Below are 71,572 nucleotides of genomic sequence, written 5' to 3'. Positions count from 1 at the left end.
ACCATTCGAAGGGTTGTGCATAAATTGACAAAGTTTATTAACTGTAAAGGAGATATCGGGTCTTGTGACAGTTAAATATTGCAAGGAGCCAACAAGATGTTTGTATAAATCAGGATTGTGGAATGAAGCTTCAGCATCCAACGTCACAATAGATTTAAGAGCTACTGGTGTAGATAACGATTTACAATTATCCATACCAGCCCGCGATATAATGGTGGCGGCATATGATGTCTGTGATAAAAATAAGCCCTGTTGTGCCGGTTGTACCTGAATACCGAGAAAGTGATGTATGCAGCCAAGGTTTTTAATGCTGAAATGCTGTTGAAGATTGGTTAGAAGCTGCTGAATAAGCTCATCATCATCACCGGTTAACAATATGTCATCCACATATATGAGGATGAATAAACATTTGGCTTCTTTGCAGTACAACAAAAATGAAGGATCAACTGAGCTTGGTTGAAAACCAAAATTGAGCAGATGTGAGGAAAACTTTGCAAACCACTGCCTTGGTGATTATTTTAATCCATAGATTGATTTTTTTAAGAGACACACGTGGTTTGGATATGCCTTATCGACAAACCCAATAGGTTGAGACATGTAAACCGTATTAGTAAGATCACCATGTAGAAAGGCATTAGAAACGTCTAGTTGTAGGATGTTCCATTTACGAGTCACGGCAACAGTAAGAAAAATTCGGATTGTGGGGAATTTGGCATCTGGACTGAAAGTTTCTAAATAATCCAACCCGTATTCTTGTTTAAAACCTTGAGCTACTAAGCGAGCTTTATGTCTTGCAATAGATCCATCGGCATTATATTTTGTTTTATAAATCCACTTCGAGCCGAGCACATTTTGAGTAGGAGAAGGAGGTACAAGAATCCATGTACCTTGTGCTTGTAGAGCATCAAATTCATTGGACATGGCTTGGCGCCAAATCAAGTGTTTGGACGCATGAGTATAGCAAGATGGATCCTGAGGTTGTAGAGAATGAGACATGCTAACAATTTGTTTTGGTTTTAAGCTTCCTGTTTTGAAACGGGTAAGCATCTGATGTGTCGGCTGAGGAAGAATAGGAGAAGTAGTAGAATCCGAAGGTATGAAATCTGCTGAGGAGGCATCCGTGACATTGGAAGGTAAGTTTTGGGTAGAGAATTGCGGATTCAGATTATCAGTAGTAGAATTAGAAGGAGTAGAGGAAGTTGTGATTTGTTGGGAAGTGAGAGGCACTAATGTCAAGGGAGCAGTTAACGGAGAAGCAGAAGAAGGAGAAATTTTTTTATGTAAATTTTGAAAAGGAAAAATATGCTCAAAGAATTTAACATGACGAGAAATGAAAATTTTCTGTGATTCCAAATTGTAGCATTTGTACCCTTTAGCATTTGAGGCATAACCAAGGAAAACACATGGAGAAGATTTGGGATCAAATTTGTTCTTGGGAAGGCTTGACAACCGAATGCTTTTAAAAAGGAATAATCGGGTGGCTTATGATAAAGACGTTGAAAGGGAGAAATCTTAAGAATTGGAGAGATGGGAAGACGATTTAAAAGAAAAATGGTGGTTAGCAAAGTATCAGGCCAGAAGGAATAGGGAATGTGTGCTTCCAGTAGAAGACTTCTTAACATGAACCAAACTTGAACAAGCTGATATTAAATGAACACAAACATGAACACTCACATACTCAGCTCGGCTCGATTCGTTTGCAACCCTAATCGTTCGCTTCTGCTTCTTCAAGTTCAATGTGCCTTCCAAAGCAATTTCCGGCCCCGAGCATCATTTTCTTCTATGCTTCTCTTGTGAGCTCTTGCCATAAATTTATCTTGAGTCTAGCTATTGATATTGAGAAAGAATGGATTAATCAAAGCTCGAACTCATTCTATGGGCTCGATTAGAGCTTGAGCTCGAGTTCGAGATACTTTTTTGGAGGCTAGTTGAGGTCGAGTTTATTGTGACTCGACTCATTTACACCCTTACTCTAAGCAAAAACCCCAAAGCACTCAACACCATATTATCTCTAGAACTTTTCAAGCGGTTGTAAAAGCTAACTTTTAACACCATTAAAATGTGATGCTCTAAGGCCCCAAAGTGGGATTTCAATAAGCTGATTGATTAAGATATTTTATTTTGTTAAACGAGCGGCTCTTTAATAGTTTCAACAAGCCTAAAATGAATTGGGCTCCAACATGAACACAAGCTAAATTCAAATATGTGTTTTCTAAACTGGGTTGAGTAGAGATCAAAATAGCATGAATCTTATTGAGCCGGAGCTCGGTAGGGCCTTGGCTAATGAGCTTGAGCTCAAACATGCCGAAACTCAATTCTACTTGGTTCATTCCTAGCCCTACTTTAAACCTTATCATCATCAATATTGAAACTAAACTTGGTAATATTTTATCATCATGAAATTGCAAAAATATACTTTATTGAAACAATGTGATCAAGAATTATATGCTATATAAAATCATAAAAGAAAGATAAAATCCCATGAATCTCACTACAAGAGATAACTCTCATACTTCTTCTCATATGGCCAATCAAAGCTGTCAATTCTCTTAGAAAACTCTAAAATCAATAGAGTATGTTAATTAGGAGCTAAAATATATCAATTACTTTATGCTTAAAACCTATGAGCAATAAGTATATTTATATATACATTCTCATGGATTGACTTCTAAATAAGTGATTTTCAATGGTTTCATAATTGATGAATAAATATGCAACTATTATGTATGACATTTAATTCTGATCTTTCAAGTAATACATTATTTTTAAACCATTTTTCATAATTTTTTTTTTACGTTAAACTTACAAAGTTTATCTTTCATACGATTTTATTGCGTGAAGCTCACTTAGTGTGTTATTATTATTATTTGAAGTAAAATAAATGCAGTGTAAAGCATGACCAATGATGGCCGACAATAGCATGCAATGGGTGACGGTGGTGGCGGGTGGCAGTTGGTTATGACTGATAGTAGGTGGCGGTCGGCCGTGGCTGACAATGGGGGATGATTGTGGTGGCGGCATGCTGTGGGTGGCGGTTAGAAATGGGCACGACAACCGACGATGGTGGCGGGCAATGAAGTTCTGGTGCATTTGAAAATCACTCAAATATAAAGAATTTCAAATACACAAAAATTTTACATTGCATTTGATTTATTTAAGACCAAATAATAATATCTTAAAAACCTCCTGTATTTGAAATCCTTCACAATCCTCTCAAATCAAACAGCCCCTAGTCTCAATTATTTCATTTTATAAAGCATTTTCTTAAACTCTTGACAAGTTGATAATTGGGCCGAAAGTAGTTGAAAGCTGGGCCAACACTGGTCCACCGTAAAAGGCCAATAATTGGGCCTTTGACCGGCGAGGAACAGTGTCAATCCGACCAAGGAGGTAAGGATATCCTGCCGCTCAGACGAAAATTAGAAAGCCGTAGGTTGGATTTAATACAGGGAGACGACGATCTCGTGGCGTGGCGATAAAAGGCGACAGCTTTCGGCGATCCAGCGCGGGTGACGGCGAAGATGGCATTGGAGCTTGAAATATTGGGGATGAACTTTGGCTGCGTTCTTGGGGCACTCAGCGCTGGGAAGTTCCCGGAGAAGGATTGCCTTCTTCCGCTCCTGTCGAAGGTCATCGGCTACTGCATCATTGCAGCCTCCACCACCGTCAAGGTCCCTCAGGTACTCCCTCTGCACCCGCTCGATCTTCCTTTTATGTTATCAGCTTTTCCTATTCTGGTTTGCTTGATTTGGAAGAAATCTTCTGTTTTATTTATAGCTTTAGCGGGCAGAAGTACTTTTGGGGTTTATAGGTGCTTCTAGGAGAGATAAAGCTTTTCACTATGCATGTTGGTTTGCTTTTGCGGACTGCAGTTTCCCCTAATGTAATTTCGGTGGTTAGAGTGTAATGAGCGTAATGGGATATTCAGAGATGAGCGATTGAGAAGTGATTCCCTAGGTGGATGCTTAGTGGTATTTGTTCATAATGAGAAGGTAGGAGAAAACAATATAAACTTCCGTTTCTAGAATTCTTAGGCTCTATGTTTACATTCTATGAAAATAAAGATGAGGTATAGAAGAGTGACAGGTATTCTGCATGAGTTCTTCGAACCATCATCTGGTCATTTACGCTTTTGAAGGAGGATTATGAACTTTGAAGATTAGACACAATATAGGGAAATTTTGTGACAAGTATTATTAGGGCTGCAAACGAACCAAGCCGAGCCAAGTATGTGAGTGTTCATGTTTGTGTTTGTTTAACATTAGCTTGTTCATGTTTGGTTCGTGTTTGATTCGAGCTTTATTATTTGTGTTCATGTTTGGTTCATTTAATTTAAGGGTGTTCATGTTTGGTTCATGTTCGTTTGTTTAGTGCTTATCGAGCTTTGAACAAGCTATGTTCGTGAACATATTTCGCAAACAATCTGTAGAACAAGCAAACCTTAAATTTGTTCATGAACATCATAAACAAACAATCTAACAAACATGGACAAATATGAAATGTTTCTTGTTATTAATAAAAAATAATTATATTATTATGTTATAATTAAAGTTTTTATATTATGTACATTTATCAATTTTATAATAACATATTATTTAAGTTTTTATCGAGCGATTTTAATCGAACCCGAATCAAGCTTTTTATCGAGCTTGTTCATGAACATCAACTGATGTTGTTCGCAAACATAAAACGAGCTGAACGCATTGGTGTTCAAGCTTGTTTATTTAAGAATCGAGTATTTAAAATATTGTTCAAGTTTGTTTGTTAGTTAATTAAACGATCACAAACGAGCTTTAATCGAACCAAACAACGAGTAGTTCGTCGAACGTTTGGTTCGCTTGCAGCCCTAAGTATTATAGACTTATCCACTTTATTTTTAGTGATCTGATATATTTTCCCTAATATGTGGAAATCTTGTGCGTCAACTTAAAGTGACAGATCCAATTCATTCTAGTTACTTTGATATTTATTATTATTATTATTATTATTATTTTTGATGGGCTCACTTGGGCTTCCTATCCATGTTATCTCGTACTCTCCAAAACATTTCCCAAATCCTTTTCCAGAGGACCGATAATGCTGTAATTAAAGCGTGGAGTTGGCGTATATGTACCGCTTCATTCAAATTAGTGTTGTTTATCGAATTCAAATTATGATTCTTTATTTGAAGGGAGGATGGGATCGAACCTTTCCTATATGTGTTGGTGGGTTTGTAGTTAAGATCTAAAGCGTATATGCAGCTCTTAAAAAAAGTAAGCTATTTATTTATTTATTTTTAATTTTTGCCTCCGATAAATTTTTGAGCCAATTAAGTGGATGAGTGGCTTGATCCTTAGAGATAGGATACGAAATGAGCATATACGTGAAAAGGTTGGAGTAGCTCCAGTAGAAGATAAGATTAGAGAGAGTCGCCTTAGATGGTTTGGTCACATTAAACGAAGGCCTCCCGATGACCCGGTTAGGAAAGTTGAGGTATTAGATTTGACTTATGTTAAGAAAGGTAGAGGTAGACCTAAAAAGACTTGGTTAGAAAATATTAGAAATGATCTTTCTTTATTAGATTTAAATGAGAATTTGATTTTTAACCGGACACAATGGCGAAATATGATTCATGTAGCCAACCCCACATAGTGAGACAAGGCTTGATGTTGTTGTTGTATTATTATTTTTAATATTTCTCTGCTATGATTTGGTTCAGTTTTAGGTTAGGTTATCTCTTAGGTTTATGTTATCCTCATAGTCTCATTCCTCTATAAGTAGAGATGTGATAGGAAATACTCGAGTTCGCAAGTAACCCTAAGGTAATACTTGAGTTCGCAAGCAACCCTAGTCAAAATCAGCCCATAACAATGAGCAAAACTGCTACCCCAGCAGTTTTACAGCAGCTCCGCAGCAGGAAATGCACTCAAACAGAGAAATATAAGGAAAAGAAACAAGGTTTCCACTAGTAGATGCAAGAAAACAAAGAAAGATACAACGTCCTTCGATTCGAGAGGAAGAACAACTCTCCACAAGTCTCTAGCAAACCCTAGAGCCCAAGCACACAATGAGATCTCAAACTTTTCATTCAAATTCAAGATGAGGACCTAATTCCCCCCTTTCCCCTCTTTAACTCTCATCCCCATACAAAATCCCTAAACAGCCCTTCTATTCAAATTTTCCCCCCTTTCCATTCAAATTTTCCCTCCAACCCTTGAATTAACTCCATGTGGGGCCCGCCTAGAGTAAGTAAGGACCGGAGGGGCCCGCCTAACAAGATGCTGCTGTAATAGAACTAAGTAGAGGCCAAGCAATAAGATTAGTTTTGATTTGTTCTTCTCTCTCTCTCTCTCATCAAAGAAGTTCAAGAGGAACTTCATCTTCATAATGTACAAATTACAATATAAGGCTAATGATGATGATTATCTTGATCTCAAAGAGTTGAATAAGGCTAATGAAAAAAATGATGATTCATAATGTTAATCTCAAATAGTTGAAATAAGGCTAATGATGATGATAATCTTAATTTTAAATTAACAAATTACAATATAAGAATACCATTTAGCCCTTCTAAAAGAGCAACAACAACAACAACAACAACAACAAGCCTTTATCCTACTACGTGGGGTCGGCTACTGAATCCTTTTTCTCCATTGTGTCATATTAAGAGTCAAATTCTCATTTAAATCTAATAAAGAAATTTCATTTCTAATATTTTCTAACCAAGTATTTTTAGGTCTATCTCTACCTTTCTTAACATAAGCCAATTATAATATATCAATTCTCTTAACCAGGTCATCAGAAGGATGTCGTTTTATGTGACCAAACCATCTAAGCGACTCTCTCTATTCTTATCTTATGAAGAAGCTACTCCAATCTTTTCACGTATATGCTTATTTCGTATCATGTCTCTAAGAGTAAAGCTACTCATCCACTTGAGCATCCTCAACTCTGCAACACGTAACTTAATATTGTGTTTCTCTTTTAATGACCAGCATTCTGCACCATAAATTGCAGGTCTCACCACCATCTTATAAGATTTTTCCTTAAGTTTGAGGGAAACTTTTCTATCACACAACAAACCTGATGCATTCCTCCACTTCAACCATCCAACATGAATTCTACTAATAATATTCCCATATATTTCACCATCACTCTGAACAATAGACCCAAAATATTTAAAATATGCCCTCTTATTAATGATTTCATCGCCCAAAGTCACAATCCCCTCACTAGATCTATTACTAAAATTACACTATATATTCAGTTTTAGATCCACTCAAACGAAAACCTTTAGACTCTGAGATTTACCTCCATAATTCAAGTTTACCTTCAACACCCTCTGTAGTCTTATCAGCAAAAAGAATATCATCATCAGAAAGCATACACCAGGGTACAACCTCTTGCAAATGCCGAGTGAGAACATCCATGATTAAAGCAAAAAGATATGGGCTTAAGGCTGATCCTTGATGTAATCCAACTGAAATAGGAAAATACTTGATCAACCATCTTATGTTTGAACACAAATAACAACTCCTTCATACATATTTTTAATGACTTGAATATAAGCATTATATACCCTTTTCTTTTCTAGAACTCTCCATAGCACTTCTCTGAAACTTTATCATAAGCTTTCTCTAAATTAATAAATATCGTATGTAGATCCTCCTTATTCTGTCTATACTTCTCTATCAAACATTTTAATACAAGTATAGAATATAAGCCACTCATCCACCTGAGCTTCCATAGTAGCCCTTCTGAAAGAACCCTTTGCTATTTTGCTGTAATTTTTTAGGATTAATTGAATGAATCGTCATTGATTTTTTTTTTCTATTTTTTCCATGTTCACTCAACAGAAAGAAATTAGCTATCATATATTATTTTAAATTTGTTTGAAATATTGGGTTTTAACTAATGTTGGTGTCAAATTGGCAGTCTAGTTTAAAGGGTTGTGAACCTTTCATTTTGTTTTGCAAAATCTTGAATTTAGATTTTGCATTGTCCAATGGGCTGATTGTGATCCAGAGTATTGAAAATTGTCCATTGCCTATTCTAAACTCAATATTTGAAGGTCTTTTCCACATATTGAACCTGCCTGATTTTGTTTACCCTCTTAGTCAAGGCATGCCTCAATCTGAACCTTAATTTAAAATAAAATATTTGAATAGATGCTGCCTGTAAATTTTTTGGTAATTCAGGAAAGATTGGGTATGATATTCAGCCTTTAAGGTTATTGCCTAGCAGCGTCCGAGCAGGAATACTAAATGTTCGAATGTTTCTTCTTCATCATATTTTAGCCTGAATTTGAATGATTTCCTTAAGTTATCTCTTTCTACGCTTTGATTAAAAGGGATCTTGAACTAAAAAATAGACCTAGAAGCTAAAAGAGGGTATCCTGAGCAATTGCAAGAATTGGGTTCATTGATATAACCTTTAAGAGAATTAAATGGAACGACCATACCTTTCATTGTAGAATATCATACTATGGTGTAAGGATTCCTTAAGTCATATAGCAAAAATCATAAAAGATCATTAATAGTTTATTAATGATTCAATAATATAAGGTAAAAGTATCCTAAATAAACATAATGCCATAGAAGTAGAAAATAAGATTGGTCCAGAATGAAAGAAAATCAAATTAAAAAATTTTCACGACAAAGAAAAGAGCTAGATTGATAAATGAAGCTGTCATAGTTGTAGATCAGCTTATTAGAACACAATGCAAAATACTAAAGCTCATAAAAAAAGATTACTATATATATTCTCGAAGGAATACATATATTTAAAACTTATAGTAGTTTGCTTACAAATCCCATATTTAAATTTAAAAATAAATTAGTTATGCTCAAAGTTGTCATCATCATATATCGAAATGATCTTTTTCATAACATCCATTTTTTCATTCAAAATAACCTTATCCTGATCGCATCTTCTGAACTGAGCAAAAAAGTGTGAGCTACTTATCCTTGTACTAGGTGATATAGCCACATTTCATGCTCTATTATAGCCTTGCTTTGTTCTTTGAAACACTAATATGCATGGATTGCACCTCATTGCATAATAAGCTATAGCATTAACTTTTTTACGCCATTGACAAGCATGATTGAGAGATATTGCACATTTTACTTCTGTATTGTTCTAGCTTAATTCTTGATGTTTAAATAATCAATATTTTTGGTTGAACCCTCACGGTTTATTTACATGAGTAGTTTAGTTTTTTGAATTTTTTTCATTTCTTTTTTAATTTATCTCTTGTTGTAAGTTTTCAGCAATTTTCACTGCAATGATTCTTTAATGCTTCCTTACTGTAATTTAGATAATTAAGATACTGAAGAACAATAGCATCAGAGGACTTAGTGTTGCGGCTTTTGAACTTGAGGTTGTGGGCTACACGATAGCTCTTTCATACTGTCTTCATAACGGTCTCCCTTTTTCTGCATATGGGGAGTTAGCATTTCTTTTAGTTCAAGGTATACTTTTCAGTTTATAATATCCTATTTGGGAAGCTACCAATTGTGTATTTATTTTCTAAAATATTTCTTTCCCGAGTATTATTTTTTGTGTATCCTCATTGTCTGTGACACTAGCCTCTATGTTTCTGGTGCAGCTATAATTTTAGTTGCCATCCTCTACTACTATTCATCGCCAATTGGAGTTAAAATATGGATAAGGGCCTTGCTGTATCCTCTATGATATTTCAATATCTTATTAGTTCTTTTTAGTTCTTTGAATTGCTTGGTAATTAATAACTTGGTTGTTGGAAAATCAAGTTTTAATTGCTTTTTCTAGAATTCAGAATGCATACTTAAAGATGGGTTGGATAGATATTGTGCTGTGGCGCCTACAATATTGGCAGGTCAAATAGATCCTGTTCTGTTTGAAGCTCTATATGTAAGTCTTTCATTCTTGTGCATCTAAGGCTTCGTTTGGGACAACTTTTTTGTTGCTTTCTTAAACAGCTTTCTAGTACAAAAATTTCTTGAGTTAGAAAATTTTATACTAGAAAGCCGTTTTAAAAAGCAATACGAAAGCTGTCTCAAACGAAGCCTTAGTTATTATTGAGGAATTGGAATGCTTGAATTATCAACAAGAGAAGTTTTTGCTTGCAAAATATCATCATCATCATTAGCCTTCTTCCAACTTCTTCCAACTATTTGTGATTGGATTTATGAATCCTCGTTCTTCATTTATTTTTGTTCAGTGCCACTTAAGGTGCTAAATGCATGTGTATCCGGAAATATCCAATTTGTTTATGCAGGCCCTTTCTGTTCTTTATGTCACGTCCTATGGAGGGTTGCATTTGAGAGTGGTTTTGCCCTTTTAACTCCTTTCAGAATGCCATTACGTCAACTTATGTGGACAATGATACACATAACTATATTTCCTACCATTTGAAACTTTTTTTGGCTAAAGAGTCCACCTTAATTCCTCTCTATGGTTGAAATATAGGTCTTACATTTTAAATTAGCATTAGCTTTTCTATCTTCTCCTGCCATGTTATCTGATGCTTTGAAGTGGCAAAACTTCTTTTGCAGGCTTCTCAGCATGCTATATTTTTTTGTGCTAGAATTCCTCAAATATGGAAGAATTATAAAGTAAGTTTTTTTTTTAGCTATTGCATTTAAGAAACCTATCTGACACTTCAAATCAGATTATCTAATGCAACTTTAGTAGTACTAATAACCGGGGTAACAAATGCATGATTGTACATGCATGTTTTTGCCTCTGGTCTATCTGCCCCGTCTTTTGGCTTATTTCATTTGTATTGATATTTGTGTGTGTCTATGCCAGCATGTAGCTTTGTTATTTCCTTATGCATGTATACCAGTTTCTTATGTAAACATCACATTTCTATTTGAAAAATAATTTATTTATTTTTTCAGTGGGTTTCAATATTTCCAAATGACATTTTAAAGCAGTTAAAATGATTGTAAAACAACTAAGAGGACATCTAGGATTAACTTCTATTTTTTGTTTTTGAAAACATAGCAATTTTTTTTAATGATAAAAAAATCTTTTAGGTAATTTTTAGATATTCTTATTTTTTGAATGAAAATCATTCCGAACACCACCCACCAGATGGCCGATCACAATTGCCTCCTACCCTCACTGCCTTATGCAATTTGAAATAAAAAGCATTTATTTAGGGTATCTAATATGTTTTTTATTCATATTAAAATTTAAACTAAACATAACAAAAAGCAAAAGCAAAAGTGTATTCAAACGGCCCCTAAGCTTTTACTTTGTTTTTTAAAGAAAAATATTCATTTCTCTTTCAGGTCTCATTTGATTTCTTGTAGATAAAATTAGAAAATTATGATTTTGTTTTAACTCCCTTTATATTTGAAAATGAATCACTACATTTGACATGGAGAGTTAATATCGATTCCTAATTACTCCCAATCAAATGATAGATAAAGAAAAAAAAAAAATATTTGTTTTTTAAAATGTTTCTATCTTTAAACAACCACTCAATAAATTTTAAAATTCTTTTTTGGTTAATAGTTTAGTTTCGTAAATAATTTATACTAGGCAGATATCCCCCGTTACCTTTTTTATAATTCACTTTATTTTCTTAGTTCATCATAGCTTGGCATGACTCACAATGCTGGTTATTTTGTTTTGCAGAACCAAAGCACTGGAGAGCTGAGCTTTGTTACATGTCTTATGAATTTTGGTGGATCTATTGGTGAGTTTACTTATAAAATTTATGTCAATTCTCACAAAGTTTTAGACTCATTCAATGTTTTTAACTTTCAAAGCTTTGTAAAAGTTTTTTTTTTCTTCTTCAAAATGTAACATTGTTTAAATTTGTGATTTTGATTTTTTTTTTTGTATATTGCATAAATTTAATATAATTTTTTAATTGCCGTTGTGCTGATTAATTATCAGTTTTTTATTTTGTCTTTTGTTGTTTTTCTGTAATATTGAAAATCCTTATTCCTCCTGGATTCTTTGCCATTATGCAAGTTATTTAAGGGGCATGTGCATTGCACGTGATCTCCCACATCCATTACAAGGGTTTAAGTTTTAGACATTTTTAAATATTTTTCAGTAACTTCATTAGATCTTAAAATTACAATCTCAATCATTTTAACTTGCTTGTTAAGGGGAAAAAAATGCTCAGTAATGACTCGCTATTTTTTTTATGATGACAAACCCACTATGCATATGATGGTTAGGTTTCCTCTTCTATCCCGCTAGACATAATTTTGGTGTTTTAACAATCAATTCTATTATTTTTTTTACAAAATAAAGGTTGTGTTTTAAAATAGGAGAGGATGTATTTCAATCTTGTAAATTATGGCTATGCAAATTGCCAAAGGATATCCAGAGCCAATTTTTTGGTAAATAGAATAGAGTCTTAGTAATAAATTTATTACAATTAATTAAATAGGAAAAATCCTTTAGTGCTTTATTTTTTATATATATTTCCATATTTTCTTTGATAAGACATCTCTTTTGGTGTAATTTTAGTAGTAATAGATCTAGTGGGGGGATGGTGACTTTGGGGGATCAAGTTCTTAATAAGAGTACTTGTTTTAGATATATTGGGTCTATTGTTCAGAGTAATGGTGAAATGGATGGGGATATTATTAGTAGAATTCAAGTGATGGTTGAAGCGAAGGAATGCAATAGGATTGTTGTGTGATAGAAAATTCCCCATCAAATTTAGGGTTGATAAGAAGGTGGTAAGACCTGCAATGCTTTATAGTGCAGAATGTTGGTCATTAAAAGAGAAGCATAATATTAAGTTAAGTGTTGCAGAGATGAGGATGCTTAGGTGGACGAGTGGCTTTACTCTTAGAGAAGGATACGAAATGAGCATATACGTGAAAAGGTTGGAGTAGCTTCTCTGGAAGATAAGATTAGAGAGTCTCTTTAAATGGTTTGGTCACATAAACGGCGGCCTTCTGATGTCCTGGTTAGGAAAATATATATATGAGATATGTCATATATTAAAAAAAGGTAGAGGTAGACCTAAAAAGACTTAGTTAGAAAATATTAGAAATGACCTTCCTTATTAAATTTAAATGATAATTTAACTTTTAACATATCACATTGGAGAAAAATGATTCATGTAGCCAACCCGTCATAGTGGGATAAAGGCTTGATGTTGTTGTTGTTGTTGTAAGACATCTAGGGGTGTCAATTCAGGTCAACGGGTCGGGTTCGGGTCGAGCCCGGAACTGACTCGGCACTATTCGGGTCAACCCGAACCGACCCGTTTTTAAAAACCGGTCAGGTTTCCGGACCCAAACCTGACCCGATTTGGGTCCGGGTCAACCCTACCCGACACGAATGATCCAAAGTTGACCTAAAATTGCTAGTTTTTGGGTCAAAAATCAGGTCAATCTTCAATTTTTGGGTCAAAATCGGGTAAAAAACGGATCGATCTCGGGTTTTCGGATCAAATAAGAGTTTTCGTGTCAATTTCGGATAATTTTCGAGTCAATTTCGGGTTCCTGGGTCAACCCGAAACCGACCCGATTTTTAAAACGGGTTGATTTGTTGAACCTGAACCCGACCCGTTTCGGGTCCAGATTGACCCTAACCCGAATTTTTTTAGGTCGGATTCAAATCGTGTTTCGGGTCGTGTCAAAAATTGACACCCCTAAAGACATCTCTTTTGGTTTTCATAAATCTTTTTGGGAATTGGTAACCAAAAATTTTTCAAAGACTAATAAAGTTACTGGATATCTTTGGTTCACTTTTATAATGAAGTATAGGTGATTGATTCAGTTTTTTGCATATAGTTATTAGTCTCAGACTATTTCCTTATTACTGATTGCAATTACAAAACTTTTTTGCAGCCAGAGTTTTTACGAGCATACAGGAGAAAGCACCAACAAGCGGTATCCTTGGTCTGATAACTACTCTTTTTCAGCCCATCATGTGCTTAACTTCCGTATTCATGCTATTCTTTTACAATGAGTTTTATTTTTTTCACATTATTTTCTTGTTTGGTCATGTCTGCATTGTTTAACTATTATTCCTTTTTATTGTTTTGCTTTCTGCTTTATTCAGTAGACTCATTTGCTTTCTTCAGCACTAATTGCTTGACATCTTTCCATTTGTATTCTTTGACATACATGTACCTAATTAGTTGCACGCTCGGAAACTTTTCTGAATTTCATCTGTTTGTTAGAAAAATATTATGTGGGGAGAAAACCCGAAGAAGATAACTCTAATAGCTAAACAGCTCTAACACCTAAAAAGAGTGGAAATACTGTTTCAATTCCAAAAATTTCATTCATATATTTGTTCTTACAACCATTCAATTTATACTAATCAAGTAGATAAACCTAGAAGGTTCTAGAAGCAGCTAACAAATTAAAACAGTTATACCTAAGGAGTATTTTAACTATAAGATGCGCTGCATCAAAATCACTTCCTGGTATATGCGGAACAGATATGAGTAATTAGTAGACACAGGAATATTAGATAGTTGTATATTTTGTTGCATATTTTAACTGGGAATACTGCTTACCTGATTATGTTGTCCTTTTTCTCTGTCATTTTCCTTGAATATAAACTAGAGATGCCAATAGGAAACTTCTTGTAGCCATCAATGTAGCCTCACTCATTTCCCCTCAAAATTAAAATTTCCTGGTTTTTCAACACTAGTTATTCTAAGAGAAAAAAGGTTTTTAATCCATTCTATGAATTTAGTTATTTGGGAATTCATTATAGAAATTTTTAACCCCTCTTTCCATCTTCATTGTTTATTTTAAATACTGTGCCTATAATGCTATTACATGGCAAATTTGTTTTGACCTACTCCATAATGATCACCTTTTTGTAGCCTTTCTGTAATTTTCAAAGGTAATTCTCTTTAATCTTGATTATAATTTTCTTTCATGCTATACCCTTTTTATGTGCGGATCTGATAGTTTTGCCATGATCAAGCAATCATTTCATAAATTTTCATCTAAGATGACAAAATTGTATCATTTTGGTTAACCATTTTTTCAAACTTCGAGTGATTGAAATACTTGCTTGTCATTAAAGTGTGCAATCCCTACATGTTCAACTCGTCAAAATGATTTATTGATCTAATTGCTCAGAAAAAAATGCATCAAATGAAGATAGCTTGAGAAAATCATTTAAAATTTACTATATATATATATATCATCAACCCAAACATAATATTAAACTGAGATGCTCTTTAGGCATATTTCCCCTTCCTTGACCATTATATATCAGTTCTTTTGGGTTCTTTCCTTGGAATATTCACAAATGGCACCATCTTGAGCCAGATGTTTGCTTATCAGAAGCCCCCAGCAAAGAAGGAGAAGAAAGTGCAGTAAATCATTTGTAAGCTTTTAGCTTTTTACTTTGAATCATCGATCTTCTACGAGACTAGTAGGAGGCTTAATGGTGTTGTTTTAGCTTCTAATACTCATTAAATGTTTTTTTTTTAATGTTTTCCTTGTTGCTCATCTGTATTGTCTTTATTTTTGTTACTTTACTGGTTCCAACGCTATTATTATTCATAAATCTCCACATCAGTCTACATTTTGCTCATTTGGCTCTGTTTAAACTCAACACTCTTTCGAAATTGAGATTTACTTCTTGCATTCAGTGCTTGTTTTAGATTTGTTTGAGTTTGAAACTGATAATGATGTTGATGGATTTAATTAATTTTACTGTTTTCTGAATAAATTTTTTGATTTTAAGCAAACAAATAAGCCTGTAGTTGAATTATCTTTCAAGGAAAATGATTACATGCTAGTAAGTTTACAAGGATTGTTAGATGCAAGGGTCATTAGTCTCATAGCATTATGCCAAAGCCAATTTCTTAATATTTGGTTCCTATTTCATCTCAACAGTTACAGTTTTAGTAGTTTTCCCATTTTCAGCTATTACAGTTAAGAGCTAAAGCCGAATTGATTTTTTGTTATAAAAATATTTAAAAACACACAAATAGAACAAAAATAAGCTGTTTTAAGAAGCAGTAAGAAAGCTGTCTCAAACAAAATCTAAAACAGCAAATTTTTTGACCTTCTATTCTCGTTAATAAATGAAATAAAAGGAAGATTGAAAATATATATTTTTAAAATAACTTTCGATGCAATAGATGCATTGTGGCTTTAATATCTTGCAACGAATAGTTTTATAATCTTTTATATAATGCAAGCAATGTACACGGAATTTACAGAATTTTAATAACAATGTATTTTCTCTTGCCAATTGTGCAATACTCATACAGTGCAGAGTTTTATTAACTAAAAAATTCCTTTTATGATTGTTTTGACATCAGTGTTACTGTAGAAAAAAATTGGAAAATGGAGTCTGTGCCCTTATCTCATTTAACCTCCTGTTCAGTTCCCTTAGTGATTCTATATGTGGTTCATCATCATCAACTGGAATTATTTTGGCAAAATCTCCAACACCAAAGTAGTTCACTACCTGGTTTGCAGCTTCAAGCCCAGTAACAACAGCTCTCTCCTGTAGTGTGAAAACAAACAAGAAAATTCATGTAAATCTCACATAAAATAAAATTAATGATAAACACTCAGAATAAAGTTTGCAAAACAGCTGCAATTATATGTAAGATTAGTTGTAAAATCATCATTGTGTATAAAATAACAGAAGATTATAGTCACAACAATGATCAATAAACTAAAAGTAATGAAAAGCTGCCCAAACACTCTACTCTGCCTCACTTTTGCGCAAGAGCCATGGCGAGAAATTATCCAATCACCAGCCATAAACAAATTTTGGAAAGAAGTGGACCCCTTCATCATGTATTTGTATGAACCTGCAATCCATATAATATTGATTAGTTAATGTTTCAACATTCAAATCAACATTACTTGCTTGGAGCTTCTTAAAAAACATATAGATATAGGATGAATCCTTAATGGATTAAAGAGATTATTCCATCAATCCTACTGGATTGTAGCAACAATTGCTCTGATATCAATTAATGAAGAGCAGTATAACTGTAGTATTGCAGAAGCTTTGAGCAAACAAAGAAGAAGAAAATAAGAGAAGAAGAGGACATAAAAGAGAGAAATCAAATCGAGGGGAGAAAAAGCATGCCAAACATCATTTCATTCAATATTAAAGTTTGTTTTCACTAAACTCTTTGGACCTATATCTATCTATAAATGATTACATAAGATAAGATCAATAATTAAATTTATTTTAAACAATTGTCAAATGATCACACTATACTTTACAATTAAAATAGATTATAAATAAATTTAAAATAAAATATAATTATAATTCAACAAAAATATTAATATATAATCACTAAATGATATTGTTATGTATTCGAAAATTTATGGTGGTAGAGTGTGCTTAATATTTTAGCTTTGTATAAAGATAAAACAAGTATATATATTAGTTGTAATAGAGTAGAATTTTTACATGGAAAATTCAAGGGGAAATTTTATTGGGCTTGGCTAGATGGGATTATATAATTGAAAATAATTATCTAATTCTCATTATAAGAATTACAAAAGTCGGGTGTTCACAGACGAATAGTTGAAAATAATAAGGCTTTATATTAATAGTCAAGCGACAATTGTTTAATAATGAAAGTCAGTCGATGGTAGCGGCAATTGTTGATAATGATTATCATTGTTGATTGATGGATAATGCAATCGAGTTTTTTAGCTCTCTAAGCTTCTAAAACCCCTTCACACAAAAATGTGGAGCCCTATTTATAACTTTTTGAGATTTGCATTTTGATAAATTTGATCAAAATAAAAACACGTCTTCAAATGATCCATATTGACCTCTTGATCATAAATCGCTTATCCAGTATTTGAGTACCTTAATGTTGTGAGGATTAAAATGATCTTAGGCTTCTTGGGTTATCTTGTCATGCCACATGATTTGAGTATAAACATAGAATATTTGGAGATCATTTGATCATTCATTAATGTTCAAACATTTTAAAATATGCTTCAAGTGCTTATTTATGTTATGGTGTTAATGGGTTCATCTCATCAAGATGCTCATGTTGACTATAAGTTTGTTAAAATCAAAATTTGGACGATCTTGAATATAATTCTGAAAGTTTTTAGTTAAAATGTTGCCTCGAAATTCATGTTGAACAATTGAATTTTCTAGAGACATGATAATTGCCCTCCTATTTTTGAATATTGAAGCTTCTGTCATGTGAAAATATGTTAAGCCTTCAAAACAATTTCGTGAAACAAAGAAATAACTTTGGAGAAATTATCATGGGTGACTTACAAGTAATATGTTTAGCATAAAAAAAAGAGTATATGATATAGTTGAGTGAAATTAATAAATATCAATCAATGTTAATACTTATGTTAGATATAAGTATTAGATCTATTATACAATAGGTGATAATATTTCTATATTTAAGTTTGAATGATTAAAATGAAGAAGCGCTTACAAATAATGTGGCAAAAGAATACCATATAAACTTGGTAAAAAATTTTATGAGTACAATTAGATCATGTCTACTATATGAATGTGAGTTTTACACAATACAAAGTCACTTGTAGCCAAATTGAATGTGACATTAGTGAGAATGTTAAGACAGGCCTTTCGTAAAATTAAAATAATGATGGGTTGAAAAATTATTATATTAGAGAGATAGTAAGAATTGCACCTATTAAAGATAAGAAGGGAAAATAAACTTTTGAGTGGCTTTGGCATCTAAAATTAGGATAGAAATTGAATCAATTAGACAACATCAACATCAAGTCTTTATCCCACTATGTAGGATCAGCTACATAAATCATTTTTCTCCATTGTGTCCAAATTGCATCAATTAGACAGATTAAAAAAAATTAATTGGAAGAACCAGGAACAAAAAGGTGCGCACAAAAGAGAACATAATTAGAAGTTGTGAAAAAAAAAAAAAAAACATTTACAAATAAAACTTATTAGCGATCAATAGGATGACCCCCAACTGTTCACAATCTTTTGGGTATGGCCAAAGGAAAGGGAGGGCAAATTCACAGTAGCATTTTGAAAATTCTTCCTAAATGCATTTACAAAAGTGAAGCTTGTTCTTTTCCTAGCAGCCATTAGCAAAATTTGTTTTAAGTAATTGTGTAAATAGATTATTGCACTCATCTTATCAGTAGCCAGCTTAAGCTGAGGAATATTACCTGGAAAGAAATGAGTTGCAGATTTTGGTAACCTGGAAACTATTTGCTGAATGACAGTGGCTTCTTGAAATTCTTTAATGCATCTAGAAAGGTATGATAGCAGCCTTGCAACAATTTGCTCGTCTTTTAAAGGCAAAAGCTGGTTGGCATGATACTGCATAAGAAAAGATTAGATACCTTAAAAATTGCTAGACTCTTTAAAATCTCACATTAGGGCCCATTTGGTTGCTTGAATTTAGAAGGCATCTGATGCAGCAAAAGAAATTAGATTCAGATTATTTATTAATATTTTAGAATTTATTTCAATTTATGAAGATATTTGAATCTGAATGAAAGAAGGATGAATTATATTTGATTTAAAATCTAGATTTAATTTCATATTTTAACCCAATTTTTATATGAAGGGGATCTATGAGTTGTATTTAATCAATTGATGAATGAATTAAAATTAAATCTTACTCTCTTATCCCCTCTTTCTCTACAAGTTGACTTTGGATTCTTCTACTCACTTTCCCTTCCACCCTAATGCACCATCATTTTAGTATCAGAGCCAAGTTCTTGAAATTTCTTTGTGGGGATCTCTTGGATGCCCCATATATATTAACTTTGCTCTTGTACTTTCCACTCACACTCGCCATTATTTTGGTACAAAAGGCAAGGAAATTCTTCATTGTTATCATTACATCAATACAAGAAGTAAAATTGGCGTGTTTAAGATGCACATGTTCTTCAAATGTTGTTTTAAATTTTTTTGAATAATCACTAGGAAATTAATGTTATTATTTTATTGACAAATTTTTATTAAGCTCATAAGCATCCAAAGTAGGGATGACCTGGAATAGAATGATTGGACAAAATATTACCTAAAGATTCTAGATGATTTTAGGAATCATTCAATTATAACTTTAGATCTTATGATCATAGCATACATAATCATCCCAAATCTCGTCAAAATTAATATTTATGCCACATATTCCAACAACTATCACATTCATGATGAAAGTTATGAGTGTAATGAATAATATTGTCTCAAAGAGGAAAAATACATTTAGGCTTCGTTTGGGACGGTATTTTTATTGCTTCTTAAAACAGTTTTTTAACTTAAAATTAAAATTTTTATACTAGAAAATTGCTTTAAAAAATAATAAGAAAGCCGTTCCAAACGAAGCTTTAGTTTCTCATATTCCCGTAACTCCAACATTCTCCCTATCTTCTTATCATTGTATGCAAGTGTAATGACGTGATTGAACTTGAGCATGATAGTAGATATGATAATTCAATATCTAAAGATTGTAACACAGAGCTTGAACAAGAGGTTTTTCGAGAGATTACTATTACATTTGAGTTTGAGAAGCCTCCTATTACTATTACTATTACTATTCTTCAACACTTATAGATGGAGACATGAGTTGTTCACAACTCCTATATTATTAGTTGTTACATCGCAAGTTGAATTTATCTATAGTTGTCGCCTTCACATTATTATACACCATAAAACAATATTGGGTTCATGCTACCGTTGGATGCCACCATGGAATGATTATGAAATCTTTTATGGGATTGTCCTCAGGAAATTATATGATGCATTGAGATATCTAGATCCAAAGCCTCCAGAGTTTACTTTATACATATGTACATAGCTACGATTCAAAAGTTATAAAATAATTCATCTCCATCTCCATCTTTGCCACCAAACTTCCAAAAAAAGAGTTTAAACTCCTAAGGATAAGAGTTTTATTGGACCCAAGGAAATTGATACTTCACAAGAAATTAGATTTAGATAATTTTCTATTATTGTAAGACTTATTTTAGTTTATAGGATTTTTTTATTTATTTGGAATTATAATGAATTATCCTTTGGATAATTTTAGTTCTAAATTGAAATTATTAGATGGGGTTAGATGTTGGATGTAATTAGATTAGACTTATCTTGTGACCTTATTTCTACAACTAAGATATTCATAATTTTTATTTAACAATTGATGAATGAATTAAAATAAAATCTACCTCTTCTAACCTCACCCTCTTTCTCTATTGAGGGACTCTAAATTATCTTTTGTTACTTCCTCCCACCCTACATTCTTTGAAAAATGATGAATTTATTATATTCCATCATTTGATTGTATGTAGTTACAAATCAAAATTATTTTGAAGCTACAAATATTTTCAAAATCCCTTAAATATGATGATTTATTTACACACACCAAATGCATGTTTTTTATCTTCAAGCAACCAAATGCGCCCCGAGAGAAGCAAATCACTAATGATTGGCAGGATTTCTTCTGCTAACATTAACTTCGACAAAGGAAAGGAGCTCACAAACTCAGCCTCTAAAACCGTCAAAGGTTCATCTTGATATTCATCGAATATTGAGTTTAAGTCAAAGAATGTCCATCCCGTTGAATTGTCATACCCAAAACAAACGTTACTTTCTCGTGGAATTTTAACCTAATTGGATTAAAATGCAGCTTATTCATGAACATAATTGCAAGAAAAATGAATGGTTGTCAATGAAAAAATGTATTCACCTTCCGGTTTAGCCATATTTTAACATTGACTACATCAATGGCAGACAAATTGAGAACGTTCAAAAATTCCTGCTTTGACTGCAGCGCACAACTACATGTAATTCAGGCTTTTCTTCCTACTTCATAAAGCTGCTTTTTAGTACAAAAATTTTAATTTTTGTGCTAGAAAGCCGCTTTATGAAGCAGGAAGAAATCCATCCCAAATAAAGCCTCAATCAATAAACATGATGATTATATAATCTATTGAAAAAATTCCCAAGTGCATGATGATTCAGCATGTAAAAATTGTCAAAAACTTGAATTTTAACATGTATAATTGGTAAATAGATTACTACCTCATTGCTTTACCTGCTGGTGATAGTAGATTTGAGAGTAGAGATACCAACAGCAAGGACAAATGCATCAGCCTCGTAGACATCCTTCCCACAGAGTACTCCTGTAACGCCGCCAGTACTTTTGTTTACAATAAAATCTGTTGTTGTTTTGTTTCCATGAAATCTACAGCCTTTTGATTTCAAAAAATCCATCCATGGGTTAAGGATTTTCTCCTGAACTGTCCCACGACACCAGACAACATCAAAGCTTTTCTATTGGAAGACAGAAGGGTAAATATCAGAAAGATGTGATCCATAAGCTAAAACACAATAGCATAAAAACAGTGATATTTGCAGAGGACCATGTTAGACCGGTCCATACGGGACCGGCTCAATGAAACGGAGGCGGAACTCTTCCGCCTCCTGCAGATGCCGCGCGATCCGAACACGTAGACAGAGCTGTTTAGGATACTTTTTGAAGGGAGATGAGAGGAAAATTTGAATGCAGGGACTGTTTAGATATTTCCTTTTGATTGTATACATTAAATAGTTTGTTTTCCTAGGGTGAGGGCATCTTGAATTTGGCTGAAATTTGATATCTCCTAGATTTAGGTTTTCTTTTGAGCTCTAGCGGCGTCTAGAGATTGAGAGAGATCGATCGTCCTCTTGAATAGAGGATCAATTGTATCTTGGTATTTTCCACTTCCTTTTCATCAAATAATACAAATTACCTATTGTTTTCATGGTTTTGTGTGGATTTTTATGAAGAAATCTCGCTTGTTTCCGAAGATTGATAGGAAAAACTTAGAGATCTACAAGTGTTTCCTACCAGACGATAGCTAAAATGTAAGTCTCCCTGCTAATATGACCATTTGCACAGTTTGCATATGAAGGTTCATGGAAAAAAATTTAACCTGATGTGAAAGAACAAAATAATAAAGCATTGCAAGGACTGCAGCTGCACTACATTGCTCTGCAGGTGCAAGCAAGCCAACTTCGACAAAGGGTTGAAAAGCTTCTCGGTAAAGCCTTTCCGAGCAACCAAATTGTTTGAAGAGTTCTCTTGCAGTCACTGTCATAGAAATTTCCTTCATTAAACGTTAGAATGCTTCACTTTTGAACGTTTCAGCAATTAAAAATGCTCGAGGAGTTTAGCCAGTAACAAAGTGCACATGTGAACTTCTACTATGACTAGGTTGACTTAGTTTTGTTTCCTCACTTGAATCATACTTGCTCCAAGCAGCATCAGTGCCATCAAAGTCAATGGCTGTATAATCAGATAAGTTTTAGGCATTCAAAAAACAAAAAGAAAACCCTAATTATTTGTATATCTAAGCAATGCTTTTATACCTGCTGCAATAAGAGGAATCCAGGTTAGGCGATCCGCTAAAGAGAGATGAGAAAACTGCAATATCAAAAGTGAGGGACAAAAAAAAAAGCTTTCACCTAGTGATAAAGAATTAAACAGTAGAAAGAGCTCAAAATTTTCAAACATGGAAGAAATACTTGGGGGTACAATAGGGCTCCAAGTGGAGCAGGCAAGAGCGGTAAATCTTGAAATATAGGAAATTCAACCTGAAAAATGGATCCAAACATATATAGGAAATCATATAGCAACTCTTAAATATATAAACAAGAAAGTACCTCCACACTCTCTGAGGTGTGAAGTGAGGAACTGGTCCAGTTTGTGAATGGTTGTAGGCCAAACTCCTCTATAATCGAAAATATGTTGCGATAGGGACTCCGGAAACCTGAAGATATAGAATAATGCATATTGAATCATTCCGACCTCCCTTTATTCCTACTAGTTGTTAAATGATCTGTTATGTACAGATCTTTCTACGCAACTTCTATTTATGTTATCTTTGGTGTTTTTTATCACAAATCTTGTAACATGAATTTTCTGAGCTAATCAGATATTTAGATCCTCTATAAAAAATCACATAAATATACAAATAAATTATAACAAGAAATCAATCTTCTCTAAATTTAAGTATGCTTGATCTTATCAGAAAAGATAAACCCCAAATTTTTTGTTGTGTGCTAGAGAATTCACAGTGATTGAAATTGAGAGTTATGATTTTGCTTGCACCAAGATCTAGCAAACATAAAAAATATAGACAAAGTTGGATAGGCGCCGGGTGACATCGCGGTCGTAATCTTCACTCCTACAACGCTACAAGAGCGCGTAGGAGTCTTCAAGGTACCTACTTGAAAATAGGCATAGTTTTTCTTTCCCCGCTAGCACTATGCACCCACGGGTACTTAATTTTATCCTCATCACGCTACACAATTGCTTAGAGGCCTACCTGCCTCGCCACAAGCGTCGCACCGGGCTCCCTCCCACCACGCTATGAGAGGGTCTAGGGTGATCCCCTGGCACGCCACAAGAGTCAAAAGCAGGGTTTTGGAGGCTTTGAGTCTAGGGGGAATTATACCCAATGTTTAAAATTGTGTATTCGGGTATTGAGGCGTTTTTCATTCGTGAGGCGAGGCGTAAGCCTCAAGGCGTTTTGAGGCGTAAGCCTCAAAATCAAAAGATTGCGTAAACATAAAATGATAAATTTTTTATATACTAATGAGTGAATAATATAAAACATAAAAAAGCATAAGATATGAATTGAAATCAAAATATCCCAATAATAAGACAACATGAAATATAGTTCAACTCAAAATTATATCTTTCCCAAATCCCAGTATTCTTTTCATTAACATATAATTCCAATTTTCAAAAACAAATAGCAATGACATATCACATAAGAACTCATAAGTCATCAACATTGTCATCACTAAGGGGTTCTTCATTTGAATCATCATTATGATGAACTTCTCTCTCCCCTTCCTCCTCTACTATAGAGTCCAATGTTGGATATTTACTTCAAGATTTATGTAAGTTTTAATATATATAGCGTGAGGCATAAGCCTCATGCCAGTGAGGCGAGGCGGGCCTCAACCAAGTTGAGGTGCAAGCCTCATAAAAAAAACTCAATGCGTAAGCATCGAGGCGTTTTTTACTGGAATTGCGCAAAGGCGAGCCTCATATTGCGCAATTTTAAACCATGATTATACCTAAGCGAGGGTCGACATAGACGTCGATGTCATTGGCTCGAGGATCGAGAATGCAATGGTTGCAAAAATGCACAAATATTTTTCCTTTTTCTCTTTTTTTTAAAAAACTCTTTTTCTTCTCTTTTTTTAACTAATAATAGTATTATTATTATTATTATTATTATTATTATTATTATTGATAATTACTAATAATTAATAGTAATAACTAATAACAACAATAGTGTAGGGAGAAAGAGATGAAAGCTGAAGAATTAGGCAAAGCAAGAGGAAATCAGGTTAGTTGAAGTTGTGAGGTTCGGATTTCAACAAGGAGAAGGCGGATTAGGGTTGGTAGAGCTCGGGTTATGTGAGGGTGCGTCTATTTGAAGCTGAGCTGGGAGCGAAGGTCGGCTGGATCGAGTGAGGCGACGGATATGGTTGCGGCAAGGTCGAGATGGGCAAAGCTGGGTTGGAGGCAGTGGATATGACGGGTATGGGGTCTTCAAACGGAGATCTAGTCTTGAGTTTGGCGGGATAGGTGCCTGAAAAACTGATAGGTGCCAAACATTTTAAAATGCCCCCGCACATGCACTACAATATCTATGCACACAAATACAAAGAAATGAATGTGTAATCGTACACCCGCATGGGCCCTGACGAGAGTGTTATGAGTACACACGTGACATCTGAGAATGCTATGCGGGTCAAACAATAAACCTCAATTCAAGCTCGATCCTCCTACGCTGGCAGAAAGGAGTTGACATGACTCGAACTGTCGAAAAAATATACGATCGCGGTGTCGACCGTGATATTTATTTTATACGTTCATATTAGGCCTTCAAGGCCTATAATCAAAACAAATTCATTATTTAAACCATAGAGTCAATAACGAATCTGATCTTTTGTTGATAATTAGACATAGTACACAATGTTCAATAGATAATTATAAAAATGCCCCTAAATACCCGCATGGGCCCCAGCGAACGTGTTAGGATACACACGTGACGTCTAAAGATGCTGCATGGAACATAAATGAACTTGAGTTCAAGTCCAATCCTTCTCACGACTTGAACCAATGAGCAAATATACGGTCGTGGTATTAACCAGAATATTTAATTTTATACGTTCATATTAGGCCTTCAAGGCCTACAATCATGAAAATTTACTAAACAAAGACAAAGTTTAAGAAGAACTTGATCCTCTATCAGTGAGTAAACAGAGTTGATAAGGTTCAATAGATAATTATAAAATATCCCATAAATACTCGCATGGATCCCGACAAGCGTGTTGTAGTTACACATGTGGCGCCTGAGGATGTTGTGTGAGTTGAGTAATAAACCTAATTTCAAGCTCGATCCTCCTATGCGAGTGAATAGCAGTCGACACGGCTTAATCCTCCTACACTAAAATGCTTATTAGAGAGAATTAACTAGCAAAGTAGTAACAAAGCTTGATCCTTCTCATCAACCATCACAAGAATATTACAATTAAGCTTATTTAGATGATTTAATGGGTGTACCTGCTTGTATGCGAAGCAAATACAATCTTCACTTTTAACAAACATTGTTGAAGGGCTTTTGGTGATATGAAAAGACATTAAAATGAGCTACAACCCCTCAACGGTGTTTCTTAGAAGACCTACACCAAGACTTATTCATCGAGCATAGTTAGATTGTTAAAATAGCCTTTTTACTCAACTCTAATTTATCTTCTTCACTAAAATTCAAGGAAAATTTCAATGCCCTATAAGCTATGATCACAGACACAACACAACACAAACACAATACACATCAATTATTGAAAATATAGGACACGAACACCGGTTAGATCCGGTATTATTATTTTTTATATCTTAAGATAGTGGATTTAAATTAATAAGCAGAATATTAAGAATAATTGATAAATAATAAATCATTTAACTAGGATTTATGCTTAAAATGATTAATAAGATGTCCAAAGTCGGGCTTGGATGTCATATTAGGCTTCAAGAGGGGCGATGACAATGCTGTTGAGAGTCGAGCATAAATTTCAAGATAATGTCAGCCTCATGTCGAGACGTCAGTCGTCAATGTTGAGATGTCGTTGGGAAAAAATGAGATTTCCACATGGTATGGGGTGTGATTATGTATGTAGAAATTACTACCATCAAATTTTCAATGTCAAGATAGCATCAAACTTCGATATTGAGATGGTATTAGAACATTAAAGTTGTGATAGCGGCGGACATTGATATTGAGATAGCATTGTGCGTTGTTATGAAACCTTAGTCGTAATCCGTTAGAAAGAAATGAAAATAGGAATGTTTGGGAATAGGGTAGTAAGTACAGATGATTGATTTGGTGTTATGAAGAGGAAATAAGAAATTTAGATCATATTTTTTTAATAAATAAAAAGTTGAAGTATAACAAATTATATTTAAAAATTATAATAAAATATTTAAGACACGTGTATTAGAGGCATATCGGATGCGGGTCTTAAATAAGCAGAAGTGTGGGTTCATAGCCTGTAAGGATTATCGTAATTGATATCTTGACTCTCCAATGTGTAAAACTCTTCAAGCATAAAACTTATATATCTTATACCATATGGCTATCATACTCCTAATAAAGCTTTTGTACTAGTTGTTTAGAAAAATACTTAACTATTATGTGAAAGCTCTTACTATAAGTGAATACAGTGAATGGACCAAGTAATAGTAAAAGAGATAAAGCACCACAAAAAATATCAAGATTTGTGTGGTTTGATATTTTTGTGGTTTGTCTATAATAAATTTAAATCCACATAGAGGAGAAAGGATCTTATTTACTATATGGAAGCTGATGTTTTTTATTATGTAGACATGCCTTACCTGGCCCATCTTCGATCCCCCCACTATACTCACCATCCTCAACTTCGACAATGCCAATGGTGAATCAATTGTTATTTTTCATTTCCTGGGGCGGATTCTGATTTTATCTCCCACTTTTGACTAGATCTTTTATCCTATTCATTTGAATTTTAAATCTTAAAACAAATGATCAAACAGTTGATCATGATATACTCGGATTTAAGAATTGCCATTCCAAACAATTTTCAGAATTCAATACCCTCATGATCTACTAAATCGCAATTTATAAGATTTGCTAATTTCTAGTTGTTTATCACCAAACAAACCCTAATAATCCCGTCGGCATTCAATCCCATGCTTCTACTACTCTAATAAAATCATTCAACTTTTCCTACCAACAGAACATACAGTTTCTATTGACATTGAATCGGAAGATTAACAAAAAGCATAGAAAATCAGCTAACCTCTGAGGGATACTTCCTCGGCAGGGAAGCTCCCAGCTTCAATAATGGTGACATCAAAACCCTGGAAGTAAAGAATACATATCAAACAACACCAAAGGAGACATTTTTTACAGACACACTCACAGAGAGAAAGAGAAAGAGAGAGCGAGACCTGCTTGCAAAGGTGGTGAGCAGAAGCGAGGCCGGCCCAGCCGGCGCCGATGACCATCACCTTCTTCCGGGAATCGTTCGGGTTCGCAGCTTCCGCTCTGCAGCGAAACCCATCTCTCCGTATGTGATGAGGTAAGCTAGCGGGGACAGCAGCGGCGGCGACAGTATATGCCGACGCGGCCCACATTGCTCGCCGCCGTCGTCCAACGGATTGAAGCCACGCTTTTGATATTCACTTGTGGTCCGAACCAGGATAGCCTTTCGTTGCGCCTTGCTTTTCTTACTTGCAACCAACGGTTAGCGGATTTTTCAAAAAATATTAAAAAGCAGATGGCCTTTTCCACCGTGCACTTTGATGTGCAACGGTTAAAACTTAGTATTTTAAATTTATGTTTTATGTATTTTTATAAATGTTTAAACAATATTTTTCGAAATTATTAGATATATGTTGTTTCTTTAATATTTTAAAGTTAAGATGAGAATTTATATTATGTTTATAATTTTATTTTCGTGAAACTTAAAATTACGTTAAGTATTGCAAAGATGAGTATGCTCAGGTGAATAAATTACTTTATACTTATAGATAGAATGTGAAATAAGTATATTCGTGAAAAGGTTGTAGTAGCTCCAATGATATTAGATTAGAGAGAGGCGTCGTAAATGGTTTGGCCTCATAAAACGTCGACCTTATGATGAATCTGTTAGGAGAGTATTAATAGGAAATAAATAAAATTATAGGATTTTGTTGCAGAAATCAGCAAAAGTAGCACACTTCCCAACATATTTTGAAGAAAATTAGAGAAATAGTGGAAAGAAAATTTGTAATTTCAAAGTAGATGAAAGAAACTAGCAAGATACAGTTAGATCTTCAATTGGAGAGGAAGATCCTGCTCTTCCAACCTCTAGCCGAAGACTAGAGCCCAAACAAAACTAGAGAAAATAGATATGATTTTAGTTGAAGTCTTTATACTATAGCAACAACGACAACATCAAGCCTTTGTCCCACTTCGTGGGGTGTTGAAATCCTTATAAATAATCAAAAATCTCTCCAACAAAATAGAAGATCTACTTTTGATGAAGGAAGATGTGCCTATTAAGGCTTCATCGGATATAACTTTGTTATTGTTTTCTAAAATAATTTTTTTATTATAAAATTTTCTAGTTCAATAAATTTTTGTACTAAAAAATTACTTTAGAAAGCAATAAGATGATGTGGATGATTAGTCTTGTATCGCATAGTTTACCTCAATGTTAGATTGTTAGGTCAGAACATCATAACATTCAATATGAGGACACAACTAATTAATAGCTACAAAAAAATTAGTGTGGGATATACAATCATATTCAATTGTGCCACTTCATATTATAACATTTGTGCTACAAAGATCTCTCAAAGGTACTCAGCTCATACAACATTTTAATCTGATAGGATTGCATGATGTTGCAACCTTTGTGGCTTTTGGAGTAGGGGTGCAAACGAGTCAAGCCGAGCTCGAGTCAGGGGTTGTTCGAGTCGAGATCGACTAACTAATATCGAGCTCGAGCTCGAACTAGAGTCGAGCTAAAAATTCAAGCTCGTGCTCGATTCGTCCTCATGTCGAGCGACTCGTCGAGCTCAGTCCTGAGCTCCGCCGTCGATATCCTTTGTCCCGAGCTCATCATCTTCTCCGTCGTATTCCCGAACTACGACGACGTCATCCAGAGGACCCGAGCTCGTAGTAAAAAATGATGGACGTCGTCATCCAGATCTTCTTTGTTGTCTTCCCGAACTCTGACGACATCGTCCCGAGGACCCGAGCTATTAGTCAAAAATGACGGACGTCGTCGTCCAAATCTTCTCCGTCATCTTCCTGAACTCTTGTCAGCTGTCGTCGTCCAGAGCTTGTAGGCCGCCGAGATCCATGTGCGAGCTTCGTCGATTTGGATTTCCTTCTTGTGAGTTCCTTCATTTTCGACCCGCTCGCGAGCTTCGTGGATTAGGATTTCCCACCAGCGAGCTCCGCCGTCGAGCCGACGAGTCGAGTCTGAGGCCTCTCTGAGCTTGAGTTCGATAAGCCTTCGAGCTTGAAATTGTGTTCGAGCTCGATAAATCAACTCGTCCAGCCTATTACCGAGTCGACTCCGAGCATTTTCACGAGTCGGCTTGACTCGGTTGCACCCCTATTTTGGAGCTTAGAGTGCTACCTTATAGTGGATTCATACAAATCAAACGCATCGAAAAATCTCATCACATTAATAAATCTGAGTGTATTATAATTTTCCCCTCAAAAAACTCTTAGAGGCTGAAAAGGTGAAAGAGTCGTCGCAACCCAACCTAGAAAAGAACAAATAAAGATTGATATAAAATATTAAAATTTAAAAAGGAAGAATTAGACAAATATAATGTTTTTTTTTTTGGGTAAATGACAAATATAATGTAATAACTGATACATTATAATACTTGTATTTATATACAATACTAATGGTATGTTTGAAACCATCAATATAAAGTCAAATTTGCAAGAATGATTCACTTTTGCATTTATTAAGTGAAAGTTTGTCTTTGTCTTTTTATGGCATACAATGTTAGATTAAACAATCCAAATTTGTAGATTAAATGCAATATAATCAATAACTTAAAAGAATTCAGCAATTTTTTTTTTTCAATAAATATAAACTGATTTTTATTATTTATGTATTATAGGGTGCCTGAAAATTAATAATTCTAGATGTATTTTATTTAACAATAAAAATAATATTAAGACATTTATGCCTGCATGATTTACATTTAGCAATGATCTTTTAACTCTGTTAATAGAGGTGTCAAAACTGGGTTTCGGATCGGGTTCGGGCCAAACCTGGGTTCAATAAGGTCGATCCTAACCCGAACTGGGTAGGTAAACGGGTCGGATATTCGAACTTGGATCGGACCCGGCGGGTTGTCTGGTTGACCTGACCCGACACGGGAAGCAGACGCGAGCGGGCGGTGGGATGGCACTGACGTGAACGGGATGCGGGTGTGCGCCAGCTTGGGCAAATGGGCTGGTTCGGGCGTCTGCAGGTGCACGCGGGCTGGCAAGCGTTGTCGCACGGGCAACTGGGCAGGCAGGGCACGGGCATACGGGTCAGGTGCACGGGCAGTCTTGGCAGATTCAGGCAGCTCATGTTTAAACGGATTTTTGGGTCTGGTTCGAGGCATGTTTTCGTGTCGTGACAATATTTGACACCCCTATCTATTATCATTATATCACATATCGAGATTTGTGCTAACCCTTGAATTAAGCTTAGTAAATTTAATATATTTAATTTGTTAACTCACATATAACTTCACAGGTGTCTAACGAGTAGTTGACGGGTCAAGATAAAAGAGCTCTCATCTAGTAGGTCCCACAGATGTACTCGCCTAAAGATCATCAAGCCCCACTCGTGTAGGCCTAAAGAAGAAGGTCGTCCCTTCCATAAGGGGCGATCAAGGGTCATCACAAGTCAAGTAATTAATCACTCGCCATATAAAAGATAAGTCATTAGGGCCACTCAACCTAATCCACGGCGAATACTCTTATTCATGTTCACCAACCTCAACTCCAAGAAAACATCTACCCACAAATAAAGAAATGTTCTTTTGGAACTCTGCCTAAGAACCATCATTCACAAGCATGAATCACCATGGTAGAAAAATACATCAAGAATAGGAGAATTTGATTAATTTCTTTCTTGAAATATAACCAATCTTTGTCTGAACCTTATTTGAATGTTATTCTAATCAAATTTGATTACAACAGGCCTAAAAAAATAAAACTATCTTAAACCCTAAACTTTATTTCAATATTCATGTAATAATAATAAAATTTATTTTAAAAAATAAATATAATATAAAAGATACATTCTAAATAAATTATTTTTTACAAAAAAATTATGTCATAAAACGGTGAAATCTGTATATTTACAAAAACTATTTTTGTTTCTAACAGTTTTATTATTATTATTATTATTATTATTATTGTTATTATTATTATTATTTCCAGTATTTTTAAGGATTTTTTTATTGATTCTTAAAGCAATTTTTTAGTACAAAGAATTTAACTTTTGTACTAAAAAAATATTTTAAAAAGCAATAAAAAAGTCGTCTCAAATAAAGCCTAAGGTTTCGTTTGGAATCTTACTCTTTTCTAAAATAGCTTTCTAATACAAATTTGTTTAGTTTAAGAAATTTTTATATTAGAAATCTGCTTTGAAAAGCAATGAGAAAGCCATCTCAAACTAAACCTAAGATTTCATTTGGAACAGCTTTCTTACTGTTTTCTAAAGCGTCTTTTTAATAGAAAAATTTCTTGAGTTAGAAATATTTGTAGTGAAAAATTACTTTATAAAACAATAAGAGAGTTATCCCAAATGAAGCCTAAATTCATAATTTTATACAGTCTAATATTATATTGATCATTTAAAAAATTTTAAGGGAACAATTCAATCTTTCTCTCATTAATGATTATTCAACATTTCAAAAAAAGTCCAAACAAAAAACAAATTTATGTGCAAGCCCCACTCTTGAGATAAAATTTTATTATATGGAAAGGAGAATATAAAGGAAAAAAACATCAAATTATTCCATGAAGTCCTTAATTTGCAATTAAAAAGATTAAAAAGAATAAAAAGAGGCTGAATTCCATTGCACTGACCTTTTCAACACAACAATTTCAGTTCCTTAGTATTTCATCCATCAGTTTTTTAACATTTTCTTCCATATCTTCTGTTCCTTCATCACTATTTCATAATCTTGAAGAATAAAGAATAATTTTGTTTTTCAAACATTTAGAAGTTGTAAATAATCTCTCTTTCTTTTTTCAGAATTTGCAAAATTGAAAATTCATATTAATTTTTAAATTTATCCATCCAAATGATAATCAAATAAATTCATTATTTTTTAATTAATGAGACCTGAGAAGAAGTCACTTGTATTTTTCTGCTTGTAGAAAAAGTATTTGCTAGCAAGTGAAGAAAGAGAACATTTGCTCCTATTTCTCTCTACTTTTTCTCAGGCCAAGCCATATGGCGAAGAAATAGCACATTCATAAATATATTAAGCTCTTCTTTCTCTGCCTCTTTCCTGCAAAAGTAGAAGAAAGCCATGAATGGAATAGCAGAAGCAGCCATGGATAAGAGGAGGAAATGAATAAAAGAGCTACCTTTTTGCCATTAGGATCTCCTACAGATAAAAAAAAATGAACAGATTCATATTACAAGAAGCAACACCAATTCCAAACAATTACAAAACTCACAAATCCACTGCAGGATTTCCTGTTTTACAAATCTGTGCTGCAGTAGGTGCGAGTGTTGCAGGAATCATCTTTGCGCTTCTGCTCTTCTTCTACATCAGGAAATATTATTACTACAAAAGAAAAAATGCAGGAAACAAAGGTGAGAAGATCTTTCATTATTATTTATTGTTTTCTGTTATTCTCTGATGAATTGTGGTGATGATGAAACTTTTAACTGCAGATCCTGACTGGCCAAAGGTAGAGCTGAGACAATATCGACTTGCAGAACTAGAGAAGGCTACAAACTCCTTCAGCGGTGAAAGGTTGCTTGGCTCAGGTGCATTTGGAAATGTTTATAAAGGAGTTTTTAATGGTGGTAAAATAACACTTGCAATAAAGAAAGCTCATTTAGATTCTTATCAGACTGTTGAGGAATTTCGAAATGGTTTGTGAAGTTCTCTTTTGTTAACTTTTTAATATTCCTCCATGAATATGATAATGAGGTGGGATTGTTGATCTTTGTTGGAATCAGAGGTTGAGCTGCTTCACAGGGTCAAGCACAAGAACCTTGTGTGTTTGGTTGGCTACTGTGCAGAAGATGGTAAGACTGATTTACAATTTTCCCATCAATTTTGAGAGATTTCAAAGTTGCTTGTAGAATTAAAAATTCACATTGACTTCTAACTTCAAGCAAACAAACAAGCCATTATACAAGACCAAACCAAATTTTCTCAAGTGGCATAATGAAAATCATAACCAGAGTAATTAAGGGTTTGTAAGTCTATAATTTTTCCAACAAATAGTTGAAAATTTTCAAGTACATAGAGATTTTCATATTTTGTTTCACCTTCAATGAATTTCTGACCATACCTTCATTGATGGCATGCAGGGCAAAGAGTACTTCTGTATGAGTATGTTTCACAAGGATGTCTACTTGAATACCTTGTTGGTAAGAGAGCTTTCGTTCTTGAAATTGTCTTAGCATGGCTATCTATCAATAAATCTCTTATTTTAACATATCAAAATACCATGTGTAGGAAAAGGAAAAAGGCCTTTAACTTGGCAGCAAAGAATAAAGATAGCCATTGGATCAGCAAAAGGTGACTTTCATAACAAGCTTGTGAAAACTGAAAACCACTCTCATAAGATTGAAGTCTCACTCAGTAATTTTGTACTAGGTTGACCTGTACTATGTGCACAAATGAAATTATTTTTGCTGCATAAACATTACTTTTGAAGAAATTGTTACGGGGGTTATCCACGAACCAATCCCCCAACCAACCAAACCGGCCAAGAAGGGGCTGGTTCAGTTTTACAGGATGAGGGCTAAGCCGCCTCCTTAAGTTTCCGCCCAAGGCTGTGGGCCCCCTAGGGCGGCAAGCAGAGAGAGAGTGAGAGAGAGAGAGAGAGGGGGTGGCTAAAGCATAAGGAAGAAAATTTAAATTTGATTTACGTTAGGAAGCTTTTTATTTTATTTAAAAGAACATGAGAGGCTAGGATTAGAGATGCATGGTTTGAGTTGTTCTCTTGGAGTCTTCTTGGTGCCTTGGGCTCTAGATCCACAATCTAGAGATTGGGAGAGACGATCCTTCTCTCGAATTGAGGATCAATTGTATCTTTCTTCGAGTTTGTTTTGCTTTGATTCTACTATTGCAATCTATCGTTTTTAGATTTATTTCATCCAGATTTTCTTGTTTTTTCTTACTGTTTTGACCAATTCTTGCTAGGGTTGCTTGCGAACTCAAGTATTTCCTAACAAAACAGAAAATAAAGCATGAGCAACAATATTACAAAAACAATACAAATCTAACAAAAAAAAATGTCATGAAAAAACTTACTTTCTATCAATATTTAACGCAAACAAGTTGTCCCTCAAGCATTCCAAAGTCTGGATATCACAGAACAGCATCACAAGCAATATATTTCTTAGTAATATGCATGATATATGCAGGCATTGCTCACCTTCATGAAACCCAGCCAAATATAATACACAGGGACGTCAAGCCAAGCAATGTCCTAATAGATGATGAATTTGAGGCTAAGGTTTCAGACTTTGGACTAGTAAAATTGGGACCGGATGGCGATGCATCGCATGTCAGCACTCAGGTGAAGGGCACTCCGGGCTACATGGACCCTGCCTACTGCTCCAGCCTCCACCTTACTCCTTCAAGCGATGTATACAGCTTTGGAGTCATTCTCCTCCAGCTTGTCACTGCCTGCCCTGCACTTGACCATATGAGGCCAAGATCTCAATATCACATCAGTGATTGGGTAAAGTATCCAATTATGCTTCAGCTACAAGTGTAGATTATGATTTCTCTTGATTAATGGTGATTGAATCTCTTTAATGTGACTCCTTCAGGCCAAGGCAAGTATGGAGAGAGGGAGGTTAGAAGAGATACTAGATGCAAGTCTCCAACTCGGACCATGTAACATGAAAATGGTTCTGAAAATGGCACAGTTAGGCATTAAATGCACAGCTTGGCAGCCCAAGGATAGACCAACCATGAGACAAGTTGTCATAGAGCTGGAGGAGGCTCAAATACGTGCAATAAGTAGCATGCAAAAATCCTCAGATGCAGAAGAGTTGCAGAGTATTAGTATCAACAACGTGCAGTTGCAGAGATTTTCTGTTGGAAGCTATGATGACCTTTCTATCAGGAGTACAAGCTTGAGGTCCTTGGATGTCAATTGCAATAGTAGTAGCGACAGGAGTAAGTTATCTGGAATAAGCGAGGAAATGAATGGACGACAGTGCTGAGAAAAATCGGTAGTTGTTTTGAATGTTGTGTAGATAATTGTTACAGTTCCGTTATGTACCGTTAATAGAGGAATTCTTCAGTTGAATCATTCAACATTTATGTAGATTATTTGGGTTATAACACCTGAATTTAGAAAAATAATTGCCAAAACCATTTTAAGTTGTATCAGGAATCAGTACAGTGTTTTGACACTTCTAGTATTCTCAAAAAACGAAAATGCAAATGCTTCACTTGGTGCAGTTACTTTCCTGGGCACACTCTAGAGATATTCGCACAGAAAATCAAAAGGAATCACAAATTTATATGATTTAAAGAGCAATACACAATGAATCCATGACTCTGCTGATTCCACACTCATAAATTTAAAATCACAAGAGCCATTGCTTTTAAGAACATAGAGACCATGACAACGAACAAGACTAATACCCATCAATAACACATATATTCTCAGAACATTATCCCTTAGGAACACCATCGGCATCTCAGTGATGAAGAAGATTGAGAATAGATTTACCAACAGTTAAACTACCTGAAGACTATACATAGTATTGATCTTTGAATAGATAAGCAGCTCAGAGAGTACCAATCATTTATGTATCCTCCCAAGATAATAAAATTAATGAAGAACATTTAATCTCCTTCCTCTTCTGAAACTAAGGCAGTTACATAAGAGTACAGCAAAACATCAGGTACTGCAATTGTAGTTTAATGAAGTTCCTTTCTGACGTTCTCCCAAAATCAACGAACTTGAAACTCATCCACTTAGGAATTTGTTTCCACCTTATGTTGGCTAGGAAAAGCATAACTTTTTTGGCAGGAATATCTACCTGGAGTGAATAATGAACACAAAGAAACAATGAAAAGAAAAAGGACCCTGAGAAAACACCAAGATTTAGATAATTTGGCCAAAACAAGCTTAAATCGATGGGAGATAAGAGAGGATTCATCTCACTATAGAGAAGCCAACCAATGTATAAAATAAATTGGGCATAATAAAACTCTTCCTCAAGTACATCCAATTTCACCACAAAAGAGACATCTCAAATCTCTCTTTTGTAAACAACTTTAAATGGTTTTTATAACATAACAAGGATAATCAACAAAGAATATTTAACTAATACCAAAAAATTAATACTTGAATGCTCCTTAGAAAGATGTGTTTCCACATGCCTATGGAATAATCGCAATATTTTTTGCACCACCATGCTTTCAACACTTCACTATATACTCCACGGCCATAGAAAGAAATTTTTTCTTTTTATTTTCTCTTATCACTCTCTTCTTTTATTTTCATATCCCTCTATTTCTTTAAATATCCATTAATTATCTAGAAATTGAAATCACTTCTACAGATGATCCTCTTACTCTTGGTATGAATTTAAATTGATTATTTCATAATGACATAATTTCTCAAAGCTTTGGCTTATGTTAAGAAAGGTAGAGGTAGACATAAAGAACTTGGTTAGAAAATATTAGAAATGACATTTCTTTATTAGATTTAAGTGAGAATTTGACTCTTAACAGGACACAATGAAGAAAAAAGATTCATGTAGCCGACCCCACGTAGTGGGATAAAGACTTGATGTTGTTGTTGTTGTTGTTGACACATTTTTTCAAAGCATTTGTTTAAGTACTCTCTCCAATAACCTCATTTTATAATTCAAAGGTTTGATTTATCTATAGTCAATATAATCTCGAAATTCTTTTTCCTTCTTAAATATTGGTATCAAGATACTCGTTCTTCTATCATTTGGCATTCTCTTAATCTTTAAAATTCCATTGAAAAACTTTATTAATCAAACTACTGCAATTTCCATCTCAACTCTCTAGGTCTCAATAGTTTTCACATATGAAACTAAAAATCCTTTTTAAAGATAACTCTAGTTTACTTCTTTGAATCAATCTATAATATAACTTATTATTATATTAGTCATCATGCTCATAAAAAATTATTTCTTTCTAAAACGGAATATTTAATAATTTCATAAAGTAGTATTTTTCTTTTTTTTTGCCTTCATCTATAACTAAAATATTATTATCATTGATTCTATCTAACTTGAACAAACTAGTTAAATTTCTTTTCTTGTCTTAACCTATTTTATAAGTCAAATCAATATAAATGAAATGAATTATAATTTGAATTCAGAATTATCCAAAATAACAAAGTTTATAGCAAACATCAAAACTTGATTTTATAACCAGAAAAGTAATGTTATTAGCCCCAAATTGCCTATTTGAATCTTCTGCTAATCCTTAAAGATTCTATTATCAATTCTAAAAATCACATGTTTTAATTTTGTACCTATCTTGATTAAATTATTGAGACAAACTCCTGACAATGTTGACTCTTGGTTTTGATTACCTTTCATGGTTATAAATATTATTTTATTGTTGACCATATTAGCATAAAGTGCCTTAAACCTTCTTGTCTCTATTTTAATAGGCATTTAACAGAACTTGTCTCTTAATAGACAGATAGTCATGCTTGTAAAACTTCTTGCTTTCTGTAGAAATGTTCCTTCAATATAATTTCAACAGCAATGACTTCCCTTTAATTGCTACCAAAAAAAAATAATCCATGTATAGGCCATTTGTAGAAAATTGGAAAACAGCTTTAGAAAAAAATGGCTTAATCTGATAGCTCTGATACCATTTTATATACCCCCACCCCTATTATCAAATAAAAAAAGTTAAAAATAGAGATTCATTACTATAAAAGGGAATTTACATGGGATATGTGGATATTCACTCACTAAAAACTACGGTGACTTGCCTGTCCATAACTCATGCAATCACTTACCTATTATATTGTGGACTTCTTCACCTAAACAAGATATTTCACATATCCATTCAACTTAGAAGCCTTTTGAAGTTCTAAACATGAACTGGTTGGCCAATTAAATTGGTTTTTTTAAAAGGTTGGTAAGTGATAATTATGAAGCACGATCAATATCCAAAGAAGTAGAACAAGTGGTTTTATTGAATGCTATGCCACGACTAAAGTTGTTGGAAAACCTTCAATAAGTTGCTGCAAGGTGTTATCACTGCCGCTAAAGTTACCAATCAGCTGTAGTTTTAACTTCTGATGTATATAGTAGCGATATTGATTAAAATCACTATAATCTTTGATGCAAAAATCTTCATTGCAAATGTATAAATTTGCTAAATTTGCCAAATTTATGAGCAAATTTATAAGACTAGATTTTTTTTGGTAGTTATGGACTGCATGGGAAAATGTGCATTAAATATGTTGATGATTATTTGATAGGAAATACTTGTAGATCTCAAGTATTCCTATCAAGAGAGACGAAATCAGCGGATAAACTCAAAATCTGATGGGAAATCACACCAAAAACAGTAATTTTATAGAAGAAATCACATAACAAAGAGCAACAAGATACAATTGATCCTCTATTCGAGAGGAGGATCGTTGTCTCCCAATCCTTGGTCCAAACTAAGGCCCAAGACACCAAAAGAAGGAAACCTCCACAATAATGAAAAATCAAAACATAACTCTAACCCTATTTTTCATCATACTTGAGGCATGCAATTAAACAATAGAGCCAAAATACCAAAAAGCCCATGCAGCCCCCTCCTTTGTCTCCAAATTTGAATTTGAATATCAAGTGGACCACACCCTTCTCTCTCTCTCTCTTTTGCCAATGACCTTCCTGCTGTAAACCGAACCTGCCCCATAAAAGGGGCCAGCTGGACCAGTCCACTAAGTACCGCTCTAACATTATTGCAACATAAAAGGATTTTGAGTGAGAGCTTAAGAATGAGAAAGTGAGATTATTTGTGTTTGGGAAAATGAGATCCTAATATAATGAGTTTATAAATCCGAGTGAGTAATTCTCCAATCGTTATAAATAAATGAAACCCCATTGTTCTTGGTAGAGTGAACCCCCACTTGAATCAATATAATTAATCTCACTGTCTTAACCTAAGAGTAAGTATATAAACAGGATGGTTGATACTTCATATTAATCTTTTATTGGAGGTGCATAGAGGATATTTTTAATGGTGCCTCAAAACAATAGTCGGATGTCCTGATTATGTCCATAGATCATAACTTCCTTTACCAAAATAGCATCTTTGAGTGCACGAGTAATCTTACACGTATCAACCCTATTTTATTCTCATTAGCAAGAGCCAAATGCATAAGCATGCTCTTTATAAAGGGAGATAACCTTAATTCAGTGATGATCAATGAAATGAACGGTTTTGAAGGTAGAGCATAGTTAGGTGCTACATGACCTTTGCTCTTGGATAGAACGGTTCTGATAGAACGGTTCATTATGTGCACGAAGAGCCTTTTAACGCAAAGCTGAACCTTATTATGGTGGGACTGAGTTCCCTTTCATGAAGATTCTCTCATAAGCTTTACCACTAATGGAATCACAAATTACTTTTTCTCATGACAGAAGTCAATCGAAAAATTATTGATGAAATTATAGATACATTTCATGGGCATCAACTAAATTTTCTATTCAATTTGGCTGAAGTTTAGAAGTACCAATATTTGTCAACTTGTTGATGAACTTAAAGCTCATATGTATTCTTGATAATTAACGAATGACTCAAACAAAATCACAACTTGTTCGTATTTTAATTGGCTACAACCGTAGCAACAAAGGAACAAGCAAATGAGTATAGAGAATAGGAATGGAGAGTGGCAAGCTTTTAAAATTGGGAAAGATGTTCTGATGAAATAAATGGTAATGATTTCTACATTCATAGAATCATAGTAGAGAGAAACATTAATAAATGTAAAGATTTCTACATTCACAGTAGAGAGAAATAATTAGAATCCATATAAAAGGACAAGAAAGAAAAGTATATAACAAATTGCTACAAATAATTTTATGAAATTTACCCCAATGAGAAAAAACTGTGAAGCAGCGACTATAAGAACAATGAAAGAATTTCTGGATATCATCCCCATATCTACACATCTAACAGAACCCAAGTTTACAGTAGTAATAACTTGATAGTAAAACTACTTATTTCTCTGCTCACTATTGATTACACTATATGAAGTGCACCTATTTTGCTCAAACTTACTTTCACCAGCAAAGAAATGTTACTTACATTAGGAGTCATTAAACTCCATAGGCACCGTAAATGGTGATAAAGAATTTGCAGGGAGGGTGATTTCCCCCCCTCTTAAAGAAACTGAGCTTGCTTCGCTTACAATATTGGAGTCCAGGTATAAAACTACTACAGTTATATCATCATGAAAGTGGCGGCGCACACCTCGACCAATCTTCATGATATCAGAGTATCTGATCTCCCTCTTCTTTGCTGCTTGTTGTAAAGCAGCCATCACAAGCCTACGAGCAATTCCCTGCAGGATTTTAGTAAAAGTGAGTTAATTGTCATCTGAACACAGAAAGGAAGACAAATTTGTTTCCTACGCACTAGATGTTGCTAAAGTTAAAAATATTCTTTTGAAATTTACCAGCGGGTTTAAAGGACAATCTATGGTAGTATGGTAATATATGGCGCTCATGACTGATTATACTTTAAGGAGCTATGGAGCATTTAGACTTATTTCATAAGATCGTTCAAATGACAGAATCTTGACAATTTCATGTGCTTAAATAATTCATAAGCATAGGATTTGTTGCGTCCAAGAGTATTCGCGGCGGTAGAGAAATATAAGATTTAACGTCTTAGCGTTGTACGAAAATCCGGCACGTAATCAGATAAAGAGAGAGGGTCTAACATTTATGAGACACCGAGATTTTTACGTGGAAACCCTAAAAAGGGGGAAAAACCACGGGGCCTAGCCCAGTTTGAATGAATCCACTAGTATTGTAGTTGATTAAAAATGAGGTCCTTCCGGTGGAAGGTCTTAGATTGATGTACATCTTATGGAGTACATTACATGATGTTAATACAAAGAGTCATTGTTGACATGTTCGTTTGGTCGGAAGGACCGTAGTCGGAGGGCGACGGAGGTCGGAAGACTTGTAGTCGGTGGGCGACGTATGTCAGGAGGACCGTAGTCGGCGGGCAACGGAGGTCATTTCAGCATCACGTGGAAGTTTGGCAAAATTCTGGCGTTTTCCCGAATATCACGCAGAATCCCGACGTGTTCGGGCGGCGGGAAGAACTCCGGTGGTGGTCGAGGAGGAGTTGATTCTCCTGCCCCTTCTCTTCTTCTTCACTTCTTCTTCTTGCTCCGGTCCCCCCTCATGAGAAATGAGGGGTCTATTTCTAGATTTTTTGGAGTGACATGGCTTGTAAATAGGTGTGAGATCATGGGCGAATAGGGAGTGGTCGAATGGACGGCCGATATTGAACCATTTGATCATGCACCGTTCGTTGGACATTTGGAGGCCTTAGTGATGTCGGAATTCGGCGATCTTGGGCTCGTTGGATTCGTCTCGTTAAGCCGTTCGATTCGAGTATAAGCTCGTTAAAATCGGAGACCGTTTGGTAACTCAAATTGTGGTTTGAACCTTCCAACAGCGCTTCGGGTCCTTGATTTGGACCTATTTGGGCTCGGATTGAGTTGAATTTGATGTCGTTGGGTTCGTATTTCCGAGACGCTCAATTTGACTGTAAGCTCGCTGAAATCAAAGTTCGGGTGCTTCCGATTTAAAATTTTGAAGTTTCCGGGTTGGGTTTTGCATCGAGATTCGTGCCCAATCAAGATAATTTCATGATAACGTATCAGGATTTATTATGCGAGAGAAGCACAAAGAATAAAGCATGGATCTTTTTCAAAAAAAAAATCACCATTGAAAAAACAAGGTTCTTGAAATGGAATGGAGTTATACCGGAATAAACTAGAAAGCTCTAGCTAATTTATACAACAAAAATTTAATACAATCATTACTCCAAAAGGATCATATGCTTAAGTGAATATATGAAGAAAAATATAGTAATCTTGGACATCTATAAATATATATATTCCTTAATTCAGTAAATATATGAAGAAAATGTTCCTTACTCCACGTTATATAAATTGTTAAAATTAACTTAACAAATTTATGCTTCTCTAGTATTTACTAGTAAGAAGGCCAATATATTGGATTTTTTTAAAACGTAATTCATTTGTAAGGTTTTTTAATTATCACTTGATCAGCATCTTTTATCTTTCCAAAGCTTGATGTCTTACTAAACTATTTCATTTCATGAATTTTTTAACTATCTACTATGAATGGTGTAGATAAAGATCATCAAATAGAAAGAAAAAATATCATATTTTTCCCTTGCTATTTCTCTCCCTATTTAAGTGTGTGACCTGCTTCTTATAAGATATTAAGAGTTCATTCAAGGTTGGATGTAACAGTCAGTGGAAGTAAATACACTTTTTAAAAGCTGCTGTGGATATTTGTAACTTTCTTCCTTTAGGAAAAAAGGAACAAAACTTTCTTACAAATACTGCACTCTAGTAGATTTGATTATAAAAAATTATTTCTCATCAAAAAAAGTTATGAAAAACAACAAGAAATATGTAGTCAAATAAAGATGTCTGAAAAGCAAAGATGTAAGAAAGCTGCACAAAATGGACCCTGAACAAAACAAACTAAACTATATGCTAAAAAATATTGCTTAAATTCTATATAATTATTAGAACAGCTTTGGAACTTTTTTCAGTTGTTTTGAGAGGGTGAGAACAGTCTATTATAATGATGTATGAGCTTTATGAAATTGAGATGAGAAAGAAAAAAAGAAAATGGATTTCTTACTTTCAAATCTGAAATCAGAGTAGCCAATATAGGGAAAACAGTTGATGAATGACAAAAGAGGAGAAAGGTTTATTATAATGAATTAGGAACTTTATGAGAATGAGTTTGAGATGAGAAAGCAAAAAAAGAAAATGGATTTCTATATCGTGAGTCTAAAATTAAACAAGCAAAGATAGGATTAAGAGATTTTTAAATTCTCTTCTTTATAAAGCTCCCAAAACAGATTGCTTAGCAAAGAAACCCCCTTTTGTTCCATTGAGTTCTTCAATGAGATTGGAATCCATGCTGAAAAGAGAGAATTAGTTTGCATGCACACAAATCAGAAGCTTTATCAAAATGGGTTGAGAAAGCAAAAATGAAATGACTTTTTCATCATGGGAATCTAAAATCAAACAATCAAACATTGACTCGGTAGTCTTCAAATTCTCTCACTGACAAACCTCCCAAAGGCAGATTGCATACCAAGCAAAGGATAATCTTTTTTCTTTCATTCGTGTTTATTCGTATTTAACATTGAAATCGAAAAAGGATATGATGGGAAATACTTGATTTCAAGTATTTCCTAGCCAAATCTGAAGTAAATCTCAATGAAATCCGCTGTTTACAGCAGAAAAACAGCCAGAATAGTGGAAAAAACAGAGAAAATAGTGGAGAAAAAAATCACCCAAATAACTTGTATTTTACTAGTAAATGAAAGAAAAACAGCAAAGATACAAAGATCCTCTATTCGAGAGGAGGATCACTCTCCCAATCTCTAGAAATTGGATCTAGAGCCCTAGCACCCAAAGGACAACAAGAGAATTTCTGAATAATCAAAAGCATCCCCTCACCCTAATCTCCCTCCCATACTTAAAGCATACAATTAATTAAAATACATAAAAGGACCAAACAACCCCTGCCGCCCCCTCCTTTTGAATTTAAATTTATTTTGAGCAGTGGGGCCCACCCTATGGGCGGGATTAGTAGAGGGAGGCAGACTGTTTCCGCCTCCTATAGACCCGCAGAGCCGGCCCCTTGGCCGGTTCACCTTGAACCGGCCTAACAGGATAATCGGTTGCAGGCATGAACTATTACAAGAAATTGATTACTACAACTATTAAGATTCTGAGGTAAGTATAGAATTAGTGGTAGTTAAGGCAAACAGGTAAACAATAAATGTTTCTAAAAATGGCTGGCCATGTCATCTAACATGTTGAGATTCCAAGTAGTGTAGCAGATAAACATTTGTAGTTTACTCCCTTCACAAGGTACCCGACGCATCAAAGATAAAGCCCTCAAAGAAAAGGATTTAGATGCGGGAGTGAATAAAATCTTCCAAATGAATTAGATGGAATACATGTGGCATAAAAGAGCGCATTTTTAAAAAGTCCACATAATTTTTAAAAATTAGGAACTCCTGCAGTTCTCTATCAGGGCCACCAATTTTCTTGGGTATGACATTTAGAAGAGAATTATCAGATGAAGAGCAGCATGAGAAATCCAAAAAGACAGTTCATTGAAGAAAATAATTAGTATTATGACAAAAGGTTTTGCTTCAAGAAAGCCATGAACATGAAAGTGCTCCATGCAAGATCTTAACTATGTAAGAATCATAAATTTACCTGACGGGGGTTCTTCTGAACAATGCTAACAGCATCCTGGTTGCTGATCTGCTCCCACAGCCCATCAGAGGCAAAAATAAGAAATTTATCATCAGGATGCACTGTTTGGACAGATATTGATGGCTCTGCACTAAGTATCGGTTTCTTAAAAGTTTCCTTCAGGCGAAATTTTTCATAGAGTGGCTCCTTGTTAAATTCTGCCTTTTTAAGGTATGCATCACCTATGGATCTGGAAATCTGCATAGAAAGACTACGCTTGCATGAGCTAATTTTTCAAACATTTATTGTCAAAGACAATATGAAATATCAAATAAGGTTGAAGTCAAGCAAAGGAAAAACAAAGTAAAAACAATAATGCCCATATTTTAATGTAAATTGCAAGGTTTTAAAAACCGAACCGGACCGATCGGTTCAACCGCGAACCGGCCACAAGTCCGGTCTGGACCAGTTTGAAAACAGCCTCTACATAGAACAGCTTTGAACCGGTAAGAACCGCCAAGCCGGTCTTGGTTCTATTGAACCAGCCGGTTCAATTGACATACTTTTTAAATAATTAAAATGAAATAAATGATGTTATTATATTATAGATTAAATAAATAAATGAGTTATAATAAATATTATATGTATTTTAACCAAACCATCATGAAGCATACTCACATGGTCCACCACTCCATGTGATCTCTTAACACTAGGAAACTCAAAAAACTATATAAACAATAACAAAGAATTTCCAAGCGATGTGGGACCAAAGAAAAGAGTTGAGACTTGAGAGGTGTATAAGGCTATAAGCTCATAACATATATAATATCTATGCAATTTATTTTTTAAATAGATTTTTAATTAATTATTTATAATATGAATAATACTTATTTATTAGTTAATAATAATAATTTATTTATTTATACACTATAAAAAATAATTTTTAGATATAAAGGTTTAAAATAAATTTGATGTATAACATATACATGTAAAATATATTTAATAATATAACATAAATTAATAATAATTTATATTAAATTTATAAACTCATGTTAGAATTAAATTTGTATTAAATATGTAATATAAATTAGTAACATAAAAATTAGCATATTTAATCACATGTAAAATATATTTAATCATATAACACAAAAAATTGGAATGTTATTATGAGTGTAAATTCTTATAATTATGATATTTAAATTTTTTTGCTCTTATATGAGATTTTAAAATAATTTTTTTACTTAATTATGTAAGTTATATGTTTTATAGTTTTTTATTTCGCTTTTTTTTTAATATTTGGAATGATAAGATTATTATCATTGTAATTTTATTAAATTTTAATAACATTATTATTTATTATGTCATCCGGTTCGACCCCGGTTCGACCGGTCAAACCGTGAACCTCTCCTTCTTATGGTTCGATATCCGATCTAGTTTTCACAACCTTGGTAAATTGATCGGACAATCAAAAAATAAGTTTAACCAAAAAAATGCATAACATGCATGTAATCATACATAACCAAGTCCATTCAATAAAACATCCATGTAGGAAGAATTACAGAAAAGATACATGCTTTAATGCCTATATATAGATGAAAATTACCTGGATAAGGCCCTTAACACGCCAAACATTGTGCTTCAGTACCACAATCTTTGAATCTTCAGGGTGCAATGCTTGCAGCTCCTTTCTAACAGACTCAATTGATGCATTGTGCTCAGGTGACAACTGCAGAGCCAGAACCTCCCCAGTTGCTCTGACAAACCTCCCCAGAATAGCCACTGAATCTCCAAGGTTAGCAACATAAATTTTGCCATCACAAACTACCCCGACAAGACAACAAGAGCCAACAGAAGCAATTTGAGGATTTAGCGGCCATTCTTTAGATACTAAAGATAAAAAGCCATCTTCTGTAGCTTGGATTGCTTTCCTCAAGACATCCACAGACATGAACTTTTGATCGTTTACAAATCCTGCCAAGAATTTGTAAAATGCTCTCTGAGTATATTTGATGAAAACAGAATTGCTCGTTTACAATTCAAATCATGATTCATTAAACAAGTTAGTTAAACTGCTAATGAAAAAGAAAACTTGTATTAATAAAGCATGCCCATTAATGAAAGTACCAATCAAGAAGCAGCTACAAATATCAACAAGGAAATCATAAAGGTAATCTAGAAATATAATATAAGGAAATGCAAAAATATTAAACCAAAGGGCCAACTTCAGTGCCCTTAAATTGTCCTTTCACCCTCTTTCCTAGTTTACACTATCTAATATATGCTCATAACTCTCCTCATTACAATGTGATTCTCATCTAGACCTAAAACTTTAGATTTATGCATATTATTCAGAACTAATTCCACTTGCTTTGAACAATCTATGATTGATGAGGACATCTAAAAATCTTTCATCTCTAAATTTTAACACTTCCAAAATTACGCCTTCATCTCTAAATTTTTTTTATCTCCACTTATAATATATAACTTGGTAAAAATCTACAATCTCTTATTTTTTTGGCTTAGTTATTTTAAGTGTACAGCTTTCTTCTTTCTTGCATATAGTGATGTAGACAAGGAATATAAATGACCCTATATTTCTTGAACACAAAAGACACACGAGAAGAAAACTGACAAAATAAGAAGAACTTAAAACAAACTTTGTTAAATAAACTCAAACGACCCAAAACTTGACAAACACAACAAAAGATGCTAGGAGATTTTAAAGAAATAAAGAAACTTAAAAAGACACTATCCTCAGACAACCGTCAGAGCGGGTTCCTCACATGCATCGAATTTGTAGGTTAAATAAGTAAAGTGCATAGAACTAGCAAACCGATGGTCCACCACTGCAAGATTGGCCAATTTCTTCAACAGATGCTTCAAATCAACTCTGATACGACACCCTAAAGTTGCTTTACTTTGAGAAGAAGGATACAGATGGAGTGGCACTTGTGGAGAGACGAAAGAGGTTAGAAGCCCGAGAAGAAAGGTTGGAAAGAGCCCGCAGGATTTCCGGAGGGGATGAGAAAAGAAGGTTGGAAAGAGCCCGCAGCATTTCCGGAGGGGATGAGAAAAGAAGGTTGGAAAGAGCCCGCAGCATTTCCGAATAAACCCGCAGGTTAATAGCAAATATGCTCACAAATATCAACTGCCTTTTCCTCACAACATCATCTCATTTTTATAGGCAAAGAAAAGGAATGCCAAAAGCCACCTTTATGAATGCACACATCATCCCAAGCATTATTTTCCATAGGATTTCCAAAAGCCCTTTTCGGAAAATCAACCCAGCAGCTCACGGAACCAAGGCACCAGCAAACAGGCGGAAATTTCAAAGCAACACAGTAACGGGAAAAAGCATCCCATTTCGAAAATCAGCCCCTTATTAATTCTGAAGGAATAGTTACAGGAAACATTGGTAACTCACGGCACCAAGGAGCCATAAAGCAAGCAGCCCGCCAGAATCCAAAGCAGCAAAGCATCGGGAAAACAAAGATTGGCTGAATTCCCAAAGGAAAATCAATAACTTCCCAATGAATTCTCGGCATAGAATTCAACCCCCATAAAATACAAGCCACGGAATCCCAAGAGACAAGAAGAAAAGGGGAAGGGGAAGGGACAAGGCCACTCCAAAAGTAAACTTCATAATGATGTACCTTTTTGGATATTAATGAGCTACTAAACTTCAGCTAAAGCAACTTAGGGAACAAGCTCAAAACCGAATGCTCCAAAACAGCCAACCCGAGAACCACCAGCAGCCAGGGACCAATCGAGCCAGCAAACCAAAGGTCTACCAAGCCATATGCACTACCTATCATGATCATTGGATGCTTTCCCATCATTGGATAGCTAAAAAACAAAAAGAAAACAAAATACACTATTGTTCAAATAAAATAAAAAGTACAGAAATTCTTGATAGCATCATATAGTCAATTACATAAATCATAGAAAATAATAGTATTTTGGTTCACTTATACTGGTTTGACTTTTAGTTTTCTTATAATCATTATGACCTTTAAGGCTTTAATAATATTTTTTTGTCATTCTTTTAAAAACATATTTCAGCAAGGATCAAGGATCAGCTTTAAGCCCATGTCCTTTTGCTCTAGTAATGGATGTTCTTACTAGACATTTGCAAGAGAATATACCCCAGTGTATGCTTTTTGCTGATGATATTCTTCTTATTGATAATATCAAAGAGGGAGTTGAAGGTAAAATTGAACGATGGAGATCAACCTTAGAGTCTAAATGTTTTCGTTACTGTAAATCTAAAATTAAATGCATGGAGTGTAACTTTTGTAGTAATAGATATAATGGGGGGACTCTGACTTTGGGTGACCAAATCATTAACAAGAGTATACGTTTAAGATATCTCGAGTCTATTTTTCAAAGTGATGGTGAAATAGATAGGGATATTATTAGTAGAATAAAAGTTGGATGGTTGAAATTGAAGAATGCATCATGCCTGTTGTGTGATAGAAAAGCACCCCTCAAACTTAAGAGAAAATTCTATAAGATGATGATGAGACCTGCAATGCTTTATGGAGCATAATGTTGGCCGTTAAAAGAGAAGCATTCAAATAAGTTAAGTGTTGCAGAGAAAAGGATGCTTGGGTGGATGAGTAGCTTCACTCAAAGGCAGAATGTAAAACGAGTATATATGTGAAAAGGTTGGAGTAGCTCTAGTGGCAAATAAGATTAGAGAGAGTATAATACCTTAGATGGTTTGGTCACATAAAATGTCGGCCTTTTGATGACCTGGTTAGGAGAGTAGATATATTAGGTTTGGCCTATGTTAAGAAAGGTAGAGGTAGAACTAAAAAGACTTTGTTAGAAAATATAAAAATGAATTTTTATTATTAGATTTAAATGAGAATTTGACTCTTAACATGACACTATAGAGAAAAAGTAATCACATAGCCTGCCCCACATAGTTGGATAAAGGCTTGATGTTGTTGTCTTTTAAAACATATTTCATTTCCTTAATATTTTATACCTTCTCACTCTATTAAATGTCCTTAAGGTTCATTTGGTTGCTTGAAAAAAGAAATCATGATATGAAAAACAAATAAATTTGCTAAATCCTTCATTTGGTTGGACACAATCATACATCACTTTGATTTCAAACTCAACAAACCTTCTCAAAACTCCAACAAAAGTAATTATTTCATTTTCAAACCAATATATATATATCATTTTCCGAAACGCATTTCTATTTACAAGCAACCACACTAGCCTCATCCGATACTATGATTTATTTTAACTTCTACAACAATCTTCTTAGTTGATTACCCATCTCATCTTATACCAAGTTTGACTCAATTCAAACATTTTAATTTAGCTCTCATAAAAATCTATTATGAAATATTAACTACTTCTCACCTTTCAAGCTTCACCATATCATAAGGTAATTATTTTTTTATGATCAAGGCTTTTTTTCTCCTAAGACATGCATCAAGACTAAAACTCATATAATCAAACTCTCTTAGTATCACCTTACAATCTTTGTAAGAAGAGTTTTTTTTTTTCACTAAGTAAAAAAACTATTTGCAATTTGGTAATCAGCATTGGAATTTAACTATGTTAACTTCTTGTTTCTTAATTTTGTTTTCATTATTGCAAGAATGATAGATTAATGTAAAATCAAATATAGCTTATCACACATTTTTTTATCTATAAATTCATATTTTCCATGAATCCTTTTATCCCAACTAGCAATATTATATATGTCCATTAAAGTCATCCAAATAACTAACATCTCTTTCTTAGGTACAAATTATAATAGTTCATCCATTTCATCTCAAAATTAAATAATCCAATTATCTTCTAATTCAAACTAAGGAGCATGAGCACTAATCACATCTATCATTATCCTTATTGACCTCAACAATTATATTTTTAAAATGTCTACCCACTATAATATTTCGAACATATTTTTATCAATATTTCGCATGTATTTTTACCGATAACCTTTTTAGTATGAAATAACTTACAAATATCCTTAATTTCCTTGGACTTCCCCCTTTCATTTAATTTACTTCTAACATGCAATAGTGATTATTTTTGTAATTATTGTGCCCGCCAATTTTCTTCTTTAAATTCAAAGTTACCCAAATTTATGTAAAAAATACATCTTAATTCTAAATTTACACAACCCTAACCCAATTTTTATCACAATTAGGTTAGGTTGTGTCATGTCACTTGCAAGTCATTTATGACCAACCCTTACTACTTTTCATCAAAATTGGGAGATAGCTACAAGTGATGCCCAAGTAAACATTTACCTACTCTTCTCACAACATTCAATATACGATTTAATGTATAACTAAGAACTTGCTACTTCATATTTGGATTCACCTAAAGAATTTTAACATAAGTTTTATGATTGGTGGTCAATCTAACATCCTCAAAGAAAATAGAATCAGCTTACTTTCAAAAGTTGGAACAATGTTAGAAAATTATTGGCTTACTACTTAACTTCTAAAGAACATGATGCTTCTAAAATAAGAACTATAGCTTGACTAGCTAAATTATCATAGGATAACCATACACCACAAAGTCAAAAAACTAAATCATGCTGCACAAGAAAAATATCTGAAACACTATAAAGAATGAGTGAAATAGCAAAGACTATATATTTATAGTCCAAGAAACTTACTCTTCATGTGGAAAAACAAATGGTTACAGATGTATCGAGCCGCCTCAGGTCCGCCGTGACCATCATAAACCCCAACAAAAGTCCCAAAAGGACCAGAATTGAGCATGCTCAGAGAACCAGACTCAACCTGGCTCTGATCTTCAAGCAAGTTGTTAGCCTGGATGACAGCCATTGAGAACTCACCATAAGCATGCTGACCATAGTCCTTGTACCAAAGGACTCCATCTTGTCGACCAAATTCATCAGAACTTGAACTTGAATGATGCTTTGATGATGACCGCCAGCAACTACGCAGGAAGTTTATCAACAAAGTTAACATCCCTCATCCCAGCTAAAAGTGCCTCCCAAGTCTTTGATCTTACCAAAAGCAAATCTTGCAAAACGCTGCAATCTGTAACAAAAGGTGCAATAAAATGGATCATAACATATCTATTCATGACGAAGAAGCAAGGAAGTTAATGAGTTTGAAAAAGTTACCCATCTCAGTTAAATAAAATCAATAAATGTGAAGCTCGAAACTTTACAGAGAAAGCGATTCAGACTTTTTTTTTTTTCAAACTTTTTACTTCTCTGCTTCCATCTGTTTCAATACCCCCATTTTCAAAAACCTAGAGCAAGGTTTCAACCACAACACCAAGCATCAAAATCTTTCTTTTTTTTCCGGTTTAACGCAGAAAGGGACACACTAAACTAAAATCCAACTCAGTAGGGTTTATAACGGAGCATCAGAAATCCAACCCTACTTTCCCAAACAAGTGCACAAGCAGCCTCTCCTTTTACTCAGAACAGAGAAGATACAATGAGAAAAACATAACCAAGAAAACAATTTGTAGCAGAAAACAAAAACCTACCTCCCTTAGACGACGAACCAGAGAAAGGCGCCGGGATGATTGGATGAAAACAGGGACGCTTATAGATCCGAAGATGGACGAACTAACGACGAAGTTAAGAGGGATAAAAGGTGAGCTTTTGGGGGGTACAAAGGAAACACTGAGTAGGACGGTGGAGAAAAGGGAGGATTTTGGCCCCGCACTGGATTCCAGCTTTCAAACGCGTCGATATGGAGATTGAAAAGAGCTGATTTCCCTCTGCTTCTCCTCTTACGCGATCATGGAGCCTCATAGGGGAAATGGCTCCATTAAATGGACAAAAAGAAAGGCACGCTGAAGGCCAGGTCAGCCATGGGCTCCACTGCACGGCGGCCATCGATGCGACGGCTGCAAGCAACAGGCGGGAGAGATCGAGAGGAAGTGGATTTGGATATTCTCTAATGAATTCCCCCAAAAAAAGATAATCTCTAATGACCGTGTTAATTTAATCTTACACAAGAAATCAAAGTCAAAATAGCTCTGCTAAGGATAAAAAAATTACTATTTTGTTTTTTTTTTTATTGTTAATTTTGGCATGTCTTATTTAGATATATTACATACTTATAATTTATAAAAAAATTATTTTCTTTTAATTTTTTTATTTATTTGTCACTTTTTTATTTAAAAAATTAAAATATTTTATAAAAAATTATATATAAATTAATATTAAAACATACTTGTAGTTTTAGATATAAAACTAGATAACTTATTTTATTTTTATATCAAAAGGGGACAAAGACTACAAAGTTCAGCATAAAAAACTTGATGCTAGCATTAGGAGTCAAAGTCGATATTTATAATTGATACGGAATCACAAAATTAGCTTGATCGGGCACGAATCTCGAGGCAAAAGCTAGTTGGAAGCTTCACAAGGGGACTCAAGTGAAGAGAGAGAAGAAGAAGAGAAGAAGGAGGAGAAGGAAGAAGCTCCTCCTCGACCACCGTCGGAGCTCTTCTTGCCGCCTGAAGACGCCGGAACTCTGCCGGATTTTCGGGAAATGTCGAGAATTTGCATAACTTTGTAACTTTGTGAGAAGTTGATTGTAAACTGATCGTCTTGATTTGTAAGATGGATCAACCTTTGTACTCATACAAACACTATTGGAACTTTACAACTGGGCGAGGCCCCTTGGTTTTTCCCTTTCTGGGTTTTCCACGTAAAAACTCTGGTGTTCATTTCTCTTTTCTGTTTGTGTGCTGAATACTCGTGCAATGCTAAGACGAATATTTTCTAAATTTACTGCCGCGTATATTCTAGCACGCAACAATAATATATATTTTCCTTATAGGCAATGGAATGTATTAATGATATTGGCGACGACGAGTGATGAAGTTGGAGGACATCGATGTAGTTGAGCAATAATGATCAAAATACTATAATCAAGTAATAATTATGAGAAGATCATAGCAGGGTAATTGTGATTAGCGGACCGTAGTAGAGCAATAATTAGATTATTGTAATTGAGAAATGATGATTAAAGGATTGTAATTAATGATTATAGATGGAAGATCATAGTACAAAGATAATGTGCTAAGGACCATGATCAAACAACAATGATCAATTGAGTGGAGTTGGATGATAGTGATTAAATGGTTGTAGTCAAAGGATGGCTATTGAAAGATTGAAATGGGGTGACAATGGTCAGAGGATCATAGTCAAAACGATGATAACATGAGGATCGAAGTTTGACAATAAAAAACAAAGAAACGCAATTAAGAGAGCTAGTAAAAGAATCGTAGTCCTAAGATAGTTGTTAGATGCTAAAATTGAATGATGATGGTCGAGAGATTGTAGTAGGGAGACGATGGTCGGAGGACCAAAGTTAGACGATAATGGTCGGGAGATTGTAATTAAGCAAAAGTAATTAGGAGACTACAAATGGGTGTCATTGGTTAAAGCATCTTAGTTAGGCGGAAGTGGTCGAAGGACTGTAGGCGATGGTTCACAATAGTGGTCGAATGACGTTGGTGGTGGTCTGACAATAGCAATGGGATGACAAATGATCTAATGAAGTTATGAGATTCTTTAAACCTCTTAGCTCTTTTAAATCTCAAGCCAAGGTTTTTGAGAGCGGGGGTCCATTTACTTGATATTGACATGTTTTGTAAATATAATTTGGAATATTCCATCAAACAGCTCATATTAATCTCCTTGATTAGTACTAATCATTCCTTTGATATTTGGGCGCCTTAATGACATTAAAATTAAGTTATCTTAGGCTCGTTGGATCCGCCTTATTGAGAAGCCCGATTTAAATATAAAAATACAATATGTTGAAATTATATGGTTATCTAATCATCATCTCAAAATTTGTAACTATATTTTCATTATTTGATATGAACTCATTTGGACTTGGATCAAAATAATCAAATCACAATTATTATTAGGTTCATCTCATTGAAAAGTTCACTTCGACTATACATTACTCGAAATCAAAATTTTGATGATTCTTAATTTAATTATGAGAAATTTAAATTTAAATCTTAGCTTGATTGAATGACTTATCTAATAACATGAACTTCACAAAAAAAAAATTTGTTGAATTACGTACAGGGTTCTATCTATAAATCCAAGAAAGTTGAAGGGTTTAGCGATAAGAGTTTGAAGTCATTATGGAAGAAATATTTGATATGTGGTGCTGATCAACAAATAATAAATTTATTAATGTTTCCAGTCAATTATTTAGGGATAATTGTCTCATCATTAATAAAGCAAGTTCATCACGCCAGCAAAGCAGAACAAAATTGTTTATTACGTTACTGCCCTTAACAACAATTAAATTATTTGCAAGCATTTTTGCTGAAATATCCTTTACTAGTCTGTCTCCTAATGAATATTTATAATAAGTACACATGTACGAGTGAACTTTTCTATCTCAGTTGTTGATAGAGATGAAGGCTTCGTTTGGGACGACTTTCTTTCTGCTTCTTACAGCAACTTTTTAGTATAAAAATTTAAATTTTTATACTAAAAAGTTACTTTATGAAGCAGTAAGAAAGCCGTCCCAAACGAAGGCGATGACTTTTGCACTGATTATTCATAGTAGAAAACTATAAATGGATAATTATGTATTGGTTACCATATAAATCAACTCTCCATTTATGTTTGATAGGAAAAGAGTATTTCGTATTCTAATAAAAAAGATTAGATGTGTCAATAAATGATCTGATCGGTCAACCTAGCTTAAATTTAACCTAAAAAATTTGGATTTGAACGGCTCGAATTCGGATCTGTCACTTTGACCAATTTATTAAATACGCAAATTCGAGTGGACATGCGAACTTATTTTTGACATAAAAGTGAATCGTTTAATATTTTATTTCTTAGATTTTTCAGCTTTGTTATTACGATCTTCTTGTTTTTTTATCAATTAACATAAATTCTATAGTAGATATATTATAATAAAAAATAATTAAAATGGTAGGGTTAGGTTTGGGTTGTTCGGGTTGCAAGCGAGACGGGATTCGGTCTACCTTTTTTACTCGTTTATTAAATAGGTCAAGTTCAGGTTGACTGAATTTAGGTAGAGTCAACTTCGAGTAGACTCCAACCTGTCGATTGGACCAGCTCAGGCATACTGGGCCTACTTAAATAATTTTGTAATTATTTAAATGAAAATTAATTAATAATAAAGGTGGTGCCTATTATTATGAATTGAATAGGTACAATCATTAGGCCCACCTGTCGATTGGACTAGCTCAGGCATACTGGGCCTACTTGAATTTGTCCAAGTTCATTTTGGCGTTTATGCATGCTTTTCATGACAATTTTTAGGCCCAAAGTTTTTTTTTTAATTAATGTTTTAAAATCATTTTTTAACATTTATTAGCCTCAATGAATCCTTTAGATTAATTTTGAGCACTCAAATGTTATTGTAAGTAAACAATTATAGAAATTTCGTCTAAAGAGTGCGCAAACAAATTCAAAGTTTTCGAGTTGGTCAAATTTTGATCCATTGGGAAGAATATGGCTATATTTATGGAGTAATTATTACGTCCGGACAAAAAACCGGAAATCCATACCTATATCGAGCAATACCGAGTTTTAGGTGATGTGACGCGTGTTTATTGGTCTATGGACGAGTCATGTGGCCTGACGTAATAATTGCTCCATATTTATGACGGTCGGTTTATGTTGACATTGAAGGATTAATCATACCTTAAAGTACTTTGGCAATTCCAAACTTGCATGAAACACTCACCTAGAAGACTCTTCGCTTGCAGTGAGAGACTCACCACTTGTCTGATGTATTTGCCTTCACAGACTCGGCCAATATATTCATTCTAGATGACTTGTTTCGAATAGTCGCTTTCAATGGCTCGCCTAAAGCAGTCACCATACAAGATATTCACTCTCATACAATACTCCCAAGAGACATCTAGAGTCATGTCAAATGTAGATAGCCACATGTGCGCATTTCAACATAATCCACATATTTGTATTAGTATGTACTTGTTAAATCATATATTGTTTCTCTAATTTTTTTGTTTAAGTGAAGGATTTTCTATAGCTCTCTTACTCAGGGAGATTATTTGCCTTCTTAACTACTCTTCATTCATTCTCTTGTTTTACATTTTACATAGTCAAACTTGTTAGTATGGTCAAATATCATTTAAGGACAAATTAGGATCAAGCATGAACAAAATCATGTTTTAGTTTTTAATTATAAGTTTTCTTATAATATTGTCAAAAATATTTGTGATTAAAAATAGTTATTTGATAATATTTCAATAATTATTGCTATAGATTTTTTTTTTTAACATCAATAGTAGCTATTTTTTAAAAAAAATTTGGATAGTTTATAAAAAGCTAAAAGACATTGATTTAATTATAATTTTTTAAATATTTTATTAAAATCTAATATTTAGGCTTCATTTAGGACAGCTTTCTTACTATTTCGCTTTTCAAATCACAATCACGATTTTTGTTTGACAATTTTATGCTATAAAGTTGTTTTTTACGACAGCTTTTAAAAAAATTATTTTCTTTACAACAGCTTTACAATCACAATTACAAAAAAAAAATTATGGCCATCCCAAATGGACCCTTAGTCACACTTAAGAATTTCTGATAAACAGCTCTGAAGCTTGCTAAGACAGTGTTGATTGCTGTGTCATTTAAAGTCACATAAAAGGATTATCTCTGAAATTCATCTGTATAGAAACTTTCTTGAGAAATTTTGTTCCATTGGAAATTTCTACAAGAAGTAGAAGGAAATATTTGAATCCAAAAAGAGTAAGGATAAGAAGAGAATGAATAGAAATGTTTTGTCCTTTGTTTCCTATTAAGTAATTAAAAAAAAAAAATTCTCTTCATTCAGAAAGCTAATTGATTTTGCAAAGTTGAAGGGATTTCCATTTGCTAAGCAAGTCTTTGAAGAATCAATTAGTTTTACACCAATTTGTTAAACTTCTCATATACAATAAATTTTTCAATATAAATTTAATAATTTTTATGCTCATTTTTATAAGAATATCATGACACAATTTTACTCCTACATACACAAGAAACATTTGGAGGAAACTTCAGAACTTAAATTAGTATATTAGCTAAAAAGTAACAAAATTAAATAGATAAACCAAAACTTAAAGCATGAATCTCATAATAAATACAGAAAAAATAAATCTTGAAAACTAAATTTCTATTTTTATTATTATTTATTTGTTAATAAATCAGAAATTTAAGTGATTGTGAAAGAGGGCCCCAAAAATCAGCTACCAAATAGAAACAAAATTGAGCTGGATTTGGGCTCATTAGTTTACAAAATGACTTCAATCAGAGCCAAAGGTTGATTTAGGGTTTGATTGGGACGCCTGAAATGTTTTATAAAGTTTGTTGTGAAGCTGTTGTAAGGAAAATAACTTAGCTGCTATGGTCACAAAAATAGTTTTTTAACCCTTAATTTTTGAAAGGTAGTGAGAAAGTAGCTAAAACAATATTAGTCACATAAAATTGTAATTTTTGTCTGAAAAAATAAAATAGGGATAAAACTATCTCAAACAAACTCTTAAATTTGCAGCATATGCTTTTTTAAAGCAACTTCTATTCGGTTCGTCTCCAAAGTCCTTTTTGTTGGGGATGGCCCAACGAAAAGGCTACTTAAACTAGAAATTATTCTGTGCGGAGTCCATGCAGGAAGAAGCATTCATACATAATGTGCATCAACTTTTAGTACACACTGTATGTACACTCACAGTCCGGACGATTCTTCCCATCCGGACTCCTCACAAAATAATTTTTTCCACTTAAACAGTACATTTCACAATCATTGAAGTAATGGCGAAAAAAGATGTTTTGGTCAAGCAGAATTCTTTTCCAATTATAGCTAGCAGAATTTTTCATAACATTCATGGAAACAAAGCAGGAAAAATGGAGTACACATTATATGTGATAAACCTAAGCTGCTGCTGCCTTGCTCTCTTGTCCATTGCTTTGTTTATCAAGAGAGGTGAGAATTGTCTTAGTATTCGAAATGTCTGAAAGTTCACCAGCATTGAGGATTTCATGATCATCTGATTCACTGTCTGCTTTTCTTTCTGGGGACGAGAAATCTAACCGCAACCCATTGATCTCTTCCTCGTATGAAGGTGTTAAGTTTTCCAGTGTCAATTGATGATACTCAACAAGTTGATGAAGGCATTGGTTCTCCCTGAGAAGGTTTGCATTCTCGTTTGCCAATCTGGATTTCTCAGCCAAAAGTGCCTCTAGTTGTAGTCTCACCTGAAGGCATTATCAACTCAATCATATAGTGAGGTCACAAGAAAAATTGTTTCAACATTGAGTAGGATCATGGTCCCGTTCAAAAATAATATGTTGAAAACTAAATGAACTCATATTAACTGATACTGTTAACTAAGGCTTCGTTTGGGCCGTCTTTCTTACTGCTGTTTAAAAAATTGCTTTAAGAAGTAGTAAGAAAGATGTCCCAAATGAAGCCTAAGTCTTCACAAAATCTACAATGTTATATTGAGCATTAGTTAACTGTAAAGTGCATACAAGCCATATATTTGCTGATATAGCCAGCCAACTTTTATCCCATCCACCTGCTACCTTAAATGATAAATGTTTTCAACTGCCGCCTTTGTTTTGCACAACTCATAAGAAACGCGATAGCTTTAAACCAATGTCAATATCAGAATTGAATTTTTTTAAGAGTTATCCTTCTAATAGTTGTGTTCTTCATAGAAAAACTTCTCTATAAACAAAAGACAGGGGAGAACTTGAGCAGGAAGAGCATTTGGACTAAAGTTTCATATACATCATCAACATTAGCTTACCCAGCTATTAGAGTTAGGACTTATGAGTTCTCATCTTTCATTCATTTTGCTGTGTGCTATAGTTCACTCTATTTTACATTCCTTATTAGAAATGATCTTTCTTTATTAGATTTAAATGAGAATTTGACTTTTTTAATTAGAACACAATGAAGAAAAAAGATTCATGTAGCCGACCCCACGTAGTGGGATAAAGGCTTGATGTTGTTATTGTTGTTGTTGTTATTGTATAGAAGAAGTATCTATAAGCTAAAAACCAAAAAGAACTTGAATAGAGAGAGAGCTTTTGGACTAATGTTTCATGTACCTCATCATCAACATTAGTCTTATCCCAGCTATTAGAGTTCGGACTTCTGAATCCTCATCTTTCATTCATGCTACATGAGGATTTTACTCTATTTTACATTCTTTTACAAGATTTTCAACCAAATTATCTTTGGTTTTGCATTTTTATTCTTAATCATTTCATATTAAGCAATGAAGCATGCATATTGTGACTGTATTTTGACAATATTACCCTTAAAACTCCATAACATTCTCATATTTCTATACTTTATAGGTATATCTTTATTTAACTATTGATTATAAAATAGTTGATTAGTGTATCTAATAGTTTGAACATCTATGATGAGGGGTAAAAAATGCCTCATTAAAAGGGAAGATAAAAATCAGCATCATCGGATGAATATAAGAAAAAAGATATAAATCTAAGGTAACGAAGATAGAAGTTGTTGAAAAGATTTTTCAAGATAAAATTAGTATCAGGAGTTTGAACAACTTAGCATACTAAACTTGAAACATGGAAAATGAGAATTTATAATGGTGGCCTCAAATAAGTGGGATTTGGCTAATGATGACGACAGGTTCATTTAATCCACCAACTCTTAATTATAGAAACTAGTCATATATTCTTTTGTTTTTTTTTACGTGCAGAAAGCTTACTAACTACTGTTCATGAAACGAAATATCAGTCACAAAACTCTTAATAAGATCAAAACAGTGGAATTATCAGTTAAGAAATAACAATTGAAGACAAATATCTTCATGGAGAAACAAATGTGTATTTTTAAGCTCCAGCAGAACAAACAAGCATAGGAATACCAAAAACATCTTTTAAACAAGGGGGAAAATAGTACAAATAAGATAAAATACCAGTTAAAAGATTACCAGATCATCTTCATCCGGCATTGCTCCTTTCCCAGGACCATCACGGAGCCTTCTATTTTCCTCTTCAAGCAGAGTACATCTTTCTTGCATAAAATTTAATTCGGCTCTTATCATTTTTAGTTCCTTTGCTAGTGAAGTTGCTTTAGACACCATTAACATTGCAAGCTACAAATTACAGAAGTAAAAATATGAACACGGAATTATCTTTGAAATCATATTTCTTTTACAATTAAAGTTGATAAATCTTACATTTTTCGTCTTATCTAGATTCACACTTTTTGTAACATCAATTGAATTCTGTTTATCTTCATGATTTTCCTTGAGATTAGCTTCTTCTTTTGAATCCTCCAGCTCCTGAACAACATTAGGACCACAGCGTTTCTTTGCTTTTCTCTGTTCATCCTCCTCATCGCTTGTTCTTGTGCTCTCTCTTTTCTGTGATTTTCGGAGAGAAGGCTTTGCTAGATCATTGAGCCCCTGTTAAAAAATGAGAACCAATTAAAACACTCAAATGAAGCAACTCTCCTTTATGTAAAAATCTAAAAATTAAAACCAATCTAAAACCGAGCTATGGCTGTTACAAAAGCTTATTTTTCTTATTTCATGTTACAAAAGCTTATTTTTTCTTATTTGATCATGTTCAGCTCGATATTTAGCTTAAGTTCTACTGGTTTTTATAAGCTTGTTTATTTGACTTGCAAAACACGAATAATGGTTTATTGCATTTGGTACAATAGTAGCTTGATATCTATCAATATATGCATGTATACTTATATGCATTTATGTATAAATGTGTGCATATTTATGTTTAGATTGTTTATACTCATATTCATATATTTACATATTTTTATGAACATATGTATGCTTATTCAGTTATTTGACTGTATAATTTATATATGGCTTATAAGGGCATCTCCAACCGAGCGCTTAACATGCGTGTGCAGTCGACCCGCTCCTCCAACCCAACTCCAAATCACTTGCTAATATCGCGAAGTGAATTGGCGTCGCATTGTTCAAGTTCATTGATGCATTTTATTTATTTTTAAATGATTAAAAATTAATATAAAAATATGAGATAGAATTACACTTAATATAGTTTTTTGGTGTTAAGAAATAGAGTTTGGTTGAAAATGAGTTCCTGCATTTTGGAGTGAAAAATGAGTTTTTCAGTTGGAGATGGCCTAATTAAATTCATGGGCAGCTCATATTCAGCTAAATAAGTTAACATGATGAACACAAATGAAAGTTTTAGCATGTTTGATTATCAAGCCAAGCTGAACAACACTTTGAGATCGCTCAAGCTCAGTTCTTTTACAGCCCTAAACCCAGCTCAGAAATCACAATTCCATTTAGCAAGTAATCCTACCACTAAAGCCGTATCCATTTTTTCTTGAAACTGCTTTAACAATTTCTACCTTCATTAAGGAATAAAAAAACAGAAAAAACATAGGTCAAGTAAAACCCTAAACGAACTACGATCAAAACTCCGCAGAATTAAAAAAAAAAAAACATTCTTTTCGAGTAGGACCAAAATTGTAAAAATTAACCTGTTGGGCTGCTCCTAAAACATCTGTTAGCTGGGAAAGAGAAGAAGAGACCGAATCCAACCCTTTGATTAAAAGCATAGAATCTTCCGTAAAACGCTTCCCACGCCTGGATTCAGCATCGCACTGAGCACAACCAAAAAGATTAAATCGTCGATGAATCAATTGGTGAGATACATAATGCTTTGACATCGGAGAAGGAGACGGAAACCAGAATAAAAGCCCTTACAGTAGTAGAGCGATTCAGTTTCGGATCATCTAGAATATCGTCTACACGATCACGAAGATTGATCCATAAGCGTTCGTCGGAAGACGGGCTAAGCAAAGCAGCTGATTCCATTAGGGGTTTCAGGAGATCTAGAAACGGAAGGGGAAAGTGAGTAACGGCTAGTGTGAGAAGTGCCCGACTACTGGAGAAAGGAGAACAGAGTTTTAAACTGAGTAGACGGGCCCACCTCTAACGTTCAAATTTCTCCGAACTTATTAAAGTACTTCATTAATCAAATTCACTTGTCATGCTAATCTTGAAATCACTTATCAACTGAAGCAACTTATAGTAATGAAATCTTAAGCAGGTGATGAGAAAATGATAATAATTATTATTATCACAGTATATATATATATATATAGGGGGAGAGAGAGAGGAATTGAAATTTATTCTTTTTTTTTTTTAATTTATTCATTATGAGGATACATATATAAATTGTAAATTTTATTTTATTTTAATGAGTTTATTTAAAATTATTTTAAAGAATAGTATTTAAAATTATATATTATATATTTTCTATTTTTTATTTTTTTGAAAAGACCGATCTAATTAGGGGTGTCAATTCCGGGTCACGTCTCGGGTTCGGGTCAAACCCGAAAATGACCCGACACCATTCGGGTCAACCCGAACTCGACCCGCTTTAGGTTCGGGTCAACCCGACCCGACCCATGGACACGACAATGCCGTGAGTCTTATGAACTGATATATAGAAATTGAACTACTCACCTCTTAAGCTCAACTTGTTGGCTTGAAAAACATAGAAACAGTTTGGGAACATTTTGTATTTTTATTGATAATTTTAACTTTTATAAAATGTTTATTTAATGTATTTACACATTTTTAAATATAAATTAAGTTGTTTTAATAAATATTTCACCGTCATTGACCAACATCTATAGCCGCCACCATCGGCAACCATTGGCCACCGCCACCAACTTGCATTGCACTACTGGAGATCACCTTCATCACCACATAAATCAATTTACTCAATATTCAATAAAAATTTTACAATATCAAATGTATTTTATTTTAAATCAAAACATAAATAAATATATATTGATGCTCGTGATTTTTATGCAGAACAAAAAATGGAAAATAGGAAAAGTTCTATGCCAATCTGTATTATTTGGCATCAGCGTGCAAATGCGAGTGCCCCATAAAATCCCACAAGCTCAACAATTCACCAACAAAATCATCACATACAACAGCTAATTACTCATCCCAACTGCTTTGGGCATTCAGGATTTGAAGTTCTGTGAAGAACTAATAGCTTCAGAACTTCAAATATTGGCCGGTAATACTGTAAAAGTTCCTAAACCTGCCACTGCCAACTTCAGAAAAAGCTCCAATCTTTCAAGAGAACTGTAATTTACTAGAGAAAGTTTGTCCAAACTCCCAGTTTTCTGGAACTGTATCTGTAAATACTTTTGTCTGAACATCAGTGGTGGTCTTGAAAGGAGAGTGACTGCCCATTTAGGTGAGCATTGGACTGCCAATTGGCACCCCAATTCCTTGACATTGTAAGCCACCCAGTCTTCGAACCATTGATCGACATGACCTCGATCGATCCACTGTCGCCTGGTTCCATATCCACTCGAATAGAGATTACCATATCCACAAGCTCCATCTACAGCAAAGTTGCTAGCAACCCATTGAGATCCGGCACCAAGCAAAGCGAGTACTAAAGACGCACTTGGTGATGAAATTCAGAAGAAACAAAAGTAATTGAAGAAGCACCCATAGTTCCTGAAGCATCACTCCCTCCATAGAATGTTGCTAAAGCCTTAGTTTTCGTTTGGGATGGCTTTTTTACTGCTTCTTAAAGCAGCTTTTAAGTATAAAATTTTAAACTTTTGTACTAAAAAGTGGTTTTAGGAAGCACTATGAAAGCAGTCCCAAACGAAGCCTTAGTCCACACTGGAGAAGGAGAAAAGCCATGAGCAGTAACAATGCTCCATAGGAAACAAAGAAATGAAAAGATGATCACCATGAACTCTGCTAAGAAGATGCTTTTTTGATAATGAGAAAAAGAGTGGCCTTTAAGTTGCTTAAATAAGATGAGAATCCTGTCTTTTAATGGCCATGATACTCTCATGTGAAAGTTACAGTCACAGCTCTTTGACTTTATAACATATAAAACAATTTCTTGTCTGGTTTGTTTCTGTAAGAGTAGATCTGATCAATCAGTCATGTGGCTTTAAACTTATATTAAATTTATCATTCTCATGTACCACTTTGCTATGGAGAAACTATTTTGTAAGGGCATCTCCAACCGAAAATTCCATTTTCACTCCAAAATAATGTGATTCATCTCCAATCGAACTCCATTTTGCGCCATTGGCAGAAGGTAACCGTCTTTCTCCTATTTCGTGCGTTTCTTCAGCAAATTTGATAGAGACAGAAAAATAACGAAGGTGAACAGTGCAACGCCAATATTGGCGTTGCACTGTTCACCCGCAACCAAATACCAGAAGTTTTATGGTTCAGCCGGAGCTCACGAGCGACGCCATTCATGCGTTCAGAGTTCGGTTGGAGAAGGCCTAAGGGATGAATGGCATTCTGTCATGATATATTTTATGTTTATAATCATATAATAAAACTATTAATAACAAAATCAAACAAGAGCTTTAAACCTATAGTTAGTTCAAACTTTAAAAAGAAGGTTTCCAAGATATCATTGCAAATTAAGGATGCTATGTCACAACCTAAATCAATATAATACATAGATAGGACGGCTCATATTGTGTTGAATGGTGACTGACTAATAAGCCTTAAGATCTAGTTTTGGAGAACTTTTTTAATTTCTTTTAAATGTTAACAGACAACAAAGCTGCTAATTTACTTCAAAAAAATATAAATGTATATAATAAAAATTTATACATAACAGTACATGGTTACAAATCAAAATAGAACAAAGGAATATAAGAATTTATGCCCATCACATATATCTATGTCTAATTTAAAATCTTACATAGGAGTTAATTAATTAAAATAAATAAAATGAATTTATAAGAATAAATAAAATATTAATAGAACACTTGTTTAAAAGAATAAGATGTTTTTGAAAATATCACCACCAAGGATCAGTTACGCCGCCAAGTGCATATGATCGTTTAAAAAAAAATCACTTATTTAAAAGAATAAAATTGTTTTGAAATAAAATTCAACTTATTTATTTTAAAAAATAAATAGCTGATATATTAATCCTATAAGGCTATAACAGCATTATATGACGACTAGGGGTGTCAATTCGGGTCGACGTGTCGGGTTCGGGTCAAACCCGAGTTGACCCGGATCTAAACGGGTCAACCCGAACCGACCCGTTTTTTGCAAACGGGTCGGAAATTTCAACCCGGATCCGACCCGACCCAGTCGGGTTGCCAGGTTGACCCGACCCGACCCGCGGGGCAGAGAACAAAGCAGTCGGAGCGCGACACGAGCGCGGCAGCGAGCGCGGGTTCGGCAGCGCGACAGCGAGCGCGGGTTCGGGTTCGGCAACAAGGGGGAATAAAAAATTTTTAATTTAAACGGGTTTTCGGGTTGACCCGGCAACCCGCCTGATTAACCCTAATCAGATCCGTTTTTCAAATAGGTCGAATCTGCGAACCCGAACCCGAACCCGAACGGGTCCAACCAACCCGGATTTTCTGGGTCCGATGTGGATCGGATTTTCAGATCCGATCAAATATTGACAGGCCTAAAGACGACGAGAAACTTCAGCAGGGAAGGGGTCGTACCGTAGTAGATTATCACTCCCGCATACGATTATTCTAGACAAGAAAGGGGAGATGGCGGTGATCTCCACTATCTTCCATCCGTTGCTGTTCCCCGGTTTCATGGACTCCCACAAATTACTGCAGAACCACAGATCAACCCTTGCTTCTCTCAAAGGCCGCTTCTTTCGAAACCCTAGCTCGTCAAAGCTTGTGGTCTTCGCGTCTGGCGGTGAGACCAATGGTAACGGGGAGGTTAAGGAACAAGAAGAAGCCGGCGACTTTCGGGGGGAGCTGAAGAGGGATCGTCGGCCGGCATTCAATCTCCGGTGGCGGGATCTCCTGAACCCGGACCCGGAGAACATCCTCGCCGTCGGATTAACGGGCTTGCTCACTTTGGCGAGCGTTCAGATCTTGGGGCAACTTTTCTTCATCTCGTTCGCCATCGTCCTTGCGGCGCTAAAGTACTCCTTTATCGCTGCCCTCCTTCTCTTCATACTGATAACCCTTCTGTGATGCACTAAACAAAGATTTTTTTTAGCATATTTTTATTTGTGTATTTGCATTTTTCTAGTGAAATTGTAGAAAATTAATGGGAATGGAAAATCTTTCTAGCATGTTGGAAATTCTTCTTCATATCAAGTTCATGAAAAGAATAAAAATCAACAAATGTTTTTTGAATGCATCTGTTTGCTTTTTGTTTAATACGGATCAGCCCTGGCCTGCGTACTAAAAATAACTGTCTTAGGAATAATTAATTACGGGCCAATCATCCCAACTTAAAAAAAAAAAATAGAGGTTCCTTTATTTCACTAAAATTCTATCTGCTAATGTTTTGAAAAGGATTCAAGGTGCTTAATCTAACTGACAGATCAAATAGGATTTAATAGGAGAAGGTGAAGTAGTCATATGTTGAATCATGGATTATATGTTCTTATATTTTAAAAAAAAAAGTTCTTATATTTGGCAATTGCTTCAGAAGGCTTGTTTAATTATCTCTATAGATTTTAGTTGCTGGTACTTGTTTGTTGTTCTACATTTCTAGCATGAATACTTGTTCGAAATTGTCAATTATCTGTCATGCTAAGGGCATCTCCAACCGAACGTCAAACATGCCTATGACATCGTTCTATCGCTCCAACCAAATGCCAAATCTTCCTCAATTTGCTTGGGGGTGAACAGTGTGTTGGCGTCACATTATTCACCTACGCGATTTTTCTCTCTCAACTGGATTTGCCGAAGAAACACACGAAAGAGGAGAAAGACGGTTACTTTCATAGAAGCGTGCAAAATGGAGTTCGATTGAGAGACTTGTTTATTTTTTAGGGCAGGTGAATTGTTAAAAGGGCGACTTGTTTATTTTTTAGTTATTTCTAACAACCAACTTGCAGAACTCGTAACTCTAAAAGCAAGATAAGATTCTTGATCAAAATGGCAAAGCTAATAAGTTGTCATCAGCTGCAATTAGAAAACTAGCAAGGTGTATTTAAGATCAATAATTTATTCCTCATACTTGCAAACCAAGCTGCACTTTTTAATTTGTTCTCATTACTAAAAACTGAGAATAAATATGAAATTCTGCAAATCAAGATTCATATCACAAAAGGAAACTGTCACGTATCAAATTTGAAAAAATCATAATTACGCATGAACCAACAAATTTTCAGAACAATCAACCAAAATAATAACCCAAAAAAATGAAAAAAATAAAGTTCCATCATATTTAGTACTATTTTCGTGCGCACAACTATAATATAATACTCAAGATGGAATGAAATCAATAATCAAATTAACATCATGCATGTATATGGTATATGGAAAAACCATGGATAGAAATAGCCCTGGGGAAAGCCAAACCATAGAAGGTAAGAAATCTTATTAGGAAATAGTGAATTAACATGAGCTATAGTGGTCAACTTGCCCACATATGGAAATACCATAGAGTGATAGAGATAACCAGCCTACTAGAGCTAAATTTCGGAAAGCTTGGCCCAAAACAGATGCTTTTTTCCCGATTTATTAAATTCTCCCAAAAGCTTAGAAGCAAGAATAATATTATCCATATAAATTCTTTTGTTTATAAAACCTATTTGACTAGGACGAATTATGTGAGATATAAGTGTGGGTCTCTGAAAGGATACTGCTTGTGGGAGTCAGAATGCGAAGCGTACGATCGTATTATTTCATATGACAAAATGGTCGTACACCTTTACAATCTACGCAAGAAGGCTAATGGAAGAGCAGATAGAATCATACAAAATTTTATTCATAAAGAATAGCGGTTGTCGCCTACAATAATAATATATATGATTCGATAATTATGAGATTTCCCTTATTTGATACATCAGCTCGAGCTGAATTTATAAATTCATTAACAAGCTCTGTGCTAAATTCCTGCTCCATGGCAATGGGAATTCCAAAAAACTTCACAATATATTTTGGAAGAACACATGCCTTCCTAGGCATGTGAGAGGTTTGGGTATTCTGGCTATCTCTTAACTATGCTTTTATCTGCTCCATCTTTGGCGCCTTACAAATGCAAATAGCCTTTTTGCAAAGTGGTGTAAAAATAAATACATCTCTCTTTCAAAAACTCCGCCACCTAAAGCTAATAAGTTCTAAAAAAATCTCATTTAAGTTACCAACCTCACTATAGAAAAGTTCTCTTTCAAGGTTAATTATAGAAGCAACCTTTCTTTTTTCCTTGGACCCTTGGCGCAATTAAAAATGTTTGTATGAATTGATGGACCCTTCCTCTCTCTCACGTTCATTGCCCCAAACATTTCAATCTTATTGTGTGCATTTGGGATAATCATTGGAATTTACCTGCTACCATTCAAAAGGTCATCTTTGCTATTTATATAATTAATGAATTTATAAACTATATCAACTGGAAAGGACTTGAGAACCCTTTTTTTTAAGTCCTTTATTCAAGGTGTAATACTCTGATGAGTTCTCTTTTTGTTTTATGCTTTAATATAATACTGTGATGAGTGGGATAAAGGCTTGATGTTGTTGTTGTTGTTGTATTGTTAATGAAATTGGGCTTCAACCTTAATTACTCTAATAAAAACTTGTCTGTAAAAGCAAGGCAGGGGCAGGAGGAAAAGACCGCAGAAAGCTCCTTAGTTATAATCCCAGGAAAAGGCAGTTGCAGCAGGAAATCGCAGAATGAACTGTCCTTCAAATTTTCATTACAAGGTCAATAAATCCAATAGGTATGGCACATCCTTAAGTTCAAATGCAATCCCCTGTTTTTTTTTGCCCAATTTCATTAACTATGGAAAATAATTACATATGAAAACAACTATCAAAATTACAATTCAACATAAAAAAATTTATAGGAATATATAACTGCGAACAAAAACATGTTACGCTTAAAACTATAATAGGAATAAAAAGAAATAAATGCATCCAAAACAAGACTTAGAATGAGCAAAAATTCACCCAATAATCAGATAAAATTGAATCATGTTAGAATCGAAAGCATCGCTTGGTTGCCATTAGACTGTTCGAGGGGATGATGGGCCATATGGGTGTAAAAGCATTCATCATTATAGATGTCAATTTTGGGCCACGGGTCGGACTTGGGTTGAATCCGAAACTAACCCAGCACTACTCGGGTCAACCCGAACTCGACCCATTTTAGAAAATGGGTCAGCTTTTCGGACTCGAACCCGACCCGCCTCGGGTTCAGTTCAACTCGAGCCGACATGAATGACCCAGGGCTGACCAAAAATTGCTTGTTTTCGGGTAAAAAATGGGTCAATCTCCGATTTTCTGGTAAAAACGGGTCAATCTCGGATTTTTAAATAAAAAATGGGTCAATTTCGGGTTTTAGGGTCAACCCGAATCCGAAATGCGGGTTTTAGGGTCAACCTGAACCCGAAATGGGTCGATTTGTTGAACCCGAATCCGACCATAAATCGACCCATTTCGGGTTTGGGTTGATCCTAACCTGAAATTTTTGGGTCAGATTTTTAGGTCGTGTCAAATATTGACATCCCTATTCATCATTGTCCTGACTAAAAAAACCTTAAAAATATCAAAGGCAACTGATAGCTTTCGGAAGTAATGTGATTTGATAGCCACACATGAAATAAATAGCCATTCCAACCAGATGAAAAGAACCTCCTCCATCAGGGGCAATGAGACGGTTGGAAGAAGTAGCTGCAGAACAGCCCACCACCAGAATAGAAAAACAAATATGACAAAACATCGGAGCAGCTCCTGTCAAGATTTCACCATCATTGTTCACATCTATAAGGTAATCACCACAATTCCACCAGAAAGAGTAGCAAGTGATCATACTGAACCCATTAGTTCACCAAACCAGGCGAAAGAAATTTGCTTGATCTCAGAAATGAGCAAGTTTCTTATTGTAAT

General features: G+C 34.3%; 6 protein-coding genes, 1 long non-coding RNA gene and 1 pseudogene across 8 annotated transcripts; 4 read left to right on the top strand and 4 right to left on the bottom strand.

Annotated features, from left to right (window-relative positions):
- Positions 1-3,397: 3,397 nt before the first annotated feature.
- On the top strand, positions 3,398-15,507 carry LOC110106039 (mannose-P-dolichol utilization defect 1 protein homolog 2). The gene is made up of 8 exons (XM_020835762.2): positions 3,398-3,680; positions 9,296-9,449; positions 9,587-9,659; positions 9,804-9,870; positions 10,515-10,574; positions 11,608-11,668; positions 13,794-13,835; positions 15,187-15,507. Exons 1-8 carry the CDS (start codon positions 3,522-3,524, stop codon positions 15,288-15,290), a joined length of 720 nt encoding a protein of 239 aa, XP_020691421.1. The 5' UTR covers positions 3,398-3,521; the 3' UTR covers positions 15,291-15,507.
- A 561-nt stretch (positions 15,508-16,068) lies between these two features.
- Positions 16,069-28,709, bottom strand: LOC110106072 (zeta-carotene desaturase, chloroplastic/chromoplastic). Of its 2 annotated transcripts, none has more exons than XM_020835811.2 (13): positions 28,418-28,709; positions 28,267-28,327; positions 23,572-23,678; positions 23,434-23,502; positions 23,278-23,332; positions 23,147-23,194; positions 22,842-22,999; positions 21,962-22,200; positions 21,614-21,704; positions 21,405-21,533; positions 19,086-19,239; positions 16,650-16,744; positions 16,069-16,431 (listed from the first exon to the last, which is right to left on the bottom strand). In XM_020835811.2, exons 1-13 carry the CDS (start codon positions 28,601-28,603, stop codon positions 16,246-16,248), a joined length of 1,578 nt encoding a protein of 525 aa, XP_020691470.2. In that variant the 5' UTR covers positions 28,604-28,709; the 3' UTR covers positions 16,069-16,245. The 2 variants fall into 2 exon arrangements, with proteins under 2 accessions (XP_020691470.2, XP_028556191.1); XM_028700358.1 differs by having other exon boundaries at positions 16,263-16,431; positions 16,640-16,744.
- Positions 28,710-33,614: 4,905 nt separating this feature from the next.
- On the top strand, positions 33,615-36,411 carry LOC110106037 (probable serine/threonine-protein kinase PIX13). Its single transcript, XM_020835760.2, has 7 exons — positions 33,615-33,810; positions 33,892-34,095; positions 34,183-34,251; positions 34,540-34,599; positions 34,688-34,750; positions 35,602-35,921; positions 36,013-36,411. The coding sequence occupies exons 1-7, from the start codon at positions 33,615-33,617 to the stop codon at positions 36,409-36,411; spliced, it is 1,311 nt and encodes a 436-aa protein (XP_020691419.1).
- A 4,792-nt stretch (positions 36,412-41,203) lies between these two features.
- Positions 41,204-53,585, bottom strand: LOC110106056 (probable protein phosphatase 2C 60). The gene is made up of 5 exons (XM_020835785.2): positions 53,202-53,585; positions 52,351-52,741; positions 47,299-47,666; positions 45,717-45,953; positions 41,204-41,759 (listed from the first exon to the last, which is right to left on the bottom strand). Exons 2-5 carry the CDS (start codon positions 52,667-52,669, stop codon positions 41,505-41,507), a joined length of 1,179 nt encoding a protein of 392 aa, XP_020691444.1. The 5' UTR covers positions 52,670-52,741; positions 53,202-53,585; the 3' UTR covers positions 41,204-41,504.
- On the top strand, positions 47,674-49,549 carry LOC114581090. Its single transcript, XR_003702895.1, has 2 exons — positions 47,674-48,729; positions 48,775-49,549. It is a non-coding gene; the product is annotated as an uncharacterized LOC114581090 (long non-coding RNA).
- Positions 53,586-59,616: 6,031 nt separating the features above from the next.
- Positions 59,617-63,545, bottom strand: LOC110106079. Its single transcript, XM_028700369.1, has 5 exons — positions 63,417-63,545; positions 63,209-63,331; positions 61,911-62,138; positions 61,662-61,826; positions 59,617-59,940 (listed from the first exon to the last, which is right to left on the bottom strand). The coding sequence occupies exons 1-5, from the start codon at positions 63,543-63,545 to the stop codon at positions 59,617-59,619; spliced, it is 969 nt and encodes a 322-aa protein (XP_028556202.1).
- A 1,281-nt stretch (positions 63,546-64,826) lies between these two features.
- On the bottom strand, positions 64,827-65,987 carry LOC110106051 (annotated as a pseudogene).
- Positions 65,988-67,174: 1,187 nt separating this feature from the next.
- Positions 67,175-67,812, top strand: LOC110106052. Its single transcript, XM_028700359.1, has one exon. It carries the CDS (start codon positions 67,262-67,264, stop codon positions 67,700-67,702), a length of 441 nt encoding a protein of 146 aa, XP_028556192.1. The 5' UTR covers positions 67,175-67,261; the 3' UTR covers positions 67,703-67,812.
- Positions 67,813-71,572: the final 3,760 nt, after the last annotated feature.

This window comes from Dendrobium catenatum, unplaced genomic scaffold (genome assembly GCF_001605985.2).
Source record: "Dendrobium catenatum unplaced genomic scaffold, ASM160598v2 fragScaff_scaffold_1497, whole genome shotgun sequence".
Taxonomy (NCBI): domain Eukaryota; kingdom Viridiplantae; phylum Streptophyta; class Magnoliopsida; order Asparagales; family Orchidaceae; genus Dendrobium; species Dendrobium catenatum.
This window is presented reverse-complemented; position numbering and strand designations above follow the sequence as displayed.

Bases quoted from the DNA above. Each gene is read 5' to 3' on its own strand.
- LOC110106039 (XM_020835762.2), top strand. From the start codon at position 3,522: ATGGCATTGGAGCTTGAAATATTGGGGATGAACTTTGGCTGCGTTCTT. The intron at 9,450-9,586 runs GTATACTTTTCA...TTTCTGGTGCAG, and splicing joins AGCATTTCTTTTAGTTCAAG to CTATAATTTTAGTTGCCATC. The intron at 9,871-10,514 runs GTAAGTCTTTCA...CTTCTTTTGCAG, and splicing joins TTCTGTTTGAAGCTCTATAT to GCTTCTCAGCATGCTATATT.
- LOC110106072 (XM_020835811.2), bottom strand. From the start codon at position 28,603: ATGTGGGCCGCGTCGGCATATACTGTCGCCGCCGCTGCTGTCCCCGCT. The intron at 23,333-23,433 runs GTATTTCTTCCA...TTGATATTGCAG, and splicing joins GAGCCCTATTGTACCCCCAA to TTTTCTCATCTCTCTTTAGC. The intron at 19,240-21,404 runs GTGAGCTCCTTT...TTTCTTATGCAG, and splicing joins CGGTTTTAGAGGCTGAGTTT to TATCATGCCAACCAGCTTTT.
- LOC110106052 (XM_028700359.1), top strand. From the start codon at position 67,262: ATGGCGGTGATCTCCACTATCTTCCATCCGTTGCTGTTCCCCGGTTTC.
- LOC110106056 (XM_020835785.2), bottom strand. From the start codon at position 52,669: ATGTTAACTTTGTTGATAAACTTCCTGCGTAGTTGCTGGCGGTCATCA. The intron at 45,954-47,298 runs GTAATTTTCATC...CTTTCTATGCAG, and splicing joins GTGTTAAGGGCCTTATCCAG to ATTTCCAGATCCATAGGTGA. The intron at 41,760-45,716 runs GTAAATTTATGA...AAAATCCTGCAG, and splicing joins TTCAGAAGAACCCCCGTCAG to GGAATTGCTCGTAGGCTTGT.
- LOC110106079 (XM_028700369.1), bottom strand. From the start codon at position 63,545: ATGGAATCAGCTGCTTTGCTTAGCCCGTCTTCCGACGAACGCTTATGG. The intron at 62,139-63,208 runs GTTAATTTTTAC...ATTTTTTAACAG, and splicing joins TTTTAGGAGCAGCCCAACAG to GGGCTCAATGATCTAGCAAA. The intron at 59,941-61,661 runs GTAATCTTTTAA...TAATGCCTTCAG, and splicing joins TGCCGGATGAAGATGATCTG to GTGAGACTACAACTAGAGGC.
- LOC110106037 (XM_020835760.2), top strand. From the start codon at position 33,615: ATGAACAGATTCATATTACAAGAAGCAACACCAATTCCAAACAATTAC. The intron at 34,252-34,539 runs GTAAGACTGATT...GATGGCATGCAG, and splicing joins TGGCTACTGTGCAGAAGATG to GGCAAAGAGTACTTCTGTAT. The intron at 34,751-35,601 runs GTGACTTTCATA...TGATATATGCAG, and splicing joins AGCCATTGGATCAGCAAAAG to GCATTGCTCACCTTCATGAA.